Source organism: Staurois parvus, unplaced genomic scaffold, assembly GCF_062004578.1.
Source record: "Staurois parvus isolate SC_StPar_1 unplaced genomic scaffold, SC_StPar_1.0 ptg000581l, whole genome shotgun sequence".
NCBI classification, from domain to species: domain Eukaryota; kingdom Metazoa; phylum Chordata; class Amphibia; order Anura; family Ranidae; genus Staurois; species Staurois parvus.
The window spans coordinates 257,276-329,364 of record NW_028318377.1 but is presented as its reverse complement, the minus strand read 5'-3'; the positions used below and the strand labels follow the sequence as shown (position 1 = coordinate 329,364).

The 72,089-nt window shown below is 41.6% G+C and overlaps 2 protein-coding genes across 3 annotated transcripts in view; one reads left to right on the top strand and one right to left on the bottom strand.

Moving 5' to 3' along the window:
- NSD2 (nuclear receptor binding SET domain protein 2) overlaps positions 1-25,184 on the top strand; it is a 106,347-nt gene extending 81,163 nt beyond the window's left edge. The window contains exons 14-23 of the mRNA XM_089692263.1: positions 1,347-1,526; positions 5,866-6,022; positions 6,215-6,420; positions 6,630-6,733; positions 6,874-7,143; positions 9,748-9,864; positions 11,507-11,648; positions 11,787-11,893; positions 17,344-17,548; positions 20,405-25,184. Of these exons, the coding sequence (XP_089548389.1) occupies positions 1,347-1,526; positions 5,866-6,022; positions 6,215-6,420; positions 6,630-6,733; positions 6,874-7,143; positions 9,748-9,864; positions 11,507-11,648; positions 11,787-11,893; positions 17,344-17,548; positions 20,405-20,649 (1,733 nt within the window). The 3' untranslated portion in view covers positions 20,650-25,184. The remainder of the gene's footprint in view (positions 1-1,346; positions 1,527-5,865; positions 6,023-6,214; positions 6,421-6,629; positions 6,734-6,873; positions 7,144-9,747; positions 9,865-11,506; positions 11,649-11,786; positions 11,894-17,343; positions 17,549-20,404) is intronic.
- An 11,219-nt stretch (positions 25,185-36,403) lies between these two features.
- LOC149450133 (uncharacterized) lies at positions 36,404-71,724 on the bottom strand. 2 transcript variants are annotated; one of them, XM_089692262.1, is made up of 9 exons: positions 71,579-71,724; positions 62,972-63,133; positions 53,307-53,442; positions 49,710-49,798; positions 47,069-47,132; positions 45,417-45,505; positions 41,595-41,707; positions 41,020-41,176; positions 36,404-37,018 (listed from the first exon to the last, which is right to left on the bottom strand). In XM_089692262.1, exons 1-9 carry the CDS (start codon positions 71,658-71,660, stop codon positions 36,900-36,902), a joined length of 1,011 nt encoding a protein of 336 aa, XP_089548388.1. In that variant the 5' UTR covers positions 71,661-71,724; the 3' UTR covers positions 36,404-36,899. The 2 variants fall into 2 exon arrangements, with proteins under 2 accessions (XP_089548388.1, XP_089548387.1); XM_089692261.1 differs by lacking the exon at positions 36,404-37,018 and adding an exon at positions 37,063-37,608.
- Between the last annotated feature and the right edge of the window lie 365 nt (positions 71,725-72,089).

Sequence of the window (72,089 nt, the reverse complement as noted above, 5' to 3'; positions counted from 1 at the left end):
TCTAGACAATTTTTATTCCTTTATTCGCTTCCACTTCCCGTTCGACCTATGTACATAATCGTCCGGACAGGAGATGAGCAGGAGCAGGTTGCCGTTCATAAACGGCATACGCATTGACAGGCTGTGCGCGCTCCCTGGGAGCAGACGGCATCACGATCCTGTGTCCGGAGAAACACAGCGGAACACCGATCGCTGTATGGGACCTCTGTGTGAGGTCCCAATTCATGTGATCCCTGATTGGCCAATCAGTGATCACATGAATAGTAGTAAGCAATATGTCACTTCTGACATCATTGCTTACTACGTGTGAAATCTGTGAATGATCACAAAGGTCACATGGTACAAGGCTATTCACAACAGCCTTGTACCATGTGACAAACTGACCAATCACAGCTCTCACAGTATTTCTCAATGGCTGCAAGAATGCAGCCAGAGAGAAGGAGAAATTATTGCTTTTACAGCCCTTATGGGTGTAAAAGCAATCAGTGTGTAAAAACAAAAATCATCTTCACCCCCCCACAAGTAGTACAGTGTCATTATGGTGACACTGTACTGCTAGGGTGACAGTGTGTTAAAAAAAACCCCATAAATAATAATCTAAAAATGTAAAAAAATTTGAAAAATCATAGTTTTTAAACTAATTTTTTTTTTTTTTACTAAAAAGATAACTGAATACATTTTGGCCAAGAATTATGAAGAAAGATTATTTATTTGCAACATTTTATAAGAAAATCACTTTCTTTCAAAATGTTTGGACTTTTTCATTTATATAGCAAAAACATTAAAAATCCCAGTGGTGAATAAATACCACCAAATAAAGTTTTTTATCTGTCTCAAAAAATGCTAAAAAAAGTCATATGGGTACAGTGTTGCATGACCGCGCAATTGTCATTCAAAGTGTACTAGCACTGAAAGCTGAAAATTGGCCTGGACAGGAAGGGGGTAAAAGTGTCCGGACTTGAAGTGGTTAATAAATGAAATCATTTCAAAATAGCAGTTTGTATTTACTTGGGTAATCTTTGTGTAATATTAAAATGCAAAAAAAATCAGGAAAAAGACAAATACTTTTTCACAGCACTGTACAAAAATTTTTACACTAAAATTAAATCTGCAATAATGCAACTGATTAAAACTCTTAGCTTTCAAGAAACTTCCCCTGTGATATTTGCCAGCACTGACTGAATAGATGCAGCACTTTAGTAATAGCCTGTTCGAACGCATTTGTTAAATGGAGAACCAAGGCCAGAATTTTTAAAGGCTCGTGTCTGCCTGCATGGTGTCTGTGTTTTCAGTTTTGTGCTTTTGGCTTTGATGATTAATTCTAAGCAGTGGTTCATGTCTAACAGGTAAATTGATACGTTGTGTCCGCTGCCCAGTTGCTTACCATGGTGGGGAGTCCTGTATCGCAGCAGGATGCACAGTTCTGACACCTTCCAGCATCATCTGTACTGCGCACTTTTCTGCCAAGAAGGGCAACAGCCATCATGCTCATGTCAATGTGAGCTGGTGTTTTGTATGCTCCAAAGGTGAGTGTTCCTTTTTCTAGTCATACGTTTGATTTTATGTTGTGTTATAATTTTGTGCTGGAGAATTCTCCGTGGATGTTATAAGTTAACACATTAGGGCCAATTTAGACAGGATCCAATTAACCTACCAGCATGTCTTTGGAGTGAGGAAACCGGAGTACCCGGAGGAAACCTCCGCAGGCACATGGAGAACATGCAAACTCCAGCCAGGTGGTGCCGTGGTTGGGATTCGAACCGACGACCCTAGTACTAAAGGCGGAAGTGCTAACCATTTAGCCACTGTGCTGCCCACCAACTGATAACCCGAGTTCTTGATTTGTGCTAATTTGAAGATGAAATGAAAAGCAACAGTGTGCAAAATGTGTATATTCATAATAAAAATCAGTGAAAATGGTGATTAAAAATATAATTAGTAATGATCAAATTAAAATAGCAGTTCAATTATCTAATCAAAAATAATGGTTGCAAATTCAAGCCAGCAAATATTAATGAAATAGGACCAACTGTCTTTACAAATAAAAAAAAAATGCATTGCATGAAACTCAGTAACTCTGCAGAATAGAACAAAAGATATGTAAATTGACCACTTGATCTCTCCATGCAACCAGATATTCAGAGTTTCCACTGCACATGAACTAATATAGAATACCATACACAGGACTATCCAATAAGCTTAGAATCTGATGTCAAGAACAAATTTCCACAAAGTTGTCTATCACCAAACATTCCCACCACCCCCCCAGAATTGAAATGAAGATATTTTATACTGATGTTAAAATGATTTCATATCAACTCTGGTGCAAACCATAACACCCATCAGACTAAACGATTTAGCTGGAGATATAAGGCACATATTGCCTGCAGAACAATGGAAGTTATACTTTACCAACATAGGTTCTGTGGTATCAGTGATGTCCGCTTTAGGTCAGCTCACTTCTATGTGTATGTGTCTGTTGTCCCCCCTGATTTAAAAACCAAATTACTTAATTAGGCAGGTATATTCACTTCATATAATAATGCAATTAACATTTTTGATTATAATAATCCTGTCAACTAATAACACCATATACCAGGGAAATTTTAATACTCTTTTCCAGCTGTTTAAGTCCAAGACGTAGCCTCCTCAGTTAAAGGATAAGTTCACCTTTTTAGTAAAAAAATAATAAATGCACATTTTTTTGCAGGTAAAATTTATTTTTGTCTGCAAGAGGCTCTACAGTATTCCACCAGCGATCAGCAGATTGCTGATGCCTTGCAGGTCTCCTGCAGATGTGTCAGAATATCTGCTTGTTGTATGGGATGCACAAGCAAGCAGATATACTGACAGGAAGAATCAATGAATTGAGGACTACAGGTTGGCAGTCGATAAGTCTGCTGGGACTTGTAGTCTTATTCATAGATTGCTGTAAATGAGTGATGATTGTTCACCCTAGTGTCAGAATGCCCGCCGGAGTCCTGCTGTAAGTCGCTGATCACCGCCATTACTAGTATAAAAAAAAAATCCAGTATCTATACAGTCATTTGTAAATGCTATAAGTTTCACGTAAACCAATTAATTTACATGTATTGAGATATATATATATTTTTTAGCAGATGTAGCAGAATACATTTTGGCCTAAATTTATGATGAAATTTGATTTTTTTTTTTTTTTTTTCTTTTTTTTTTTACTGGGTAAATAGCAAAAAGTCAAATGGTACCAAAAGAAATTTGTGGGAAAAAAAGGATATAAATTTCATTTGAGTGCAGCCTTGCATGACTGTGCAATTGTCAGTTAAAGTAAAGCAGCGCCATAATGCAAAAAATGGCCTGGTCAGGAAGGGGGGTAAATCCTCAAGAGGGCAAGTGGTTAAAGTGGTCGTAAACCCAGATAATGAAAAGTAAACTGAATACTTTGGCTAACTCGGCAAAGGAGCACAACTGGCAGGAAAACGAGAAGCCTGTCATCTGTAGTCCTCCCCGCTTTGACAAAGGGAAAAAACCTGACACATGCAAAAAAAAAAAAAAAAAAAAAAAAAAAATTGTGGCCACGCCCCCTCCTTTGATTGATAGATATGCAAAGGACACTCAAGCAGGAGCATGAGTGAAGGGAGCGCGTCTCCTGCATAGTGTGCTGTTGATTTTCAACTGGTTATAAACCTCATATGCATAATTTTTCAAACACATGCACCATTTGATAGTTTAATAAAAATTCTAAAAGCTTTATTTTTACCTCTGTGTTGTCATCTCTAAGCCTGTCACGGGTAACTAAAAATCTGCAGTCTGTGGGCAGCAGTCGTGACCTCACCGGCCCCACCTCCCATCTGTACACACCACCTCCCAGTGGAGAGTGACATGTGCGCACACTTTTTCCCACCGTGTGTGCTGCTGAGCTGGCGCGCGTGTGTTCAGTGTGTACAGCGTGTGTACAGCTAGGAGGAGGGGCCAGTGATGTCACGACTCTGCCTTCCGAGCTCCACTAGCTTCAAGATTGCTTGCAATCCACTTTTCCCTGAAAAAGTAACAGTGCCTCTTAAATACAGGTGTACCTCGGTTTACGAATTTAATGCGTTCTGCGGGACTTTTTGTATTGCAAAAAATTCATAAACCAAAACTTGGTTTCCCATACGAATGCATTGAAAACAAATGAATCCATTTCGGAGGTCATAAAAAAGTAAATAAAAAAAAAAAAAAAGTCTTATCTGTTCAAAACACTTTATAAAGTGCAATTTAAAGGCATAAATACTGTACAGGGACATGATAAAAAAATTTGTAAATGCATTGAAAGCCAATTAATCAGTATGTATTGTAAAACAAATTCGTAAACAGAGACATTATTTTCAATGGTTTTTCATTTGTAAACCAAAAATTACGTTAACCTAGGCATTGGTAAACCGATGGAACGCCTGTACTTTAAATCACAGACCTAGAACAAGTATGCAGCAAGTGAGCCCAACATTTCTGATCTCCATGATGGAGTGTGAAGTCATTTAAATCTGCATGACTGGCAGTTTCAGAATTGTGGTTGGAGATATATACACATGCTTGGTATTGACATGTAATACAGGTTTTTGTTTTTATAGTCTTAAAATCAGACTAAAATATTTTAGAACAGGATTGTTTAATATTTTTATCTCAGGAAACATTGCATCTTTACACTCTAATTAGAAGGTAATTGTATATACTACTTAATAGAGTTAGGGACATTGTTTTCTAATACACCCATAATATTGCTTTAACTGCTTCCAGTCCGGACACTTTTACCCCCTTCCTGTCGAGGGCAATTTACAGCTTTCAGCGCTATCACACTTTGACAATTGCGCGGTCATGCAACACTGTACCCATATGAATTTTTTACCATTTTTTTGAGACAGATAAAGCTTTATTTTGGTGGTATTTATTCACCGCTGGGATTTTTATTTTTTTTTTTGCTATATAAATGAAAGTCCAAAAATTTTGAAGTGTTTTTCTTATACAATTTTGCAAATATTTCATCATAAATCTTGGCCAAAATTTATTCCGTTATCTTTTTAGTAAAAAAAAATAAATACGCCAAATTAGTTATAACCAAAAATTATAATTTTTAAACTTTTTTTTTACATTTTTATTTTATTTTTTTATATTTATTTTTTTTTTTTTTACATACAGTCACCCTAGCAGTACAGTGTCACCATGGTGACACTATTAGTTGTGGGGGGTGATGTTTTTTTTTTTTTTTTTTTTTTTTTTACAGTGATTGCTTTTACACCCATATAGGATGTAAAAGCAATCATTTCTTTCTCTCTGTCTGCATTCTTGCAGCCATTGAGAAATACTGTGTGAGCTGTGATTGGTCAGAGCTTGTCACATGGTACAAGGCTGTTGTGAATAGCATTGTACCATGTGCCCTCTGTGATCATTCACAGATTTCACACGTAGTAAGCAATGATGTCACAAGTGACATCTTGCTTACTACTTTGCATGTGATCATGGTTTGGCCAATCAGTGATCACATGATCGGGACCTCGTATAGAGGTCCCGTCCGACGATCGGTGTTTCACTGTGTCCGGAGGACACAGTGGGCACCGGACCGCTGTGCTGCGCGCTCCCAGGGAGCGCGCACAACTAGAAATAGCAGGTGCCATTTATGAACGGCAACCCGCCCCTGGAGTGCCACCGCCCTGCCGTTTAAAAACAGCAGGCAGATGGCAAGTGGTTAACATTGTCCAGTCCTGCATTAACACAGGTTAGTAGTTGTCCATTCAATATGCAGTTCCAATCAGTCATCCAGTGATTATAAGCACAATAATTCATGTTTTTGGCTTTTTGTTTCATCAAAGTGTGATTTGTGAGTCTTCCTTAATTATTTTGTTGCATGTGCAGGTGGAAGTCTCTTGTGCTGTGAGTCTTGTCCCTCTGCTTTCCACCCGGAATGCTTGAATATTGAGATGCCAGATGGAACCTGGTTTTGCAATGACTGCAGAACAGGGAAAAAACCACAATATCAGGACATCATTTGGGTGAAACTGGGCAACTACAGGTATGCTTACCATCACTATTCAACTAACTAATTATAGTACATGATCGCTCTCGCCTCCTTGATCCAAAAATCTTTCAGACCTGTCAATTTTGTGTTGGAGGTAGTGCTTATTTCATGAGGGCTTTTGATTGCTACTGCTAGTAAACCGTTGCCTTTCTTAAGTGCATTTAAATTGCTTTGTTTGTAAAACAGATGGTGGCCTGCAGAAGTGTGTCACCCCAAAAACATTCCTCCGAATATTCAGAACATGAAGCACGAGATTGGAGAGTTCCCAGTTTTCTTCTTTGGTTCCAAAGACTATTACTGGACCCACCACGCTCGAGTTTTCCCTTACATGGAGGGCGATCGTGGGAGTAAACATCACGGTGTAAAAAGCATTGGCAAGGTCTTTAAAAATGGTATGTTAATGTAACTATGTTAAGTATTGGGGTAGATTTACACAGTCTTTTATGGCGCTTGGTACTGTGTTTAGGACCCAAAATGTTTCTGAATAGGACAATGCGATGGTAATACCTTTTGACATCATTGAAAATGTTTTATAGAAACCAATTTTGGGTCCCAATCAGACTTATATTCCATCTTTTTATTGTTTCTTACTACTTAACAGCTTTGCAAGAAGCAGAAGATCGTTACTGTGAGATAGTGTCACAGCGGAAAGAAAAAGAAACTCAGGAAAATGAAAAAAAGCCACCACCGTATAAGCACATAAAGGTATAAGTGGACCGTTTTCTCTAGGGATTGTATATCTCTTGACGTTCTTTCTGCCTATAAACACTGAATAGATCATAGTGTGCCTAAACCTTAAAAGAAATTACATTGGCCCCTTTATTTGTATTCCATCTCTTTTTCAGGTGAATAAGCCGTATGGCAAAGTCCAAGTTTACACTGCTGATATCTCTGAAATTCCTAAGTGCAATTGTAAGCCGTCAAGTGATAAACCCTGTGGATTTGACTCTGAATGTCTAAACCGTATGCTGATGTATGAGTGCCACCCTCAAGTGTGTCCTGCTGGGGCACGGTGTCAGAATCAGTGCTTTACTAAGCGTCAGTATCCCGAGACCAAGATCATCAAGACTGAGGGCAAAGGATGGGGGCTGATAGCCACACGAAAAATAAAGAAGGTGAGCAGCAAATATAATATATAGTAATGCAAAGCTATTGAGGGATATTTTTTCTTATCAACTTTCTCTTTACGTAACCTTTATAACACAATGTCCGTATCCTTACCATGTAGTGAACAACTTTGCATTTGACCAGGGGTCTCCAAACTATGGCCCTCCAGGTGTTGAGAAACTGCAAGTCCCATGAGGCCTTGCAAGACAATTGATAGCCACAGGCAAGACTCGCAGAGGCATAATGTTACTTGTAGTACTTCCAACAGCTGGAGGGCCATAGTTTGGAGACCCCTGCATTAGACCTATCGTATTTAAAGAGGACCTAAACTGTGAAAACCGAGGACAAAGGACTAGTCAACAGTATTACCTATAAACTCCATGTGGGTAGTGTTCCCTATTACTGACCATGCCTTGGTCCACACTGGCTCTGCGTGTAGGCAGCCATCTTGGTAGAGAAGCAGTGCTTTGCTTTGTGTCAGAGTTGCTTTCTTGATGATGGGTGATCTGGTGACTGATGGAGGAATAATCAAGCAGTAGAGTTGCAAAAAACACAGATCCACAGGATGATTGAAGCAAAATCAGGGAGATCCATTCCCTGCAACTCCTCAGATACACCTTTCTCTCCAGCAAAGAGAGCAGTGAGCTCCCAATTCTTATTGCTATCTACATACCAGGAGTGGAAAATTTGCATGTGGACTTCTGGGTTGCCAACATCTGGTCTCAGGGGAGTGGTCCCTTCAACCTGTGATCTTTCTGATGCTTTGTCAGAAATGGGGAGCGCCAGATGTGGATATCATGGCCTCCAAAAGTTGTAAAGGTTTGTGGTCAGGTCCAGGGATCCACTGGCTCTTGCGATGGATGGCCCTGGTGATACCTTGGTCCCCATTCATCCTGGTATATGCATTCCCTCCAGTGAGAATTGTTCCTAGACTGCTCTGCAAGATAGAGGATGACTGGATTTCATTATCCTCATTGCTCCAATTTGGCCCAGGAGAACTTGGTACACAGATGTCTGGCGTACGAGACTTGGCCTCTTCGAAATAGAATAGACCTCCTGTCACAGAGCCCCTTGTTCTACTCTCCTCCGTCTTGGCATTAACTGCATGGCTGATGAAACCTTGGTCCTGAAGGATAGGGTCAATACTAACTCTCCTTCACACCTTTCTGAAGGCGAGAAAATGTACCTCCTAGTAAAATCTACCATTGTACCTGGAGCGACCTACTTTGGATGGTGCCACTGGCAATATTCTAGTTCCCACATCCTGGCCTTCCTCCAGTCTGCCCTGGACCAGCATCTCTCTTTTAGTGCTCTGAAAGGACAGGTTTCTGCATCATCTGTTCTATTCCAGAAACCACCTTGCCTATGCAAAGGATTGCTCATGTTAATACCTGACTCTGACCTCTGTCTCCATTGAATCTGAAATTGGTATATTCGGTTCTTCAAAATCCTCCCTTTTTTTACTGATTAGGGATATCGCATTGCTGGATTTTACGGCTAAGGTGGACTTTTTGGTGGGCCATTATTTCTATCTGGTGTGTCTGATTTGGCGGCTTTCTTGAAAGGAGCTTTTCTTATCTTACATAGGGACAAAGATGGTTCTGAGACCCAGACCCTCCTTCCTCCCTTAGGTAGTCTCTTCCTTCAGCTCAGTGAGGGTATTGTATTCCCTTTCCTATATCCTTCTCTGAAACATTCAAAAAAAATAGAGCGGGTGCCACTACCTAAAGTGTAGCTATTTATTAATAAAAAGATTACCATAAAATATATATGCACTCTTTGCAGTATACATCAGCTTCTATAATGTACACCCTCCATCCATTTAGCAGAGTCCAACAAGCAAGTGGCCAGTAACTGCAGAGGTCGCCAGGAAAGTGACTGGTGTATGCAGAGCTATGCCAGGAAGCTGCTGGATGCAGGGGTGGACTGACAACTCATGGGGCCCCCCGGGGAATAGGGGATCCTGGGGCCCCTGTGTCCTTGCCCACACTCAAACCACACCCAAAAATTCCTATGAAAGGTACCAGTGGCATCTCATGGAGCCCCCTTCTAACCCAGGGCCCTCGGGCAGTGCCCGCATTCCCAAATGGTCAGTCCGCCCCTGGCTGAATGACAGGCGGCAATGGAGTGAACTACGTTGGACCGCAAACAATGCAATAATGCAGTTGGAAGTTGTGGGCTCGGTGGGTGGCGTCACATACAGATGCTGTGTGGGTGTGGTTTGTATGCACACGCCCCTTTGTCAAGCTGGATACTGAGATGAAGGCAAAGGGCCATATATAAAGAGGTTGGGGTTAGGACAGCGGGTCTCATCAGGATGGGAACATAATTAAGCAATATAAATAAAAACGTGGTGAACCAGCCCATGGATCGGTGACAATATAAAATGATATATAAGATATAATGTACATGTAGTTAAACAACCACTGTGTATAGAAATACAGAGAGGATATGGCACTTAACCAGCCATAATCTGGCAGACCACAAAATAGTCCTTGTGTGCAAAGTTAGCTTGTGTGAGTAATTTTTCCTAGCTGTTCCCATTCTGAAATATTCAACCAGTTAATTTAATCTGTGGAAAGGATGTTTATTTGGAATATTTTTTCTTTCAGGGAGAGTTTGTGAATGAGTACGTTGGAGAGCTAATAGATGAAGAGGAATGTATGGCAAGGATTCGCCATGCACAGGAGAATGACATTATGCACTTTTATATGCTGACCATTGATAAGGTACCAGTAGGGTCATACGGTATTACTTCAGCTCTGCTCAGTTCACTCAGCCTGCCTTCCTTTTGTGCTGGCAGCTGCTAGAGAAATATGAGCTACATTACTTCTGTACCGTATTTGGGAGTGTCGTATGCAGTGCTGTATGACACTACAGTTAATGGTGCAACAAAATTCAAGTGTAATCCTATTAAAGAGAAATTGAACTCTGGAAGCTGAGCCCAGGAAAAGGCAGGCAGATGGCCAGACTGGTTATCAATAATGCCTTTGTTCTCCGTGAAACTCTCTTGATTGTAAACTCCCATGAGCAGAGACCACTAATACTCTTCTCTTGAATTTTATTAGAACTGAAATCTCTCCCTTTATTTTGTAAAGCGCTGCAGACAGTTGGCACCATACACATTCTGTATAATATTAACTGGCTTACCATGTCCTGATCTGCACTTTGCTTCTGTATGGAGGCAGCCATCTTAGTAGAGGAAGGACTTCTTCAGAAAGGAGATCACTGAGCTGCACAGCAGTGAAATCTCCAAATCTTCTGACACTACACAGGAGTGTGCAGGCACACTCACATAGCAGGAAGTGATTTTAGGAAAAATTCCAAATGAGTAGTAGATCATTATTTTTTCCCTCACGGAGTTCTCTATCAACAAATCCTTACCTTTTTTTAGTTCAGTCCTCTTTAACCACCTAAGTACCACTGTACGTATATAGAGGGTCTCATATTGAGGTGGTTATACCCAGATTATGGTTGAGGCTACAACCCTGATCCCGGTATTTATTTTTCAGCTTCCGATTCCCTATCTAGTAACCGTGATCCGAGTGGCTATATAGCCTCTTGGATCAGGCAGCGGAAGGAGTTCCCCTCCCACCACCGACCTGTACCGAGCACTCATGTCCCATCAGGAAACTGATAAGGATGTGACTGGCAGAAAGTCCCCCCCTCCCCCCCCCCCCCCCAAAAAAAAATTGCTCAAATACCATGTGACATAAATTGCGAAACCCATATATATATATATATATATATATATATATATATATATATATATATATATATATATATATATATATATATATATATATATATATATATATGTGTGTGTGTGTGTGTGTGTATATTTGGGTTCGAAGTACATTTCTAGCAAAAAATGAAGATTTTTACATGTATGAGAGTAGTTAATCTTTCTGGTATCCATGAACTCTTTCCATTTCACCTTCATCTCCTTTGTATACTGTATATTTGTGATTGGTGATTATGGGGGGGGGGAGAAGAGTACAGTTTAATCTGAATGTATTATTTTATTTTTATTATTATTATGGCATGAAAATACACAAACCTGAAACCAACACCTAGTAGAGTAGTTGTACAGACCCCTGGTTGGCCTTTCATTTGCCTGTGAGGGCCTAGGCACTTAGCTGTGTGAGCTCTGATCAAGAAAGAGATCAGCCAACCGTGTAACAGTTGTAAATGGCATTAAAAAAAATGTGGCATAGTAAGCGTTAATGGCTTTTTTTTTTTTTTTTTTTTTTTTTTTTTTTTAACCATTCCTGTCATTAACGAATGCCACATTTTCAGCATGCCTAGCAAACAGATATGTTTTTGTTTGTCTTGTGGGAAACGGAAATCATAGCCTATTTTTATTTACAGGATCGAATAATTGATGCAGGGCCTAAAGGGAACTATTCTCGATTTATGAATCACAGTTGTCAGCCAAACTGCGACACCCAGAAATGGACTGTAAATGGAGACACTCGTGTGGGCTTGTTTGCAGTGCGGGACATACCTGCAGGTAATAACAAAACCATGTCTACAAGAGCCATATTGCTGCTTTAACAGTACATTTTGTATCCCAGGAGAATTTATCTATTCATCTGTATGTTCATTTCTTTTTCATGGTGGTGTAAAAGTTTTTTTGTTATTTTTATAGGTGAAGAACTTACATTTAACTATAACTTGGATTGTCTTGGAAATGAAAAAACAGTGTGTAGATGTGGAGCTCCTAACTGTAGTGGATTCCTTGGGGACAGACCAAAGGTTTGTGTTACAGCTTTTGTTTTCTGTGAATGCAGAGGAACAAAGCAGCTACTTATTTCAGGTGGCTGATAACATTGTACTGCATTTCTGCTCTAACTGCTCAATGAGAATGATGAGTGACTGCACACAAATGTCCCTGCACGTGTACTAAGTAGGTCTGTATGGACAGTTTCTCCATTGTTCACTAAGGGACACAGGATCAGTAGTAATTGAAAGACCATAAAAGACTAGGGGCTTTATTGCCACCTATAGGAAGAATTGGGCCTGAACACTGGCAAACAAAAGCTGTTGGCTAGCTAGGTATAAATCCTCCCACTCATGTGTTTGTGTTTTTTTCTTTTCTTTAAATGTGCTAGAAGGATGGCCATTTTTTTAAACTATCTTTACTAGCAATTTTTATTCTATTCTATTCAATTTTTTTTTTTTAACGTTACTTTAGACCTTATTGATACATAGCTGGAGCTACTATTGCAGCAGTCCACATCAGCTAATCCTTGGTGATTCCTAGGTTTATGGAAGATGTTCCTTTAACCAAAGATTCTGCTGATAGAATGTTTGAGATGCTTAAAGACAGTCTTTAGTCTCACAAGCTCAGCACTGGAACCAGATATTGGTTGTTGCTTCAATTTCTGTCTGTCAAACCTCAACTAATTAGACTAGTGCAATGAACAATCAAGACGTTTATGTATTTCAGGACCCTACTTAACTGAGCAATTACCTTTTGCCTTGCTCTTTTGTGTGGATGCCCTAGAGCAAGTTATGACACAAATTGCTCTGCTTTCTATTCACATATGCAAAATCTAGTGGCTTAAAGCTTTGTCAGCTGAAGCTGCTGGTAAGATGCCTCACTTATATGCCATTTGAAGGAGAACGTCTGTTTGAGGTACTTGACAAATTGATCAAAGCTGTCACAAGAGGAAAGGTGGTTCTTTCTTAGCGAGAAAAGTTACAAAATCCCCTTGTTCAGGGGCTTCTGCCTTCTCAAAACACAGAGCACCTCAATGTTCTACTCAGGCTTCAACTCCTAAACCTGAACCCTCCCATCTCACCACTGAGCTCAGGTTATCCAAGTAACAGGTTTATCTAGACTACTTTCTTCCTTATAGCTATCCATAAATGTAAATTCAGATGTTACAAGCCTTCAGCCAGTTGATCTATCTACTCTGCAGCCCTCCTCTACCTGGAATGTTAGGGTCTGGTCCTGGACACATCCTAAGCAAAAGTCTTTCTACCAGAAAAAGAATTGAGATCCAAGAGACATCCCACATTAGGATTCTTCATGAGAGTTATAGGCCTAATGGTAGCCTCCTTTTAAGCATTACCATTCGCCCAATTCCAGTCAAGAACTTTCCATCAAAATATCTTGTCAACTTGGAAAAAGAAGGATCCTTCTTTTGTTCTGCCCATGCTCCAGTCCAACCAAGCAAGGAATTCCCCATCTTGGTGGATGACAACCCCAAGTCGTTCCTTCCCAAGCCTTTCAGGTAGGGGAGCAGTGTTACAATCTTGAACAATCCAAGGCACATGGTCATTGAGGGAAGCCAAGCTTCCCCATCATCACCTTGAAGCTCAGAACAGTCAATTCGGCCGTATAATACTGGAACCCTCTTCTGGGGGGGCACCCAATCGGGGTGCATTCAGACAATGCCTTAGCAATGGCCTACATCATCCATCAAGAGGGCCCCAGGAGTCTAGCTGCTTTGAAGGAGGCAAGCCAGATCATCTGCTAGACAGAAATTCACTGTCCATCAATCTATGCAGTCCACATCCCAGGAGTGGACGATTGGAAAGCAGATCTCAGCCACCATTACTTGGATCAAGGGAAATGGACTCTTCATTTAGATGTCTTTACAGTATTCTGATATGCCAAAAGTGGGGGATTCTGAATGTAGACATCCTAGCTTTCAGATTCAACAAACTAACTCTGTTGCCAGAACCAGGCATCCTCTAGCTCTAGCCTCCTATTCCATGATCATCCCTTTCTCTCAACTGAGGCTAATTTAATCTGATGAAGAAGGGATGCCCTTCGAAACGCGTCAGCTGTACTGAGTGTCTACCCCTATGATGGGACGTTTGGAGCTGCACAACCCTATATGCGCTGGTGGTCGAATCTTCCAATTCTGGTTCCATCTATTCTCCATCCACCTGGGTCTCAGAGCGCAGGAGAGTTCGTTTTTGTTTTTTTAATTGATGACTTTCTCCAGTGCGTCGTCCTCTTCTGCTCAAGAAAATAGAGAAAGACGAAAATGGTTATAATTGCACCAAACTGTCCTAGAAGAACCAGGTAGACACATACGCAGACTTACAGCAGTTGATCCCTGGTCTGGTCTGAAAGGCCACATCTGCTGTCTCAAGGTCCTTTGTTTCATCCTACCTCTGGCTTTTAAGGCAGGGCTGTTGAAACCCGGGTGTGAAAGGATAGGGGGGTTTTTAACCCCTCCATGCCTAAGGGTAAAACAAATCTAAATGCCTAAGCACAATTTTGCAACGTTGACATGTGTTAAAACCGAACACATCATCACAACTACTTTGTATATCCAGGTGAATTATACCTTGTTTTGTTCAGGACAAATTGGGGTTTCATTTGGTGGTAAATGGTAATGGATATCTCCTGATTTTTAAATTTTTATTTATTTCAGGTACTTATATAGCGTAGATATAACTTGCATTCCTATACTAGGGCCAATTTATACAGGATCCAATTAACCTACCAGCATGTCTTTGGAGTGTGGGAGGAAACGGGAGTACCCGGAGGAAACCCACGCAGGCACAGGGAGAACATGCAAACTCCAGGCAGGTGGTGTCGTGGCTGGGATTTGAACCAATGACCCTAGCACTGCCAGGTGGAAGTGCTAACCATTTAGCCACTGTGCTGCCCTAATTTATCAAAGGAAAACTGGCCCAAAATAGTATAAAAAAATTTTTTTTTTTTAAATTTAAATTCTTGTTACTACCATAACCTACCACCAAAGAACAACCCAAAATAAATTCTCCAGCTCTTGATGATCTCAGTGATACCATATATGTGTATGTCATTTGTTGTTTGTACCCGTAGTACAGCCCAGAAACAATAGTGCACATTTTGTTTTGTTTTTTTTTTAAAACACTCGACACCAATTTTTTTTTTTTTTTTTTTTTTAAATTCCTAACCTTTTGACTCTGACTTTGACCCAAACACTAACTCTGGCACCGAACTAAACCTTGATCAAACCTTGATCTGGGTATTTTTTCTTTATTTTTTTTCTTTTATTTTTTAATATATATATGTGTGTGTGTATGTATATGTGTATATGTGTGTGTATATGTGTGTGTGTATGTATATGTGTATATGTGTGTGTGTATGTATATGTGTGTGTATGTATATGTGTGTGTATGTATATGTGTGTGTATGTATATGTGTGTGTATGTATATGTGTGTGTATGTATATGTGTGTGTATGTATATGTGTGTGTATGTATGTATGTATATATGTATGTATATATGTATATATATATGTATATATATATGTATATATATATGTATATATATATATGTATATATATGTATATATATATGTATATATATGTATATATATATGTATGTATATATATATATATATATATTTATTTAATTTTTTTTTCCCCCTCTATGCCAGGAGTTAGAGATACAATGTATCTCTCTCCTCCATTCATAGAGAGAAAAAAAAAATTACTGATCACTGTGATAGCCGATGAGAGGCTATCACAGCAATCGTGTGACCCGGAATCGGGAGTCCTGGGTCCCGATAGTTAGAATGGGAAACTGGTGCTCTCAGTGACACAGCGGTCTTTGTGCTGGGAGAGCACCGTGCGGCGTGCTCCCAGCACAAAGACAGGTACGTAAATTTGCGGCCCCATGGAAAAAAAGCCCAGTTCTGTGAGGCCACATATTTGTATTACGTCAGCGTCAAGGGGTTAAGTCTGATTTCTGCATTGCTAAAATCAGTCCACTTCCAAAAAAATACATCATCATACCTGGAAATTCTTTTTTTACCTGCTGTAAAAACTTACTTCAATCCCAGAGATTACTCTGTACCTCACATTCTGGCCTCTATACAATCCGTTCTGGACCAGAAATTAGCCTTGCGTTCTGTTAAGGGTCAGACCTGTGCCAACTTCATTCTTTTCAAAGGGCTTTGGCTTCACTCACCTTATAGGAACCTTTTTCAAGGTGTATCTCATATTAAGCCTCCCTTGCAGCACTGTTTTTTTTTTTTTTTTGTTTTTTTTCCTCACACAGAGTGAGATAAAAAGGGACAGGTTAAAACCACACAGATGTTTCAGACTTTTCCCAATGCAGTAGTGAATAGTGGAGCAAGTAGCCTGGCTTAGCAATGTGGCAGGTGTGTCTGATCAGGCTGGCAGAACTGAATAAAAACATTCAGTCATGTAATTTAGTGTACTTTACCTTAACCACCTCCCGCCCGCCATATAGTAATGTGACGGACGCAAGGTGGTTCTCTCGTTCTCATGGGACGTCATATGACGTCCTCCCATTCTCACCGCGTGCCGCGCAGCAATTGGCGGTGCGCTGTGTCCCTCGGACACAGCAGATCACCGATCACGGAAAGAGCCGAAGATGTCGGCTCAGTCATGTGATCAGCTGTGTCCCATCACAGCTGATCACATGTAAACAGGGAAATGCCAGTTATCTGCATTTCTCTCCTTTCGAGCTGTCACGCTGACAGCTCGTGAGGAGAGACGGTCATCGGCTTTCTGCGGAGGGGACATGTACACTGACCATCAGGGCACTGATGATCAGTGTAGCCCCAGCAGTGCCACCTCTGTTCATCAGTGCCTTGTATCAGTGCCTCGTGCCAATGCCACATCAATGCCACATATCAGTGCCTACCAGTGCACATCAATGCCACATATCAGTGCCCATCTGAGCTGCCTTTCAGTGTCTCCCATCAGTGTTAGTGCCATCTATCAATGCCAAACAGTGCCAGTCAGTGCCGCCTATCAGTGCCATGTATCAGTGATGCCTGTCAGTGCCAATCACTGCAGCCGATCAGTGCACATCACTGCAGCCTCATTAGCGCATATCAGTGAAGGAGAAAAATCACTTATTTACAAAATTTTATGACAAAAACTAAGAACATTTTTTTTTTCAAAATTTTCAGTGGTTTTTGGTTTGTTTAAGAAAAAATAAAAAACCCAGAGGTGATTAAATACCACCAAAATAAAGCTGTTACAAAAAAAAATGATAAAAAATTCATATGGGTACAGTGTTGCATGACTGTGCAATTGTCACTCAAAGTATGACAGAGCTGAAAGCTGGAAATTGGCCTGGGCAAGAAGGGGGTATAAGTGCCCTGTAGGCAAGTGGTTAAAGGTAAGCTAGGCTACCTTTCTAGGTTCAGTTGCAGTGTGTAGATGGCATACACAGTTCATTTCTTACTTTTTCCTAATCATTGTATTGTTGTGTCACAGAATTCCTCTGCATCTGCTCATGAAGAAAAGTCAAAAAAACCTAAAAAGAAGGCAAAACGACGCCGAACAAAAGGTGATGGCAAAAAGGAGTCTGAGGATTACTGCTTTCGCTGCAATGATGGTGGAGAGCTCATTTTATGTGACAAAAAGCTGTGTACAAAAACCTACCACCTTGATTGTCTAGATCTTGACAAAAGACCTTTTGGTGAGTTCTTGTTTATAAATTGTCTTTTCCATTCACATAAACATATCCCTTGCTCTTGGATTATCCTATTCTATGTGATTTCAGATTTAAAGGCTAAAAAAAAAGTAGATAATTGCACATGATTTTGCAGATTAAAAAACAAAAGTGCATTTCTTCTTCTTCTTCTTCTTCTTCTTCTTCTTCTTCTTCTTCTTCTTCTTCTTCTTCTTCTTCTTCTTCTTCTTCTTCTTCTTCTTCTTCTTCTTCTTCTTCTTCTTCTTCTTCTTCTTCTTCTTCTTCTTCTTCTTTCTTCTTCTTCTTCTTCTTCTTCTTCTTCTTCTTCTTCTTCTTCTTCTTCTTCTTCTTCTTCTTCTTCTTCTTCTTCTTCTTCTTCTTCTTCTTCTTCTTCTTCTTCTTCTTCTTCTTCTTCTTCTTCTTCTTCTTCTTCTTCTTCTTCTTCTTCTTCTTCTTCTTCTTCTTCTTCTTCTTCTTCTTCTTCTTCTTCTTCTTCTTCTTCTTCTTCTTCTTCTTCTTCTTCTTCTTCTTCTTCTTCTTCTTCTTCTTCTTCTTCTTCTTCTTCTTCTTCTTCTTCTTCTTCTTCTTCTTCTTCTTCTTCTTCTTCTTCTTCTTCTTCTTCTTCTTCTTCTTCTTCTTCTTCTTCTTCTTCTTCTTCTTCTTCTTCTTCTTCTTCTTCTTCTTCTTCTTCTTCTTTTTTTTTTTTTTTTTTTCTTTTTTTTTTTTTTTCTTTTTTTTTTTAACACTACAGCCTCAGTGGATCGTAGGTGCAGTATTGGCCTCCTGCTGACATTCAGTACAGCTGTCTACCTGTATTTCATTAACTGTCTGCTCGTATGCAGGTATGGGCAAAGTCAGTGAACTATGAGGGTGCTCATCAGCACTCTCGTAATTCACTGAGAACTAAAAGCTGTCTGTCGCAGTGGCAGACAGCACAATGTAGTTCATTGACAGAACTCGGTGAGTGAATGACGCAACTGTGTAGGTGGAGCCCTGCACAGCTGTGTTGTTTTTAAATGTGACGTGCGGCGAGAGGATCTCCCGCCTACTGTCACAGGGGAGGATTAGGGGGAGCGTAGGGGACTGTTCCCAAGATACATGTTACATCCTAAATACAGGGTCATTCAAAGGAGCTGGGTACATTTTATACTAAAAACGTGTAAATAAGTGAGCGCCTTCTAGATAGCAGCAGCTGTACACCAAAGGCACCATATAAAACCTTCCAATACACAATAATATACAAAAAGGTGCAGCGCTAAAACACAAATAAATGAACGTGTATATACATGCACAAAATCATGCAAAGATATAAAGTGACACTGTGCATTCATATATATGCCACTATATTGTGGCTAATATAACGTGAGGAAAATTGCTATATCCAAGGATAAGTCCAACATGAAGATGTGGGCAAGATCTCAACAGATCTGTGGATTTCCAAACGACACAGACTGTGCACATGGTGAAACAATGAGGATACAGATTACGCACTCACCAGATGCGCAACCTTTGTGCGCTTTTATATAATATAGAGACTTCCAATATCTCATCAGAGGTCTGGTCAGATCTGGTCCGGTCCCCTTCGTTATCCCACGCTTTGCACTCAGCCTTCTCATTAGGTGATGACCACTCTGTAAATGTACCTGGCTCCCACTGGAGCTCAGAAGAAACAGAGGAGGCCAGTAGTGCAATATGTCTTAGGATATTTTATTCCCACTCACAAACAGATACTCATTAGGTACAATGCAAGGAATAAAATGAAGTACTGACCCAATATAAAGTTGCCGCCGGGACCCCTCGTGGTGCCGGAGGTATTAGCGTCAAACAGCTGCAGCCTGACGTGTTTCGAGCGAATGCTCTTAGTCATAGGGTTTTGGCTATACTTCATTTTATTCCTTGCATTGTGCAAGGTCCCATAGACTTTAATGGGATCATCCCCTATTCAGAACACTCCTCCCCAGCTATGCTTCCTTGCCATATTTGTCTGTATAAGCCAGCCTTTCTCAACTAGGGTGCCTTGAGGTTTCTTCAGGGGTGCCTTGGCAAAATGTCTAAATTGCCCAAAACTTGTATACAAGCCAGAGGGTGGAACAAGCCTGCCTTTTAGTTACACAGGTTTTCATTATGCACCATTACAACCTTCTAGCCACTGGCGGCCTGACAACCAATGACCTCAGCATCCTAGCTTGACCCTCCCCTTCTCTGTCAGTGCTGGGCTCACATTAGCTCAGTGATGGAGAAAAACTGAGGGAGAAGAGAAACATTGGAATACTAGTCAGTACCAGTGTGCAAAAATGTATTTTGCTTTGAAAGAATAAATCGCCTCTAATGTTGGGTGTCCTACCTGTGTGGATGTTGCTTTGTTATACAAAACCATTTGAATAGTTTTTCCCTTTTTAGAATGGGGTGCCTTTTTTAAAATTATGGACAGTCTTAAGGCACCCCATTTTAGAATGGGGTGCCTCGAGACTGTCCATAATATTAAGGGGTGCATTGACTGAAAAAGGTTGAGAAACGCTGGTCTAAGATATGTTGTCCAATGTTGTTAGAACTTAAAGGGTATGATGTCCTGGTACCATCCATGTGACTGGCTCTGCTTAGGCCTAAGCACTGTCTCATAGGGAGATCATGTGCTACTTAATACCAAGAGCTTCAGCAATCTGGAGCAGCAATGGGGTAGCAGAACTGGTGAAGCATACATACCTGGAAGGGAGGTGTTCTACAGGACAGTGACTGCCATAATGTAATTCTCACTAAAACCCTAGTGATCACCTTACTGCTCCATCATCCTTCCACTGTGCTTGGCTCTGTTTGGCAGTCTTTTATTACAGGTAATTGATATGTTGTACATTTCCCCCATAGGGAAGTGGGAGTGTCCGTGGCATCACTGCGACGTCTGCGGAAAGGCTTCTGTCACCTTCTGCTGCCTGTGCCCGAATTCCTTTTGCAAAAGTCACCACGATGACAAACAGTTTAGGCGGACAAAGGGCGGCAGGCTGTGCTGCCTGGAGCATGACCAACATGAGTTTAATGAAGTCAATGCTGCTGAAAGCAAACCTAAAGAGCACTCAAAAGCCACGCAGAAGAAAAGTCAAAAGAAGAGATAAAACACAAAGGACTGCAACACTATTGTAAATATACCTATTTGTGAATAAATTGTATGATGCCCTTTTTAATTCAATGCTGTACAGCCAGCTCACCTCCTTCTGATTCAGGACACAATGTACCCACTGAGCCAACCTCTGCAGCCTAGGCTGCGTCTGCACTGAATGCAAAGCTGTATTTACTGCAGCTCGATACCTGTCAGGACAACCACCTTTACACGGCATCACCGCTATTCCCTCATTAGTGGCTTCATTATGGAGAGGCTCTCGTATTGGTTTAGGACTGGAGCTGCTTGAAGTACACCTATAGAAGAGAACTTGTCACCATATACAGTGGAGGTGGTCAATTAGTGAGCAAAGCCTACATTCAGCCTCTTAATTATTTAGCATCTAAAGATGATGGGACATGGACTGAATTGCTTTTCTGTCCCAATAAATCCCAACAAATCTAAGGGATGCCTGTTGCAGCTTTTGTCGTCTTCCAAAGTAATTGGGGAAAAAAAAATATCACCCTTTGGCCTTGTGCCTGCTGCAACAAATTTCAGCAGGTTTTAGTGAAGGGCTTGCCTGACTGTAATGTGTGCTTGTTACGGAGTTATTCTATCAAGCATGTCCCAAATGGCTGCCCACCGTAACGTGTGTGTGTGCAGCGTAGTTACTACCAACCAGTGAAGTGACAGGCTCTGTATTTTAAAGTGTTGCCCTACCACACAAAATAGTTGTACATTTTTTAGTTTCTCATTCCAGATTTTCAGGTTTTGCTTGTTTACCAGTAAATAGAATATTTTAGTCAAAGCAGAATAGTTGCCACCACTGTTTGGATGACAGACGTTCCTGTTAACGTTTTTTTTGTTGTTTTTTTATTGCAAGACACTATTTAGCTCCATCTTGGCAATACCTATATATTTTAGTGTATTTTTATAGTCCAGACAAGAATTTGTTTAATCCTTTTAATGGAATATAGGTACATTTAACACAATATTTTCATAGTTTGTATTTTGGTGTTTTTTTTTTTTTTTTTTTATCTGAGGCGTTTGCTGCAAATGTCAGTAGTGCTGCAAGCACAGTGTTCACATGCCCCAGTGACCTGTCCTATAGACAGCGTTGAACATGTGGCTAAGTTTTTTTTCTCTTTTTTTTTTTTTTTTTCTTTAATATAAACACCATGAAAGATTTTATATATGACTGTTAACTGTGGGAACATTATTTTTTTGTTATTGTTTTTACAGATGTACAGTTGCTACCTCACCTGGGTAATATTGTGGTTCCCAACCTGAACATTTTATTACATTTTTTTTTTTTTTTGAGGGGGGGAACTTTGCTAAGTGGGGTGGGTGTGTAAATAATTTCCTGTGCCTGGGTTCCACTTTTCTATTTAAAACATTCAGTCAAATGCATCTTAATTTTTGTATCAATGTCCATAGGCTAGATGGCCTGTCACTTCTTTTATTTCTCAAATCAGTGCAGAATCTTCTGTGCCTGGGTAGCCAGCCTTACCCACCTGCCATGACTACTCCCAGCACTCGATTCTTCATTTATTTCATCATAGAGAAATGGGACATTTGGTTTCCCTGCTTGGTTGGGGGGGGGGGGGGCAGGAAAATGGAGGGTGCTGGAATATTAAGGATGTTGGTGAGTCAAGCCAAACATATGTCTGTGGGTGACTCAGCCCGCTAAATATCTGCCTTTACAAGGACACACAATGTGCAGAAAATAATTGAGGCGGTGATAACTCATTCATGCCTTCTTCAGTGCAGGCCATTTATAAGTACATGGCCATCTGCTTGCCTCAGTAGTCAGTGCAGCCCAGAGGTGGCAATTACTGGCTTATTAGAAGTAAAATTAGCTTGACAATAAACTAGCCTATTGTTTGGGCAACTGTAGTCTGGTCAGTCGGAACAGAAGAAAACTTGAATATTACAGATCCCAGTCTGTGCTCTGTTTCCTCTGAATCTTCTTACTTTTTATTATGTTTTATACTCTTAGATGTCTACAGGAAATCTCCAGCACTCAAACACATGAGCCAGCAGGTCCCCAGAATGCCCAGTGACAGGAGATTGTTTTTATTTATACACTTTACTCCACTGATCTCACTCAGAGGAGTTCTCATTTACAATACAGGTGGCATTTGTCTTAGCCAATGGCTTCATCATCTCAGAGTTCAGACGATGGTGTCATGGAAGTGTGGTTCTTGTAGAGGCCACCTCACTTTTTTTTTTCTGTCAACTTTTATTACATAAATATATATTTTTTACGTTTGTATGTTAAGGCCATGTTCAACCTGGGATTCTGCACAATGCGTTTAGCCCAGTCTTTGAATGAGGGCTTAGTAGAATCTATGTGGGAGAGCAGTGTCAGTGCAAATATAACGTGCCATGTTTTGTAACACTTTTCTTGAATTTTTACTTTTGTCAAATACAGCCATTTAAAATAATTTAGATTCTTCAAGGGTGACTCCAATCTTCTTCTACCCAAACTTTAATATTGTAACCCTGAGATGCTCAAAGTTGTCAGTCTTTTGTTTTTTGTTTTATTTACCTAGCTGCTGCTTATATCTGAGATTGAAGAGAATTGTTGACTCCCTAAAGCTGCCTCTACTAACTCCTTGCTTGTTTACGGTATTGAATACAGAAGAGTGTCAGACATCTATCAATTTGTGGAAGGTCAGCAGTGGGGGCCTCCATATTTCAGGTTCAGTTCAATGCGCAACATCAGAGTTTACTTTCCTTTCACTCCCCTGCTACTCTGTTCAGCAGCTTGGAGACAAAGGAAAGCCCTGTGTAGGCTACAAGTTACTGAAGATATAGTTTTAGGACTACTTTTGTGACAGTGATGTTAATCCAGGTCCTATTGTCTATTTTCCTTTGGCTCCTTTTGCTGAACTGAGTGGTAGGGGAATGAAAGAAAAGTATATGTTGTGGAGTGGTGGGTTTAAAGCAAGCCAGTTGCTTTTCCCCAAATGTCTTAATATTAGTAAATGACTTTAGAACATGCTTGAGTCAAGTGTTTTCCATTTAAACATTTAGTTGGCTGTTCTGAAGCTCAGTCCAGTAATTGCTCATAGTTTGCCAAATGACTGCTAAAGCCTGATAAATGCCTATAAAAGTCACATCAAGCATTCCTATGAAGGTCTCTCCCAGACTGGAGCTGAAGAGTGCTTAGACTTACAAGAAAACTGCTTGATGCTTTCCCCATCCCCCCCCAAAAAAAAAAGCTTTTTAAGTCCCTGCTGCATGTTCTTTAGACTAACACTGGTAAGCTAAAGTTAAAAATTATGTAGGATTCTTTTTAGTTTGTTATCCATGAGGAGACATTGAAAATATGTTAAAGCGGAGCTCTGGGTTCCCTGAAAAAAAAAGTACTGTAGCTGCTTACTTTTAATATAATGGCACTTGCCTGTCCCAGGGGTCCAATGATGTCCTCACCCGAGCTGATTTTTCATCAGCTCTGAGCGCTGGTGCCAGCATCTTCAGTAAGGGAATCCGGAAATGAAGCCTCACGTCTTCACAGCCGGTTTCATACTGCGCGCTGTGCTTTGTGAATAGGCCACAGTCTTCTGGGACCAGTAAAGTGTCCCAGAAGGCTGGGGGGGGGTTGTTAGGGGGTCCGAACGTCAGGCTCAGATCACAGTGGCAGTCTAACCCAGAAGCGGGTACATGTCAAAACCAGGTATCTGCTCCCCATCAACCCCCCCCCCCCCCCAAAAAAAAAAGCACCAGGTGTGGCGGTGAAGGGAGGAGGCAGGCAAGCAGAACTTCCTCCTTTTTGGTGGAGTTCTGCTTTAACCATGAGACTCGGGCTTGCAACATTCTGTTTTTGAAAAAGAAGCCAAGTGATGAGAATGCTTCTCTAAACCGTTAGAAATTACAAAGTATTTTATCTGTGAAGAATGCAGGCAATGTTTGTGTGAAATTTGTACTAGCCTCCACAGCACAGAATTGTGTTATACACCATTTTTCTAATGCGATTTCTTCACAGCGGAGAAAGCTGCTGTCTCAGGCTTTTGTATTGTGCCATGGACTTTACCAGGGAATCAATCACCTAGCAGTGTGTAAAACCAGAAGAAGGCAGCCAGAGCAACTTTGTGTCCCAGAAACAAGATTGGGCCTCCAGTGGCAGGGAATACCATACAAATGTTGCTTACATTGTCTTCTGCCAAGAACCGTTTTATGTGCTGTAATGTCTCAAAGTGACTGGACTAGAAGTTTACTTCATTGTAATGTCACCCATCATATTGTGGTTGGCTCTTTGTCCAGCATTCTGATTGTCATTGAATTTCAGATAATATTTTTAGTTTTTAAAGGTTTTGCAAAGAAAGTATAGTTTTGTACCATAGAAACTGATTGCTGAAAAATGATTCTTGCATTATGGTATACATCATATATTTCTGAAAAATGTTAATTTTATCATTGTTTTCCATACTGAAGCTTCTGGCCTGGGCTCTCAAGAGCCTTTCTTTTTTTTTAAGTTGTAAAATGTTCTCTGAAGATGTTCTACAATGAACAGTGATATTAAATACGCACTTTATTATTTTCTAATGCTATTTTAATTTTATCATTACTCCAACTTGAACATCATACAAAGTTTTGTTACCTTTTTTCACTCCGGAATAGAACTTTTTTTTTTTTATTACTTAACTGTTGTTTGTGTCTGTCTTTTTGTTTTTCCCCTCAATTCGGGAGCAAATGCAGTACAAAGGTGGTGCTGTTTATTGAAAAATGTATCTTTTATATATTATCTAACCTATTTTTCACAGTTTTAAACATCAACAATTGGTGTCTTTTCTAGTGGTTTAATGCAATTGGTACTCTTGTCAAATTACTATGCAAGGTGACAGCCCTGTCCATAGATTTGCTTCTGTGTACACACTTGCTATGGTTTCAGACATTTCTGCTTATTACATAAATACAGTTAGAAACTCCAAAGTGAAGGCATGGTCTTTCTAGATTGTATGAAAACCCAAACAAATGACTTTTATTTGTGCCGTTTTGGTCTGGTAAAAATGTACCCTTTGAAAACATTTTGTTGTATGTGCTAAGTGCAAAAAAAATTGTTTTTTCTAGGTGAGCCCTTCTAGTTCTTGCCTTGCACTAACAAATAATTATCCTTTATATTGTGGGGAGTGGTTGTTATTTCGCAAATGACACTGGACATGGCTGACACCACTCAGTCCACACAAATGCTTTACGTTATCAGTCTACAGCTGGACTTGGGAGCTAGGTGCATGTATGGTAGATCAACAAATATTCAGTACTTTCAGGCCCTTTTAAAAAGAAAATTTCAAGGGGGAAAAGATACCCAATAATAAAAAAAAAAAAATTACATCTTTGCAATATAGACATATTTACTTGTGTTTTATCCTTTTAAAACGATCATGCTGGTAAAAAATATACTAAGGAGACCTATCAAGAGAGGCCACAGTTACTGAGCTGTGCTGGGAGTAGATGAGGAGTTCTGACTTGGTTAAGTGGTGAGTCTGTATATAAAGAAAATTCACAGAAGGTCTAGACTGATAGCTCCTGTTTTAGTTTTCTAGTACAGGACACAGGCTCTTTAATCCTTGTGATGGTTATAATACAGCTTCAGGATAATGGACCCTAACAAAAAAGGCTTAAGTGACATCCTCTGTATAATCCCTTCATCTCCCAGTTAGCCCTAGTTCTTTGCAAGTATCCTTAACCGCCTCCCACCCGCCATATAGTATAATGTCGGACGCAAGGCGGTTCTCTCGTTCTGGGAGGACGTCATATGACGTCCTCCTATTCTAACCGCAAATGTGTGGCTCTGGGCGCGATCGGCGGTGCGCTGTGTCCCTTGAAGATTTCGGCTTTGTCATGTGATCAGCTGTGTCCAATCACAGCTGATCGCATGTAAATAGGGAAATGCCGGTTATCGGCATTTTTCTCCTCACGAGCTGTCACGCTGACAGCTCGAGAGGAGAGCTGGTAATCGGCATCCCTTGGAGGGGGTTATGTACACTGATCAGCAGTGCCCCGATGATCAATGTGCCCCGATGATTTGTGTAGCTCCAGTAGTGCCACCTGTCAGTGCTCATCCATGCCACCTGCCAGTGTCCATCAGTGCCACATTTCAGTGTCCATCTGAGCTGCCTTTCAGTGTCACCCATCAGTGCCAGTCAGTGTGGCCTATCAGTGTGCATTAGTACCATATATGAGTGCTGCCTTTCAGTGCCCATCAGTAATGCCCATCAGTGCCACCTACCAGTGCCTCCTCATCAGTTATCACCTATCAGTGCAACCTCATTAGCGCACATCAGTGAAGGAGGAAAAATCACTTATTTACAAAATTTTATAACAAAAACTAAGAAAAAACATTTGTGGTTTTTTTCAAAATTTTCAGTGGTATTTGGTTTAAGAAAAAATAAAAAACCCAGAGGTGATTAAATACCACCAAAATAAAGCTCTGTCTGTCACAAAAAAAGATAAAAATTTCATATGGGTACAGTGTTGCATGACTGCACAAATGTCATTCAAAGTGCAACAGTGCTGGAAAGTGGCCTGGGCAGGAAAGGGGTATAAGTGCCCTGTAGGCTAGTGGTTAAGTAATCCTCTTCTCTTTACTGAAAGTAGACCGTCTCTCCTTCTGCATCATAGCAACTGTGATTCCTAATGCAACTTCCGGTTTGCTTGATTCCTTAGCGCAGCCTTAGGGAACTATACCCAGACTCTGGGGGATGGAAGAAGCAGGACCAGCCTGTACTGTTGCTGCCTTGCACTGGATCCTGCTGTAGGTGTGTTTCCTTGGGTGAAGTGTGCTGAGTTGGCTTTACAGGTCCAGGGCTGAATTCTACCAGTGGCAGTGCTCTCTCTGAAGAGGATTTGTCCTTTTGTGGAGGGTGAAGCAAAGATGGGGTATATCCCTTGTTGCACTTTCGTACAAGATCTAAAATGGTGAGTATAAGGAGGAAACTACTTTTAACACCTTCCTGCCCAGCCTGTAGCAGAATGACGGCTGGGCGGCACATAGGACGCCCTGTCAAAAGGAGCCGCTTGCGGAGCGATCTGAAAACGGCTATGTCCATGGGACACAACCGATGATATCTCACTACACTGGCCCGTGTCATGTGACCAATTGCAGATCACATGTCAATTGTATACAATGGATGGCTTCCTGTCATGCCATCCGTTGCATAAAATTGTGTTAATAGCTGTAATTGGTCAAAGCAGTCACATGGTACAGACAGGGCCAGTCACAGCCCATCTGTATCATGTGATGAGCTTTGCCCAATCACAGCTAATCACAAAAGATTGAATTAATTGGGTTTCATTCAGTAACAATGATTACAAATAAATATCAATGAAATACATTGGTAGCAGCAATCACAATGTTTAAAAAAAAAAAAAAATCCTGATTACTTGCCCAGAGTAGTTCAATGTTACTATGGTAACATTGTATTGCTTTGGTCAGTGTATTGTAAATAAAATAAATTTAATAAAAAATAGAAATGGGGGGAGGGGGGGATTATTTTAATTTTCTTTACATACTGTCACCAGTCAGTGTCCCTGAACACCAACACATCAGTTATATAATAACGCTGTACTGGACTGTGCCAATATGTTCTTTAAAAAAAAAAAAATCCCACACAATTTTTTTTTTTCCTTCTACATTTTCAATGAATTGTAACAAACTATTACAACCTCCAAAAAACTCACCATGCCTCTTACTAAATACCTTGGACTGTCTATTTTCCAAAATTAATTAATTTGGGGGGTATTTGTACTATTCTGGCATTTTCAGGCCTCAGGAAATGAGTTGGGCTGTTAGTATATCAGGATTGATCGATTGTCAGATCTCTATACCATGGTTTGTGGACTCTCCAAATTAGTGAACATTATTTAGTCTGTAGGGAATTTAGAGTATTTTCACCAAAGAAATGTATCAGAATACATTTTGACCTACATTTATGAAGAAATTTTATAACAAAAAAAAATGCTTTTTTTTTTCAAAAGTTTGGTAAACTTTTTTTTTCTATTTAGCAAAAAATTAAATACTCAGTGATTTAATATAACCAAAAAGAAAGCTCTATTTGTGTGAAAAAAGATACAAATTTTTTTTATGGGTGCTGTGTTTCATGACTGCATAATTGTCATCCAAAGTGCAACAACACTGAAAGCTGAAAATTGGCCAGGCAGGAAGGGGGGTAAAAGTGCCTGGTATTGAAGTGGTTAAACACAGAAACCTTGTTCATTTGCTTGAATTCTCCTTGGGGAATGTGGAAGCTGCTTATCACATTTCTGTTGGTCATGTCTAGGAGCCACATGTGCTAGGGTTTCTTTAGGTTTAGTGACATTCTTGTCTTAGCAGTGCGCACGTGCCTGTCTGCATCTCCCACGTGACACCTTGTGTTTGCACAAACCAGGTAGTTACTGCTCCTACATTGCCTCACTTTCAATGGGGTTACTGCGCATCCTGCCCTTTACACTTTCCAGGCAAGAATTTGGAATGGCAACATCGTCTGGCTCTCTCCTGTAGGCACAATTACCACACTACCTGAGTTACTGCGACCTACAGCTTGGCCCAGAGTCATTTCTCCTCCTCCTGCCGCAGAGGTCATGAGTACTCCTCTGAGGATATTTTATCTCCCTTTCCTCCCTACACACCTGACTCCCTGCCTTCCTCTGGTCATTCCCCTGAACCATCTGGATAATTGAAAGGAAGCCGCTGAACCAGAGGAATTTTTTCAAAATGTCAGATTTCCTGGGCAGAACTTCTGGCCTTACTCCGGCAATTGATGACTTCAGTTCTCCAGCAGAGGTCATAGTACCTGTCTGGGCATGATTTTTTACACGTAGGGCCCTAATACCCCTTATTCTGACTGATAAGCCCTGTACACAGGAGCAGAATATGGCCAAAATCAGCCGGTATAATAGAGGCTGGCCAACATTCGGCCCATGTGTACAGGTCCTTGTTGGACAGAAGCTGATCTCACACCTGACCTTTTGATGAACGAGCTTGCTGGGAATAAAGCAGTAGCTCGGCCCTTGCAGGCAATGACTGCAAGCACTGACCGGTGTGTTTTACTGGGAAGGGTGGTCCCCCATCACAATACAATAGCACAACGGGGAGATTACTATACTAACATTGCATAGTTAGTACAGCAAGCACTTCAGTTTTTATTTGTTTAGCCTGCTGGGTTGAATGAAAAAATACTAACATGGGTACCTGGCTTAATGCTAACTCTTTAAAAGGTTTTTTTTTCCTGTGTCCCAGAATGCAACCTGCAGTTAATCCTTTTGGCAGTCTACTAGATGATTGTTGGACTAAGCTCATGGCGTGAAACCTGACTTCCATCCTAATGGAGCTTCTATAAACACTTTTTTTTTTTTACCTACTGCTGTATAGTATTGTGTGAATGAGTTGGTAGATGCATGTCTTCAAATCTCCAGGATCAGTCTTTTTTTTTTCCCCCATCCACATCTGAAGGATTCTATGTTAACCTAGCTCCCTGAACTTTTATCTTTGAAGGCAAAACCAGTTTGGATAAGTACATCAAAGAAATCATAGGGGGTAAAGCTGGCCATACATTATAGAATTATTCAATTTGTTAGATTTGTAGTGAAAGGGCCTGCCTGATTGCATACAAATTGAAGTATTTAGGTTTGAGCACATATTATATGGCTTTGGAAAATCTAAAGGAAATTGTATAATGTATGTACTCTTCCCCCAAAAAAGGCTTGTGCCAGTAGGATTTCTCTTGCAGTTAGGAAAGGTTCCTTTCATCCTTCTCCGTTTTCCAATTCAAAGTTTAAGACAAACACACTTTTGTAAAAAGGTAATGCTTTCCAAAGCAGCCATGAGTGGTTCTAAGGCCTTCTCTTTCTGATTGGGTACCCCACTTTTAAGAGTAGGCATATCTGTTGGCCTTTTTGTTCCAAAAACTCTGACAGCTAGGTCCTGAGTGTCATTTCCAGGGGTTACTAACTAGAGGGTTGTTTCACTGTCTCCTCCCTACATCCTTCCACATTTGCCTCCTTCCTCACCTGCAGGCAAATCTGCTTGCTGCTGCTTTTAGCTTAACTAATCTCAACAGTTTTATGGTTTCATAATGTATCCAGTTCCTACTGAATCTGAGGGCTCCTAACTTGTCCCTACAGTTTCAAAAGCTGGAAACAGCCTGGTTGGTCATTTTATCCCTCTTGCCTCATCGCTATCTCTGCATTTTGCAGTGGGAAGTCAGCATTACAGATTTGTTGTGCTACTTTTTTGGCCTGCCTATGCCCCCCCTGGATTTTTCACCAAGATGCTTATCCCAGGTTTAGTTGTGCTCTGTTCTCAGGGTTTTATGTTGTAAGGGTACCTGAACAATCTTCTGTTAAAGAACCAGTACACCCTCTCTGCTAACAAACAGCATAGACTCAGTGGCATGGCAATTGGATCCTCAATCTGAAGTTATTGCTGGACCAATCCACAGTTGGAGTAGCTGGGTGTGACATTAGTCATGGTCCTACTCAGAATTTTCTTGCCTCAGGACAAACTTCTGTCCCTGTGCTTCACGTGCAAAGGAAGCCCTCATTTCATGTCTGAATAGGAAGGGTTTTGAGTCTAATGGTTATCTCAAAGGCTGTGTTGTACACCCAGTTTTACTGCATCACAAATCAACATTCTAGCAGCGTGGAACACATATTCTGTCCTCATACCATACTTCTGACCCAAGACCAGATTCTCCATTGCGTGGTGGATTTCCAGTAAAGTGCTGAAGTAGCTCTTCATTCCAAAGACATGGAAGGTTCTCAAGACTAAGGTATGCCTGTCAGGCTGGGAAGTAGTCCTTGATTCCCTTTCAGGACAGGGGGCTTGGTCATCAAAGAAAGCTCACCTTCATCAACATTCTCCGTGCCAGAACAATTTGGTTGTCTCCAGAACTGAACTCCTATTGCGAGGGCACTGTACAAGAAGCCAGTCAAACTATGTCATGGCTGTCTATGCCAACCATCAAGGAGGCACCATAAGTTGTGCCACACAAAAGAAAGTGGACTTGAATCCACTCTTGGGCAGAACTGCACCTTCTGGCCCTGTGTGTCTTCAACATCTGTGGAAAATTGGCATCTGTGGAACTAGACTGGAGAGTGCAAACTCTGGTGCAACTCTTCATAGAAACCAATCGGCGTTCTGGTTTTATTGCCAAACCTTAATTGAACAAGCTGAAGTTGCAGTCTGACTAGCTACCATACACAGCTGCACCAGATTCTGAGTGCTCCAGTTTTAGTAAATCTACCTATCTCTACATCCTTATAGTTTACATTTATCACTGCTCAACCACTAACTGGACAGGTTTGGGTGCAGGTTCAGGTATCCTCAGTGACTAGGGCATCTACTCCTAATTCCTTTGTGGAATTGGTTCAGCCCTGCTTTATGCATTTCTCCCTCTGAAGCTTTTTGTCTCATTTGCTTTGGAGGATAAAGAGGAAAGGCATTCAGGTGACTCACAATGCACCCAATTGTCCTAGGAAGGTGTAGTTCTCCGATATAGTAAGATACCATCCTTTTTCAGAGTTACAAATTTTGGTGTCTTGGCTGTTGAAGCCCAGGTTCTGATGGACAGGAGGATTGAAAACTCTGAGATCCCCATTTATCGAAGGCCAGAAAGCTGCCTTCTCCTAGGGTTTACGATTTTGCTTGGTGTGAAAATGGAAAGCTTCAGCCTATACAATACTGTGTGGCCTCCCCCCGTGACAGCGAGCTGGGATGTACTCCCGGCCCCTGCTGTCAATATTTGAAAAAAAACCTTGGCTGGGCAGGGCTATGCCCAGATGACTGCAACTTTCATTTACAGTTTCCTGGGACTTACTTAACCACTTTAATACAGGGCACTTTTACCCCCTTCCTGCCCAGGCCAATTTTCAGCTTTCAGCGTTGTCGCACTTTGACAATTGCATGGCCATGCAACACTGTACGCATATAAAAATTTTCTTTTTCACAAATAGCTTTCTTTTGGTGATATTTAATCACCACTGAGGTGTTTTTGCTAAATAAACAAACCCTGAAAATTGGAAAAAAAAACCTGTTTGCTTCAGTTTTTGTTATAAAATTTTTCTTCGTAAATTTAGGTCAAAATGTATTTGCTACATTTCTTTGGTGAAAATACCCCAAATTAGTGTATATTATTTAGTCTGTAGGAAAGGTATAGAGTCCACAAACCATGGTGTGTGTATATATCTGACAATCGATCAATATACTGTTGGCCAATACCCCCTAAATTATCATTTTTTTTGAAAAATGCAGTCCAAGGTATTTAGTAAGAGGCATGGTGAGTGTTCTGGAGTTAAGTGTTTTTTTTTTTTAATTTCTACATACAAAAATGTAACAAATTACTTTTTTTTTTTTCTCCACATATTGTCACCAGTCCAGTACTATGTGATTATAGAACTGGTGTGGTGATAAGGGCCAGAGCCTGGTGACAGTGTTAAAAAAAAAAAAAATTATTACATTTTTTACTTTTTTTTTGTCAACACTGTGACCAAAGCAATACAATGTTACCATAGTAACATTGAACTACTCTGGGCAAGTGTTCAGGAATTTTTTCCACACATTGATTGCTAATACCAATGTATTTCATTGAGATTTGCAACTGATTGAAACATTGTTACTGAATGAAACTGATTCATTCAGACTTTTGTGATTAGCTGTGATTGGGCAAAGCTCATCACAGGATACAGATGGGGTGCGATTGTCCGTCTGTACCATGTGACTACTTTGATCAATCATAGCTAACACAATTGTATACAATGAATGGCATGACAGGAAGCCATCCATTGTATACAATATACATGTGATCTGCTGTGATTGGTCACATGACATTGGCAACAGGCTGCTGTAGTGATATGTCATTGTCTGTATCCTATGGACACAGCCTGTGACAGATCGCGTTGCTGAACCGGCTGCTTTTGACAGGACGTCATATGACACCCAGTCACAACGGTGAGTGTCCCACCCGGCCGTCAATCTGCTATAGGCCAGGCGGAAAGGTATTAAGCTACACGTACCATCAGCCTTTTGTGGCTGATGGCTTGTAGTTCTGAATGAACTGCAGGGTTGCTAACGAGAAGCCTCAGAGTTCATTCACAAGCCTTGCAGCTTGCAGCTTGCAAACAGGCTGTGTGTAGGTACAGGAGTCTAGCATTGCACCACTGATCATAGGGGCAATACTTTCCAGGCACTGGGGGACATAAACGCACCTTTTTTTTTTTCTTTATTGCAAAAATACGTGCATTTATTTTTTTCTCCAAAAGGTGAACTTAAAGGATAAGTTTCTTCTGTGGTGGTGCTCTTGCAGAGATCATTTATTTCCTGCTCCTTTCTCAGAACCTATGTGTAAGAGGTGGCTCACATTGTGGAACCTCATTCTGGTGTTAGTCGTTCAAGGGCCACTCTGAACCCATTAGGCATATTTTCTCTTCTCTGAAGATTGCTTTTCTTGTGCTTATTACCTAACTTTGGAGGGTTTTGGTTTGAGCTTGTGGTTTTGTTACATAGTCTGTCTGAAAAAAGACAAAAGTCCATCCAGTTCAACCATTAAAAAGAAAAGGTTATAATCCTATACCCACAGTTGATCCAGAGGAAGGCCAAAAAAAAAACCCCATCAAAGCATGATCCAATTTGCTCCTAGCAGCTATTTCCTAGGCAAGAACAGAGCCATCTACAACATAGACTTAACAGTCTAGCCTTCCATACTCTGTAAAAGTGGTTTTTTTTGGCTTTTTGTTTTGGTTTTCCATCCATGTTACTATTTGAGCATGCTCCTTATATCATCACAAGAAACCAGGATATTGCTGAGCTCTGGGTCGCAGTTGAAACACAACAGAGGTTCTAATGCTTGCTGGTTCCAACATCCTCACCCAGTAACCTGGGCCAAGTATCTTCATTGCTTTGGATGAAATAAACCCACTGATTTAACAATTTACCAAAAACAGTTACATGCAAGGCATGCTTTTAGTGGGAACAGTCAAGCTTGCACTCAAAAGGGCTGTTGCCATAGCTGGTCCCATGTGCATCACCACATTCACAGCAGATAAACAGTAGCCAAGATAGTGCTCTCTTCATCTGTAAAGGCCAAGAAGGGTTTAGTTTTGATTTAATGCATTCTGACCCCCAAGCAATGCTGAGAAGCTGTACACTAAGCTCAAGGATAGGGAGGTAGAAGCACCTCATCAGGCCAATCCCATGTGCTATATGTAAGCAGGGAGCCATGCTGTTAATAGAGAAGCAGCACAATACTAAGCTTAGCTCTGATCTCTCCTAACATGAGGTGGGCAGGGACCAGTGGGTGATGGAAGAAAAAAAAAATGCAGCAATGATCAGAGGCCCTGCTTTCCTCTACAAGGCTGTGATGTGGGGCAAAGATACAGATGGTTTATCTGCCAAAGGCTTTTTTGTATTGTAATGGTTTTAATTTTGTATTGAAAACCAAACTGCTAAATACACAAAGCCCAGGGTCAGAGGCAGAGTTGAAAGGATGGTTGAGCTATAAAGAGCTCAGCAGGAGCCAGCAATGGCAATGTTCCCCTTTGGGATTTCTTTTACAGAAATAAATAGTTTGGGTAGTTAGCTGTGTTGAAAAGTCCACTAGTGATGAGGTGCCATTCCTTTCCTCTTCTATGGAAAAAAAATTGAATGGTTAGGAGTACTGTATGATCCTAGGGGGTGAAATATTGCTTTTAAGTCCCTGTGTTCATCTATTTGTGTCAAGGCTAGCCTCAAAACTGTCCTAGTCATGCACCAGCCTTAGTCCATTTACTTCTGTTGCAATGCATTAGGGCAGCCCATTCATTTGATGGGCTTCCCCATACACCACAACACACCACAACTTCTGCAAGTAGCACAACACAGGTGCACTAGGAAGATGGGTACTATTCCAGGCCTGGAGTGGTTAAAAAAGTGTGGTAGTATTTATACCCATGGCATTGTCCATAATCTAATAGTGTGATTTTATATATATTTTGTTAAAAAAAAAAAAAAAGTGTTTTAAGAGTAATTTAGAGCAATTGAAGTATTTTGTTTTGGATAAAGTAAAAAAGGATTATAACACCTGTGTGTGTGCACCCCCCCTCCTATGCTTTTGAGAGAACATGCTGTGGCCAAGCAAAACAAAATTATAGCTTTTTGGTAAAGCCCATCATTCTACTGTTTTCGGGAAAAGCAATGAGACCTTTAAGGAAAAGAATACAGTCAAACATGGTGGCGGTTCACTGATGCTTTGCTGCTTTAGGCCCTGAATATCTTGACCATGGGCATGGCATTATGACATCTAAAGACTACCCAACAATTTTTAGGTGCAATATAGGGCCCAGTGTCAGAAAACTGGGTCTCTGTCAGAGGTGTAAGCAGTAAAAGCTTAAAGCAGTACGATGACCCAAAGCACCCAATAAATGGTTTCAGACAAACCACTGGGGAGTACTGAACTGGTCAGCAGTGAGTCCAGATCTCAGTCCAATACAGCACCTGTGGGGAGATCTCAAAATAGCAGTTGGGAAAATGAAACCTTCCAAGCTGAGAGAACTGGAGCAGTTGGCAAAAGAAGAGTGGTCCAAAATTCCAGTAGAGAGGTGTAAGAAACTCACTCATGCTTACAGGAAGCCATTGATTTCAGTTATTCTTTCCAAGGGGGTGTGCTTAAAAAAAAAAAAAAATGTAATTGAAGGTGCCAATCAGTTTGTCCCATCCATTTTTGGGGTTGTGTGGAATATGGCAGATTTTTGGCTTTTTTGTTTCTCACCAATACTAACAAAATAAATAAATATGAGAATGCCTAAACATTTGTAATTGCAACAATGTTCTGGGGGAAGTCGTGCATTATTTGACAGAAATGCAGGGGTGTCAAGCGTTTGGCCATGCCTGTAGCTTTTGACTTGCACTTGAAGCTCTGCACAGTTCAGTATGAAACCTCTTCAAGAACAAGTTTATAACTGGCTGGGGGCTACGCTATACATATAACTACACCAGTTTAAGTCTTTATGCAGAAGGGCATTTTGAAAAGAATCCAACATTTTACATAAAACATTCTAGCAGACATTATGCTCACTTTTACTACTTGGTGGCATGTGGCAAGCACCTCCTGACATAGTGCAATATGAATATAGCTTGGGACATTAAATAAAAATAAAAAAAAAAAAGTGCTTGAAGTAGGTTGTAGAGTAACAAATGGTCCACCGCATAATATTACCATTCAGGACTGGCAAGTAAAAGCAGAACTCCAGCCACACCATTTGTCCAGTTTTTGAGTGGGTAAGAGAATATCAGCTTTTTGCTTTCTGTATGCCAGCTGCCCTCATATACTGCCCCAAGAAAACAGGAGATGAGGGGGGGGGTAGTCCCACCTTTTGGGATTTTCCCCTTACTTGTCCTGACAAACGGCCTACAAGAGGACAAATAAAGCAAAGGTTATGATCCAGAAGGTTCACTGCAAACATGTTACAAAAAACACAAAACTGATCTTTTTTTTGCTCATTTTTCCTGTTACAAAGATAATCTGCACAGTTTTCACCAGATTGTAGTATGTTTTAAATATTTTACAAGGTATAACCACATCTGTTAATAAAAAAATCTTCAGTTCTGCAAGAAAAATATGCTATATTACAAAAAGGCATTAAACAATCAACGAACAAGCATCTGCCATGTACAAATCACCAATATTTACATTCTCTACTATACAGGGTCCCATCTGTACACTATACAGGTTCAGGAATCTAGTGGGTACATTAAATACAGATTATTCACAAACTGTACAGTTTTTGTTTTTCTTTTTCACCATTACTAGGTCTTGCAAAGTCTGAGCTAGTCACCATCCAGCATACACAGGTTCAGCATCGTATCTCATCCCATAGTTGGAGCTTGATGAAGGTTGTGGCTGTAGTAGTGGAGAATTCGGACTGCCAGTGGTCATAGGTCGTCTTTGCGCTGCCTGTCTATACTTCTTTGCCACACAAATCACAGCAACCAAAACCACTGTACAGGAGAGAATAGCAACAACTACTAAAACCATGGCAATAATGAGAATTTCATAACCCGTGGAAAAAATCTCACCTCCCATAAACTATAAAGGATATTAAGATTCACCAACTTGTTGCTGCATGACCAAATAAAGAGAGCAGGCCACAGGTAGGATATACTCACAAGGGTCAGGATCTGTGAAGAATTCCAATTTCTTCATTTTATAGCAGGACATAGAATTACTGTATTCTAAAGCTGTTTCACAGGAACACACTAGCAGTAATTCAAGCACATATAGTGGGGGGAAATAAGTATTTGTTCCCCTTTAGACTTTGTAAATTTGCCCACTTAAGAAATGAAGGGTCTATAATTAGCAAGCACAGAGGTAAGTCATTTCTTTTAATTGGTTACCAGTTTTGCACACATTTCAGGAGGGATTTTGGTCCACCCCTCTTTACAGATCTTTAAATCCTTAAGGTTTCTTGGTAACTCAAAGTTTCAGCTCCCTCAATCCTAAAAAAAAAAAATTAAATATGGAGGTCTGGAGACTGGCTTTATGACCTTAATGTGCTTCTTGAGGCACTCCTTTGTGAGTATGTTTTGGGTCATTTTCATGCTGGAAGACCCATCCATGACCCATCAGCACTGTTCTGGCTGAGGGAAGAAGATTCTACAATACTTGGTCCTCAAGGTGGCAAAGACAGCCTGTACCTTTAACAGAGAAACAGCCCAAAGCATAATGTTTTCATCTCCATGCTTGACTGTAGGGATGGTGTTCTTAGGATCAAAGTCAGCATTTTTCTTCCTCTAAACATGGCGAGTCGAGTTATTGCCAAAGAGCTCAATTTTCGGTCTCGTCTGACTACAGCACTTTCTCCCAATTCTTCTCTGAATCATTTAGATGTTCAGTGGCAAACTTCATACAGGCCTGTAAATGTGCCTTCTTGAGGAGGGGGACCTTGCAGGTGCTGCAGGATTTCAATCCATGGCATCATATTGTGTTACCAATGGTTTGGTTACTATGGGCCCAACTGCCTTGATATGATTCACAAGCTCCTCCCATGTAGTTCTGGGCTGATCCCTCACTTTTGTCATGATCATCCTTAACCCATGAGGCAAAATCTTTGCTAGAGCTCCACACCGAGGGTGATTGACAGTTATTGTATTTATTCCATTTGCAAATAATCGCTCCAACAGTTGTCTACTTCTCTCCAAGCTTCTTGCTGATGGTCTTCTAGCCCATTCCAGCCTTGTTCAGGTCTACAATGTTGTCCCAGACGTCCTTTGACAGCTCTTTGGTCTTGCCCATGGTGGTGAGGTTTGAATGGAAGAAAGATTCTGTGGACAGGTGTCTTTTATACACATAACAAGTTGTCATTAGGAGCACCTTCATAAATTGACAGGACTAATCTGTGTACCATATGTACACATAGCCAGTCTGTGGGAGCCAGAATTATTGTTGGTTGGTAGTGGATCAAATACTTATTTTACTCACTGAACTGTAACTCAATTTATATCATTTGTATAATTTTTTTTGGTTGATATTATGTCTCTCATTTAAAATACTCCTATGATAAAAATTATAGACCCTTCATTTCTTTGTAATTGAGCAAACTTTCAAAATCTGCTCAGGGTCAAATAATTATTTTCACAACTGTAAGTTTATGCTGCCGGCAGGAGACCAGACAAAGCTAGTATACTTTCCCCTGTGAGTCTGCAGATTGTGACCGGATTCTGTTGGCTGTACAGAAACCACCCTTTGACCTTGTCAGGGATATTACCCTATCTACCCCCACTCACAAGATTAGCTTCCTTGCTACCCTTACCTCTGCGAGGTAGCTAATGGATTTGCTGGCCCTAACCTGTAAAGATCCCTTTCTTATGTTAAAGAGATAAGGTCATCTTGAAGCCTTTCCTCTCAAGGTAGTTTCTTCCTCAGCTTAACCAGTTCTCCCATCTCTATCTCCTGTTCCATAACATCCCAAAAATATTCCTTTACTGTATGGATGTGATGGCACTGTTCAAGTTATCTTTCTGCTACTGCTTTTTTTTTTTAGATAGACTCTTCATCATTCTGGAGAGTCCTTGTAGAGGACAACAGGATTTGTTTTTCCACTATCTCCAAGTGGATTCAGAAGCTCATCATTCTATCCTACAGGCTCAACCTTCCCTGTCAGAGTGCATTCCACTAGGATCAGTTAATGCTTCATGGACTTTCAGCATCAGGTATCCATTTCTCAGATTTGCAAGGCTGCCACCTGGTCTTCATACATTCATCAAGTTTATTAGGTGGATGTTCAGCTTTGGCCATCTTCAGATGGCTATGTGAGCTTTGTTGGGCCTAGCTCTTAACATCTTGTTCACACGGGCAGTTCATGTTTGTTTGCCATGTTACCCACCCCTCACTTGGACTGCTTTTGAATATTGGATTTATTGACCTATCATAAAATCCATTTTTGGAGTACATTGGTCCACTCCTACCATTGCTTTCTACCAAACTGTAACGTGATGGGGGTGTTATGAATTATACTAGGCTGTCCTCACAGTTTTTGCCTGAAATACGTGCACCTTAACGTATTACAAGAAATGAATGTTGCAGTAATTAAAAATCCTATTATTCGTGGTTTTCGTTTTTGGGTAGAGTAGGGAAGGATTAGGACACCCCTCAGGCTTTTATTGATGTCTGTGTCCCCTCTGGGCAGTTTCACCTCCTCTAAAGATCCTGGCGACATTGTCACTGTTACAGAAAGTGGTGGAATATCCAATATTAACAGTTGCACACAGAACACGGAGGAGAGGGTACATTTTGGAATGATGGCACTTGTTTGGGTAACAACTGGGGAATATCCTCTCTTACTCTATAGTACAGAAATTAAGTAATATCTCCCCAATGCAGACACAAACAAATGGGTTTTAGTCTCTCTCAACTTCTTCCACTACCAATCTCAAGCTTGTGCTAGCTACAATACATGGCTTATGCAAGTTCAGTTCTCCCACCTTGACCTTCTTCCCTAACACAAGGTGGCAGGACACATTAGTGGGCTGAGCTTAGTATGTATTAACTTTTTTTTTTTTTTTTTTTTTGCCCATCACAAAAGGGAACTACTTAAACACTTCTAGGTTGCAAGCCAGAAGTGTGAATGAGGAAGGGAGGCTGCTGGGCTTTGAGAAAGTTACATGCATTAAAAAATCTGATGCTTTCTCTAGGCGAGAACTCAACTCTTGGCGTGACTACCTCAAAATAGCACCCAAGTTTAAATAAAACCTAGGAACTGAGTGGTTCCTACACTTTCATAAGCATTGTTGTATGGAATAACAGTTAGACAGAGGGTCTCATTTTTTATTTGATAAAATCAGGTTCATGGGTTTGAGGTAGGAAGATAAGCCACTTTTATGTAAGTAAGGCAGCACTGTGTTCTAACTTACCAGCTGCACAGACGCAAATAAGCAGGATCGTGAGAGGGGCCAGTGTACAGGAGTCCCCAGATTTCTGCAAGAACGTCTCCATACAGTAACTGGGCTCTGTGCTTCCTTCAGGGCAGAACGCATCCTCTGGACAGGTTATAGGACTGATGTCAGGGCTCTGCACAGAGAAAACATTGCACTTAGGTTAATTGACAGCTATTGTATCCTTGGAAAGACCAAAAACAGAGAAGGCAGGTGCTGTCCTTTTGGAGATTCTGTAGGTTCTAGAATATTATTTGACACCTATACTGTAAGACCTGCCCTTATTGTGTATGACCACAGTATGTATTTGCTTCCTTTTGTACTTTTGAATATACAATTGACAGCATTTTGTGGTATTTAAAAAAAATAATCCAGTTGATTCTGCTAGATATCAGTGTAATACAATTTATAGCACACATGTACATGGAAGTTGGGTGTACAAGTCCCTAAAAAGCACAATATAGAAAAATTATGTAATGTTGATTTGGAATCGCCAAGTACTGAACAGGAAAACATCAAAGCAATGTGGAATAATGCATCAGCAATCTACATACCGGACAATAGTGATTTATAGGACACAAGTTACAGTGATCTGCTCCTGAGTCCACCTGGTATTTACCGTCTTGGCAATACAGACATCTTGGGTCTCCAGGTCCTTTATACATTCCTAACAGAAGGGGGAGATATACAGGTTATTCATGCTACATTTACACAGGTCCCTACCACTGTGACATTTCCTCAAGCTAAGCTCACTGCACTCAATTTAAATTTAGGACCTTGCATGGGTCTGGTTCAAATACCTAAACTCAAAACCCTCAATAGGTACCTACACAGTTTTCAAAAAAGCCCCCTATTCTATTTGCAGTGGTGAGCTTCTACCTTATCTACAACAGAAAGCACCCTATCTTGTTTGCAGGGGCCTCCTCCCTTATCCACAGCGTGTAGGACTCTACTGTTTCTGCAGTGGGAGCTTCCTACCTCTCTGCAGAGGTGAGCCCTTCTTACCTGAAGAGGAAAGCCTCCTATCCCATTTCCAATGGTGAGCCTTTCCTATATGCTCAGCAGAGAACCCTCTACCTGTCTGCAATAGTGAGCCCCTCCATTATCCACAATGTAGAGCCCTCTACCCTGTCTGCAGTGGGGAGCCCTTTACCCTGTCCACAGCAGAGTGCACCCTACCCAGTCAACAGTGGCCAGCTCCTCCATAATCCACAGCGGTGAGTCCCTCTTTAAAATAACAGCAGACAGCCCCCTACCCACTGTGGGGAGCACCTTCCTTATCCTCAACAAATAGCCCTCCATCATGTCCACATGGCTTAGCCCCCACCTCATCCATTTCCTCTATAAATACAAAGTACTACTTAGTATTGCACCCAGCGGTGCCTAGAAACTGCCAGTCTCTGACATTTCCTTGCTACCTACAATAGCAGTGTAAATACTCATGGTCCATGTGGAGATTCATTCCTACCCAGCTCCTACTGTTACAGTTGGTAGTACAAGTTTCTGTATTCTCACACCAGCTATGCATTGTCCCTTTTTTTCATACAAGCTGGGTGATCGATAGTCCCGTAGACCATGGGTCTCAAATAGATCGCCTTACATGTGCGGTTCTTACTTTGTTAAAGGTTTTTATGCCTATTATAATTTTTTCCTTGTTCTTCAATTGCACCCTATTTGGTGGGCAACCAACAAAGTGTACATGTTATTATGTTTTTTACTTTTTCCATCTTAAATAAAATGTATTATGAAAAGAAAATGGAACCATTTGCCATTCCCAATAATGTCCTACATTTATTTTCATTACATACATTAATTTTCATTTTATATTAGATAAATTACATACCAGCTACATAAGTATTTGAATTACCTATGTGCTAAATCACACCACAAATCATTACCAGTGTCCAAATCACACCCATTTCATGCTACATAGACTGGGGTGACACCAGCTAATTCTTGTAGCTTTGCAACTTCCCAAGTAACCAGAGTGCTCTTTGGACCATAAAAGATCATCACCCTGCTGAGGTCCTCTCTTTGTCCCTTCACCAAGACCATGCTCAGGTCCTCTCTTCTCTCCTCCTACATCATCATCATTCCAGAGGTTCTCTTTGCATCATCACGCCGGCAAGGTCGTCTCTCTTTGCATCATCACGCCGGCAAGGTCGTCTCTCTTTGCATCATCACGCCGGCAAGGTCGTCTCTCTTCGCATCATCACGCCGGCAAGGTCGTCTCTCTTCGCATCATCACGCCGGCAAGGTCCTCTCTCTTCGCATCATCACGCCGGCAAGGTCCTCTCTCTTCGCATCATCACGCCGGCAAGGTCCTCTCTCTTCGCATCATCACGCCGGCAAGGTCCTCTCTCTTCGCATCATCACCCCGGCAAGGTCCTCTCTCTTCGCATCATCACCCCGGCAAGGTCCTCTCTCTTCGCATCATCACCCCGGCAAGGTCCTCTCTCTTCGCATCATCACCCCGGCAAGGTCCTCTCTCTTCGCATCATCACCCCGGCAAGGTCCTCTCTCTTCGCATCATCACCCCGGCAAGGTCCTCTCTCTTCGCATCATCACCCCGGCAAGGTCCTCTCTCTTCGCATCATCACCCCGGCAAGGTCCTCTCTCTTCGCATCATCACCCCGGCAAGGTCCTCTCTCTTCGCATCATCACCCCGGCAAGGTCCTCTCTCTTCGCATCATCACCCCGGCAAGGTCCTCTCTCTTCGCATCATCACCCCGGCAAGGTCCTCTCTCTTCGCATCATCACCCCGGCAAGGTCCTCTCTCTTCGCATCATCACCCCGGCAAGGTCCTCTCTCTTCGCATCATCACCCCGGCAAGGTCCTCTCACTTCGCATCATCACCCCGGCAAGGTCCTCTCACTTCGCATCATCACCCCGGCAAGGTCCTCTCACTTTACATCATCACCCCGGCAAGGTCCTCTCCTTTCATCATGACCCCTGCAAGGTCCTCTTTCCCTACTTCAAGCACTGCAACATAAAAAACACTAGTTACAGTGACAATTTGACAGCTCGGTTCTGCAGAGGGCAGACACAGCTGGGCAATGCAGAGGCAAGTGCCCACTCTGCCTCAGGCCAGCCCTGGCTGTAAGCATCTGTATTTACCTTAGTATGAGTAGTGGGTAAAATAGTGCTTTTATTTCACTGTCCAATTTCAGCCTGGGGTGGGGAGGAACAACCTTGTACTACAGTTGAGAAAACCCATGTCATGTTCGCTCTATTGTTCACACGGGCCAAGTAGGCCTCAAGACAGGATGGACAGAATTACAAGTCCTTTTGCAGGTTAAACATTTCCAACATATGCATTTAGTGACAGAGGTGTGGGTGGAATAGAACACACTCACAGATCAAGACGGATTTAAGGGCCCCTGACCAAGAGCTTTTTGATTTTGGGGCTGAAAAACCATGAAGTCAGATAAGGGGAAGACCACAGGGCAATAATTACAATACCGTGAGGGACATGCAGAAATATCCCTTGATGTGCCCTATTGCCACCCTGTTCAGAGGCACAGGGCAGCAATCTAGTACAGTAAGGGCTTTGTGCAGAATCACGGGTCACAATCCGGGTACTGTGAGTAGCAGGCCACAATCACAATCCCGGGTGACTGGGCAACAGTCCAAGCATGAGGGACAGGTGGCAATCTGGTATCGCAAAGACAGTCCAGAGTCAAAGGGTAACAATCCGGGTCCAGTGAGCAGCAGGTCACAAACTGTTACAGCAAAGTCCAATGGCACAGGGCAGCAATTCAGGGACTCACCAGCCAACAGTGGCCTCAGCAGAGGAAATGCAGGCAGAGTGGCAGGAAAAAGAAGGTCCAGAGGGCAGAAATCCTTCCCCAACTAATCACAGGTCCTCGGAGGGCTGTGTGTGCTGGCTGGAGCTTCAAGACCACAGAGGCAACAGTTGAAACTGAGTGTCCGGAAAGCCACACAGACAATGCAAAACTACAAGTCACAGCAGTGCAGAAAGCAAAGTGCAGCCATGAGCTCCTCTGTCCATTACAGAGGCAAGCTCTAAACATTATGCCACTCTTTGTTACCTAGTCTTTTGAATTCAGACAAAGACCTCAACTGAAACTCAACTGGTGAAGAGGTGTGTGCCTCTATCCTGAAGCAGGATGCAACATGTGCTTCTTGAGGGCAGCCTCATGTCCTACCCCTTGTGGGGACACAGGAACTCACGAACCAAATTACGCACATAGGTTGACTTCATTATACACTGCGTCTGGATTAGAGAATGGCAATTTCATAAAAGAAAAAAAATCTAATATTTCTGATCTCCATTACACATTTAATTTGTGTATTAAGCAGTTTTCCTGGAGATCAGCTTTCAATATCATAGGAAAATTAGATCTGTATTTTACCGGGGCTACATGGAGTGCAGTCTGCTGAACCGCCCTTTACAGCGTCCTCCCCAGCAGGACATGGAGCACAGCTGGTGCAGCTGGTAGTACTGGGGAAAAAAAAGGAACAGGATTAGCACATGAACCCATTGATGTGTGTATTACATCACAAAAAATCATCATACAACTCCATTTTGCCTGTTTTTTTTTTACATTTTCAAGTGTCCCCCCACCCCTATTGTTTTCCATTGAGAGATGGCATCTCCTTTATAAACAGAATTTAAAATGTCTGTATTGTGAGCTTGTCATACAGCTTCATTCATTTCCATGGCAGATGCATTTTTGTCAAAATGCAGCTAAAAATACTGCTTGCAGAAATTTGCTAAATTTACCAACAGCTAAGTAGTGCGAGGATCTATCTAAAGCACCCGTTCAATTTAAATCTAATCATTCAGGCCGATGCGCTACGTAGTTGTTAGTAAACCTACTGCAGATTGCACAGTCACACTGTAATATGTCTTTATAGAAGCCAGGAATTAAAGTTCGTTCCTCATCCCTGTGACATGTTTTCAGCTGACATTGGGTTCAAGTCCACTCAGCTGATTCAGGCTCTGGATCAATCCTGACTTTACAGCTGGGATCCACCCAGATACCTGGAGCGGTAGCTGGCACAATCTCTCAGCGAATTGCTGGAAGACTGGGTAAGCTGATCCCGTCCCCTCCACAACCCAGCTCTCCAGTGAGTGCTGGAGGGACAGAGCAGAGAGCTGGTGACTGACAGTCACCAGCTCTCTGCTCAGAGCGGAGGGGAGAACTGAGTAATCAGCAGTGTTTGATTGCTCAGTTCTCCATGCAGAGGTAATAATGGGGGAAGGGAATCGAAGCTGCATCCACCTAGGTAAAAATGCTTGTTTTTTTTTTAAACCTATACTACACTTTTAAATTCAAAGTGATATTGTGAAGTTGGCAGAGAGGGCAATTTACAAAGTCCAGGCTCCAGGAGGAAGATTCACCCATCCTATATGCAAGAAACTAACTGGATAATATGGAGTGGGTTACACAGAATTTAGATTAACCACTTGCCGAATGACTACTAAAGCGCGGTTGTTCAGTTCTGGGAGGGAATCTATTGACGTCTTCCCAGCACCACGCACCCGCTGGAGTGCACACCAGGTATGTTTAGTAATCGCGGTGTCCTCCAGACACAGCTGATCACAGAGAGAGGTAAATAGCCAATCATAGTGGCCCTTTACTACATGGACAGCCGAGTCCAATCACAGCTGATCACAATGTAAACCACACTTTCCAGTTATCCGCTTTTCCTTTCCTCATGCTGTCACAGCGTGAGGAGAGGAAAGCCGGTAACTGGCAAGTGTGAAAGGGGACATCTACACTGAATCAGGGCACTGACCATCAGTGGCCTGATGATCAGTGCCACCTATCAATGCCAATCAGTAAACAGCAGTGCTACCAGTTGGTGCTGCCTATCAGTGCTTCCCATTAGTGAAGCTTCATCAGTGCCCATCAGTGACAACATTTTATAGAAACTAAGAAAAACTTTTTTTTCCCCTTCAAAATTGTTGGTCTTTTTTTTTGTTTGTTTAGCACACATGGGATGGGAAAGAGCTCTGTTTAAAATATTGTAGTCTTATAGGAAAGAAAAATTAACTTGCTTGCAAAATGACCCCGGTGCACACGGCTGGCATTGTGTGGCATTCTGAACTGAAGAAAAGAAACCTTTAGGAAGAAACAAAACTCTGGTTAGATCATGGTTTAAATTGGCCCACCTCACCACAACCTGAAAGGATGAACATTTCTAACATTATAAGAACTAACAAGTCTTCGCTACCTGTTTATAGGTTTTGGATGTGTCTATTATTTATCTGGTTTGAGAGGGGGCGAGGCGCAGGAACCAGGCTAAATTTGACTGTGTGAAAGCAGAGACATCAGAAGAAGTTGCTGATCCTTCTGAGCAGAAGCAGCAGCAACATCTTGGCAATAAGACTACCCAGAGGCAGGGCTGGTTCTAAGAAAAAGGTTCATGCAGAAACAGGAGGATGTTCAACTGATCTGGCCATATGTGGTCAGATCAGGTAATATTTATATGTCTAAAGGTCCTCCCCCGAAGTCTACACCTCCTGCCTGAGAAGTCTTGGCCAGGGATTGGCAAGGATGTTTTTTTTCCCCCATCCAATCACTACTGGTTGATGCGGAAGGTGTCAGCAGAGGAACAAGTATCCATGACCATTCAAAGTAAAAATATGCATGCTCATCTAGCACCAATTGCTACAATAACCATCCAAACTCTGGATAATACAACACCCAACACCACAACACTGGACCATACAAACACCCAAACAACACTGGACCACACAACACAATACTGGACCACACAACACAATACTGGACCACACAACACAATACTGGACCATACAACACAACACTGGATCACACAACACCCAACCAACACTGGATCACACAACACCCAACCAACACTGGATCACACAACACTGGATCACACAACACTGGATCACACAACACTGGATCACACAACACTGGATCACACAACACTGGACCATACAACACAAAACTGGATCGCACAACACCCAAACAACACTGGACCATACAACACAACACTGGATCACACAACACCGGATCACACAACACTGGATCATACAACATTGGTAATGGGTAATGTCTGTAGGCCCCTTAAAGAGACCCTGTCACCAGCCAATTCATTTCAATAAATCTCTTCCCAAAAGATATGTGCATCTAATATTTTAGATGTATGTTATTTACCTGTAAAAGCCTCCCTTGTGTAAATATCTAAAAGCCCTGAGACTACTGCTAGGTGCTGCCATCTTGGATGTGATGTCAGCAACCCCAGAGCTGTCACTCTATAGTATTCCCCTTCACTGCTCCCCCGGAAGCTACATAAAAAAAAAAGGACATGTAGGGGTGTAAAGGGAAAAATCAGTAGCTAGACCAGCACAGAGAATAACTGGACACTCTCAGAAAAATAGAGGGCTTTGAAATGCAAAGAAGTAGGGGCTGTTTTAGGGAATTGACTGTCCCTAAAGTAGTCAAATATTTCAACACTGTATTGCAAATGAATAAGATAATATGAATAGAAAGGAAAATTGCTGTACATAAGCATTTAAAATACCTTTGCTGTGCTGTTACCTGCAATGTTTCAACTTGGCGACAATACTCGCTTTAACCCCTTTGCGCCGGTGCCTCCCGGCCCTTTAAGGGGTTTCTGACGCCGGGAGAGGTTTAGGGTGATGTGACCGACGTGATAGGCTGTCACATGATCGGAAAAGGTCCTGATCGCAAAAAGAGATTGAGACCTTTCCGTAGGACACCGACACATGTGCTGGGAGCGTGCAGAGTGAGCACTCTCAGCATGTTTGCTTACAAATGGTACGCAAATACGCGGCCGCTCGGCGTGAAGGGGTTAAAAATGGAGATCTCCCAAAAAATCTGATGTAAATGTAATAATGTAATATTGTAGCTTATCAATCCTGAATGTGGTGGCTGCATTAGTTTTGTTTTGCTTTTGTTTTTAAGGCTTTCCACTCGTCCTTACTTTAACCTGGTGATCCTGCTAATAACACACTTCCTGTATTAAAGTGTTTCCACTCATGGAGGAGCAACAGAGCTACCTAATGGAGCAGAATTATCAATCAGATTTGTGTTAGCTGCAGTAGCAAATTTAGATGGACTTGACTCCAGCTAACACTTTTTAATCAATTACAGCAAACCATTTTTTTTAACCCCTCCCCCCACATGATAGCATGGGCAGGCGATAGGTGCTCTTTATGGAGACATCAGGGGGTCTATTACACCTTCAATGTCTCCCCTGCCCTCCACAGCAGCTAATCAAGCAGATTGTGCTTGAATATCTATCGCTGAATTCATTCGTCTCCTCCGATTTCACCACAGTCCTGAGCTTCCCAAAGCAATGGGAGCCTGGGAAACCCCAAGAGCCAGTGGTGGACTGCACCTACAGAGACTCTTAACCCTGTCACGTCAGCGACTCCCGGCCCTTTAAAGGGTTTCTGACGCTGGGAGGCGGGGAAGGGTTTAGGGTCATGTGACTGCCATGATTGGCTGTCACGGCAGTCACATAATTGAGAGATCAGCATGAAGAGGTTAAAAGCGATCAGGGGCTCTAGAGCCACCTGATCACTTTTACCTGAAAGCGGATCACGGGCTAATAAAAAAAAAAAAAAAACTTAATTGTTTGCACTGTCAGGGCGGGGCTCTAACCTGTAGGTTATAGCGTACCATCATATAAATACATGACCATACCTTCTTCACACGATGTACACAACGTGGATGCACTTGCATTAGAATAAGATCCTGGCTGACATGATTGGCAAACTTCACTTTTTGAAGTGCTACAGGATAAATAGCAAAAAAATACTATTACAGTACTTCCATATTTAGTGTATTGCAGACATAATAAGCTTGTTAAAAGGCGAGCAGATATGTGGTGTTGATTAATCCGGCCTGTAGATGTCACCGTTTACAATCTAGAATACTTTCTATAAACTCTAAAAGTTAGTTGCAGTTCTTGTTCCTGTTAGGAGATGCTCAGAAGCCTGCATGAGAATTACCGACATCTGAACTTGTTACTAAAGCATTCTAAAAATCTTTAACAGGTTTTCTTGTTAATAAGATTTACATCAATATGAATGGAGGGATTTTGGTGAAACTGACTTGCTAACAAAAAGGTAGCAATTTCTCCATCTGCGAAATCTCAGGCTCCATGCACACTAGCATTTTTTTAAGCTCCTAGAAGCTTCAGCATTTAGGAGCATAAAAAAATAATAATAGTTTTTGTAGAGTTTTTGGGAGCGTTTTCCCGGCAAAAAAAAGAGCAAAAAACACTAAGAAAATTCCTGTCAGCTTTTTTCGAGTTTCTTTTTTCCTTCATGTACTGTAAAAACGCTAATGCTTCTAATGCACAAAAACACTATTGTCAGCTTTTTCATCCACATTTATCTAGTCTTTTCAAGCTTGTAAAAGACGAATATATTATACATATTTATATAAAACACACACACACGGAAACTCTGGCACTGCCCGAGGTCAGTAGTGGGCCCCATGAGATGCCCCTGGTACCTTTTTCATAGGCTTTTTTGAGTTTGGGCAAGGACACAGGGGCCCCATGATCCCCTATTGCCCGGGGGCCCCCATGAGTCGTCAGTCCACCCCTATATCTATCTATATATACACACACATTATATATATATATATATATATATATATATATATATATATATATATATATATATATATATATATATATATATATATATACATATATACACATACATACATACATACATATACACACACACACATATACATACACATACATATATACACACACACTTTTTACATATCCCTAAACAAGCAAGAGATTTAGCCATCAGTGACCACTCTAGCTGCATAAATTCTAAGAAAAAAAAAAAAGAAAACACAACAAGAACTGTCTGAGACACAATTGTAGAGCCTGACTGCTTACAACAATCTGCTCTGTATTTACATAGCGGGCTGCCAAGATTCTGAAAAAAGATGCGATTTATGTGTCTCTGTTGTGAACTTAGATGAATTTCTCCACAATGCCTATAGCTACAGAGATTTTTACTGCTTCTTTAGAATATGTAAACACTTTGGTGTACATAATCTGAGCCCAGAGTCACTTTAAAGTTAAAACTCAGTGTTGCTCAACAACTGCTTAGGCAAAAACAAACAAAACACTAAATTTTGTTCCTTACTATACACTTTCATATCCTATGGTAAATTACAAGTCGTTTTGCTTTAAAAGCAGTTCAGGGTTTAAAAAAAAAAAAAAAAACGCCAGTAGCACTAGCTGTAGCATGTCACATTAAAACTTTTTTTTTTTTTAATAGTATTTTCGCATTAGCATTTTCAACCCATTGGATAACATACTGGGGAGTTTACAGGCTATAGCCAAAAAAAAAAAAAAAACAATGCCCAAAACAGCAGTTTTAAAAACGGCCCAGTGTGCATGAGGCCTTAATAAAAGGACACTAACCTGTTCAGAGTTTCAGCTCCCTGTTAACCTGAACTGCTTCTCTGGTCTTCAGGTCCTGGCAAGTTTACGGTGGGCCCCTGGCTGTGATTCCATGTGGCTTCACCGGGCATGTGTGATCCGTGCTGCACTTTGTGAATGGTCCCGCAGCCTTCTGAGACCCGTGACGTGTCCCGAAAGGTTGCGGGGGGGCAAGAACTTCTGGTGGTTTTCCGAGGTGACAAGTGGGGGCGGGTACCTATCAAAACCAGGTATCTGCTCCCCCCTCCAGAAAGGGAAAACAAAAGAAGGGGGCGGGAATGTAGGGGGGGGGCGGTGAGTATAAATCAGAACTTCCACTTCAGAGTGCCATTGTAGCGCTTACCCTCAAAAGGGCGGCTGGATTTTTGAGTCCCCATTACTTGCACAGCCAGACAACAGGAATTTTCCATCATTCACTCAGTCAAAAGCCAGTCCAGGGTGCTTTGTTTGGTTCTTTGGATTATTAGGGGATAAACTTGGATAAGGAAGGGAAGGTATGGGATGCCCGGAACTGTAGTTGAAATCACTAGGCTGTTCTTCTGTAAGATAACCAGATCAGCTCAACCGATAATGAAGAATTGCAAACACAATGCAGGTGCTGCCTTTCTGTAGCAAAATGCCAAGGCACCTGGCTGCTCCTTAGATTCCTTAAGCAAGAGGTGTAGGGTAGCTGTAGTGGCTTTACGTGGCTCTAAGCTGTCCCTCGTCAGTAAGCAAGCTGGGTATTGCAGCCAGCAGCTTCTGCTCTAACAGGCTCTGGGGTGTGATGGTTGAAGCTACTCAATCCCTTTGGTGAATCCTGAAGTACATGTGACTTCAGAACAGGCCTGCTGCTGGACAGATCCCAGTGGCTCCCAGGATGGCTTCAGCTAAGCCTGACTGAGGCTGGAAGGGTGTGAGGCTTCCGCTGCTTCTCTATCTCCGGCTCTTTCCTTCTACCCAGGGACAGAGCTCCCCAGTATAGGTGTCCCCTCCAGGGAACTGGGCCATGGACTCTTGCTCCCACATGGCCAGGTTCCAGAATATTTATGGCCTGTCTCTCCACCTTCTGGGCTGCCCCTACCCAGGGATTGGAGGAGACTCCATAAATATCCAGGGCTTATATCTGTCCCTCCGCCCCCTGAGTTCTAAAACCCTCCAGCAGTTCCAGAAGCCAGGGGGGAGGCAACAGAGACTCAGTCCTTGGAGCTCTGCTAAACTAACCCTAAAAAAATTATCCCTGGCTTCACTGCCTACTGAGGAGCCCAAGTACATTTTCCTACACTGTACACATAGGGTGCTATACCATCATACAAGCAAGGTTTTTCCTTGTCACGTTCACTCCAGAACACAGTGGGGGAAATTTACTAAAACTGGAGCACTCATAATCTGGTGCAGATGTGCATGATAGCCAATCAGCTTCTAACTTCAGCTTGTTCAGTTAAGCTTTGCCAATAAAACCTGGAAGCTGATTGGTTTCTATGCAGAGCTGCACCAGATTTTGTACTCTCCAGTATTAGTAAATAATCCCAGAGTCTCACTGCGTTCCAGAGCTGTTTGGTAATATGCAACATGTTTATATAATATCCCACTGCATGTCGTCGCACTGCAAGAGTAGATCACCATGCTGTGCAGTGACATGAAGTGTCACCTTGTTCACTTCATAGAGGGAAAAAAACAAAACAAAAAAAAAACAAAAAAAAAAACCAAACAGTGTGATGCGATAAAACACATACCACACCGCCCTCATTTGCAGGCAGCAGTGTTTTGGACTGTGGGCTAGTGTGAATGGGACCTTGAAGTGCAGCAGTAAAAGTTAAATGTCAATTGTTTGTACTACTTACTTGGTATAAAAGCCCTGTGGGCATGGCAGGCAGTCATTTTGACCATTGTTTGGCTGGTAATATCCAGGCAGGCAAGGTAAGCAATATGAAGAGTTTACACAGGCACCAACAGGACAGCACAGACAAAATTCTGTACCTGTAGTTAAAAAAAAAAAAAAAAAAAAAAAAAAAGGAAAATAATAAGGATATAGACAAATGTATTTATTTAAAAAAAAAACAAAAAAAAAAATATTATATATATATATATATATATATATATATATATATATATATATATATATATATATATATATATATATATATATATAAAAATCACATATACATACACACACTACTTTAGATACAATACACAGTGTCTCCAAGAACACTAAAAGTAGACTGGGGCACTGGGTTGATGCCAACTGTGTGCAAAAAAAAAACAAAAAAAAAAACATCAAACATTTCCTCAAACTATTACACCAGCCTATACAAAAAAAAAATGTTCACTACCCCAGTCTATAACTTGCCTTCACAGCAAGGAGCACATGGAAGGGTGACGCATGTCAAACAACAAATAGGAAAAAATTCCCAGCTCTGCTTGCCAACCGGCCTGCAAACAAACCGAATTAACCTGTCTAACAGTATGCAATAAAAACAGGGGTTTGGTTAGCATACAATTGCAAATACATATGTAAGCCACAGAGCCACGTCATGGCACCCCAATATTCTGTAATAAACTAACGCTACAAATTTTGGCCCTAGTATGTGTATGTATGACTGTGAGTTAGGGACCTTAGATTGAGAGCCCCCATAGTAGAGGCACATGTATTTAAATGGATAGACCAAGGGCAGATGGACCTTACGCATGCATTTGCAAATGTGTGCCAACTAAACCCCTGTTTTTAACGCATACTGTTAGACAGGTTAATTCGGTTTGTTTCCAGGCTGGTTGGCTAGTTAGAGCTGGGAATTTTTCCTTTTTGTTGTATTACACCATCCTATACCTCTGACACAGGATAGTAATATGGGGAGCTGGACATGGGTTTTCCCAGGTTATCAAAATGTCATTACTTGAGCTCAATCGGCCTATATTCACCAGCTCACCACAGAGACGGGGATCCCCCAGGAGAGGACATTCACTCAAGGTGAGAAATCCAAGTTTAATAGGTCAAAGAATACCAAAATGAAAAATTCTTAGAAGTCCAAAGTCTTTATTGCTCAACTGGGTAAAACAAGCAGGGCAAAGAATGCATTTTGGGGGGCCACACAATCGCCCCCCTTCATCAGAGCTGAGTGAAATGGCAGAATGTTAAATGGACTCAAAAGCACACAGAGGATGTTCTAAACCAGGGGTGTCCAACCTGCGGCTCACGTCAGCTATGAATGCAGTCCAACACAAAATAGTCAACGAATACAAGATATAGGAGGGGTAAAACATGCAGAGGTTATAGGGCGGTAAAGAAACAACTTCAATATTCTTGGTGAGCCCAAGACTCATAAAGGAGTAGGTTCATAACTGCACATAAAAGAACTCCAAAGAAGTCTATGGTGGAATATCATGTAGGACATGGGTAGGCAAACTTCAAGAGAACATGGTTGAGAAGTCAAAGATCGCCGGGCACTGTGGTGCCACCTCGCACCGGATTTAAACCTCTAATTGCCCCAATCATGTGCATTGCACACCAATCTTGGCTTAAAAATCAGGTGGTAAGGTAGCAACATACTCAGATTGCTTTTCAGGGGAGCAGCAGTGTCTGCTGCACTTGTGAGTGAGCCCTTAGTTGCATTCAGCAGCGATACCCTTCGGGCTTGTTAACACGTTAAAAATGGGGGTGGTAAAACCCTGTAGTTAAGTTGCAGTTTTACCTGCCCCAATTCCTAATACCCCTTATCTGCTGAGGCATTAGTCAAAAAGGTATGCACCTGCTGCAGCAGGAATTAAACACCCTGTTGCTTTTAGTGGGTGCTACTGCCTGCCAATCGCGACCCTGTCAAATGGGGCCACTCTGCAGCTGCATGCTTGTGGGGTCCAAGGGGTTAAAGCAGGTGGAGAGAAAGCAACACAATGCTGCCTGCTTTACCCCTGTTTTGCTGTACTGCACTGCAGGGCACTTTTAGAGCGACCTCATTCACTTGAATGGGTCATGATGAAATGAATTACTAGATTATTCCAAAAATTAAGAACAGTCCTAGTTTATGAATTTAGATTTAAACATTTATAGCCCTTCTGAACTAGGGTTCCTTGAGCAATTTCTGCCTCTCAGATAAGTTACCATTGATCTTTTCCCACTGACGACCAATGTAAGGGGCATTCCAAACACAAGTGTAATGGGGCCCTTAGTCAATGATCATCAATGAAATGGGCCACTGGCTATTCTGGCCATTATTTGTTCAGTTCATTATTATTATTGAAAATAATTTTGTCATATTGCCCCGGGTTTCAAATACACCAAGTATATTTGTTTCATTCCTTATTCTGTTATTCATTCCTCTATCCACAACTTATTATTCATGTCCCATGAACAGTAGATAAATAATTTTAAGCAGAGGTTCCCTGAGATCTGAAAGTTTAAGGGTTCCTCTATGTTGAAAAAGGTTTAGGAAGGCTGGACCACAACTGGTACAAAGTTCTGATAACGATATACAATTAAAAGCACTCAGTCTCTTCCCTGTGAAATAAGAGGACTATGGACGTGGTGAAGCACTGGAGATAGATTGGACTTTTTCATCCTCACTAATAACATTGCTATTCTTTGAAACAATTATTGGTTTCCTGTAAATACTGCTCTTGCCACTTTATTAAATCTGCCATAAAGATTTTATTCCTCATGACTTACAGGGAACAAGCTAGACGGTAAATTGCCTCCCAGCTACTTACATCCGAGTAGAACGCTAGTTCTTAGATATTGGCTTCTATGTTCCCATCTCTTTCCACTCCTAATGAGGGGATCCCTCTCACTTTGATAGATTTTCTCAGGTTATTTACAAAGAACGGAGCAGTACTAATAAAGCTGCCCATACACATTACAGGCCTTGTACATTTTCAAATGTTTTAACTGGGTGTAGTTATATTCCCTCTGTTTGATTGCCTTACTTTATGTTGATGAGTTTCCATGTTGTGGCTGCAGTTTGTAGTGTCATGGCTGATCAATTTTTCTATGTCCATGTATTCATTCACCTAGCTTGTTTCTAATCACGAAAAGGGATAGGGAACTTTTTCCAGGTCACAGAGATCAATCCGTGAGTTGTGTGATGAAACAACTCTTCCCTTCATTCTCCTGCCAGCTTGCGTCTCTGTCAGATCTAATTACTAATTAGCTCTCACCTGTAGAGCACTAGCCTGAAACCTAGGGATTATGGAATATATTTATTTGAGGTACTTCTATAGCGCTGTCAATTTACGCAGCGCTTTACACAAATATATTGTACATTCACATCAGTCCCTAACCCTCAAGGGGTGTACAATCTAAGGTCCCTAACTCACAGTCATACATACACATACTAGGGACAATTTAGACAGGAGCCAATTAACCTACCAGCATGTCTTTGGAGTATGGAAGGAAACCGGAGTACCCAGAGGAAACCCACAGAGGCACAAGGAGAACATGCAAACTCCAGGCAGGTGGTGCTGTGGTTGGGATATATAGTTTTTTACAGAAAGTGTCAGTTCTCACACTACAGAGAGGTTTTACATTAACCAACAGTGTCATGCCAAATACCTAATACCTGAACACAAACAGAAACTACTGATACTGGAATGTGAAGATTTACTCTACTATAGGCTGTGCATACAGAACAAAAAAATTATGCAGGTACAGGTAGGTGGTTTATAAAACGCCCTTAAGATTTCTCTAGTTTAGCCCCACATGCTAAATGAGAGAAATCACTTGATTCTCCCATCCGTGCTAAACAGCTTGGATGAATGAATCTCCAGTGCCGGTTATTGTATTCAGACAGCTGGCACCTGCGGCTGTCAGAATAACCAATTGGTGTTTGCATCTGCTTATATACAGAGGCCATTTGGCTGCCAACTTTTTGTCTGGCTTCTTTGACAAAAATATGAAAAATTGACTTTTGTCGAGCTGGTGTGTACCAACAGGGTCACCAGTAGAACAAATTCTTGCTGAATCAGCTGACGTTAGATACACATATGGCCAGCTCGATAAGCAGAGGGACATAAGATCCCAGAGGGATTCTGCTGACCTATAACAAAAAAGGGATTAAGGGATTCACAAACAACACCCACACACAGGTTAACAAAGTTTGTGTATTTTTAATAGAAAGCATAACCATCAAATCTACGAGTAAATGGGACAATCTTCAACTCCTGTTTGCCTCTAAATGACTGTGCATGGATCCATTCTGTCATCTGAACAGAAATAGCTATGCAGCTGACTCACGCACCCAATTTAAACTCATATGACAGAAGAGGATTAAATAACTGAATTATGACAAGCTGCCTCTTCCACAATAACTCCTACTCGAGAAACTCCGCGGCCGCCCTCCGCTACACTCACTGCGCACTGATACTCACTGATTGCAATTCACTAGGAAGCTTCAGAGAGGCTTTCAATAATCTATGACACATTGTTTAAAGGGATTGTGTCCTAATCAAGTCAAAGTGATAATTTCTCAAACTAAAGCTCTATGATTTACACCATCAGGGCAATTCTACAACTCAGAGTTGACTTGTCAGAACCCCGGTTCAAATCTGTGTGTGCAAGTTTGGTGTCAGAACTTACTAAGGGTTAATGACCCCCAGCGACAATGTTGAGGCCTAGTTATTGGCCACTCAGGGTAGATCACGGTGGTGAAGATCACCGCTTTCTGGGAGATGGTGCTGAAGATCACCGCTTTCTGGGAGATGGTGCTGAAGATCACCGCTTTCTGGGAGATGGTGCTGAAGATCACCGCTTTCTGGGAGATGGTGCTGAAGATCACATGCTCCCTCATTCTCAGCTTTTTTGAGGGCTCCAACAGATTTAACAAAATTGGCGGGGGAGTTTGTCAAAGTTCGGTATCAGGGGAAGGTGGCCTACTAAGAGAACCGGTCACTTTGTTAGGAATAGGCAAAGTAATAGATTTTTGTTTAAAGTATAACTAAAAGGAAACACTTTTTCTTTTAACTGTGGATAGGGATTAGAACATCTATTAGGCTTTTATTGTGGTCTGTGCCCCTATGAGAGAGATTCACCCTCTCCATTTGTCCTCTTTACCATTATCAGTAAAAGTGAAGGTAAAGGGGAAGGGAAATCTTCCAAAGGGGACACTAGTTCTGGTGACCTGGGGGCCCTTAAGGGATTTACTTAATTTGCAGGGATTTCCCCTCACTTACTGTTGTGGCTAAGGGACAGGAAGTGAAGGTAAGTCTCCCCAATTGGGACATAGCTGGAAAAAATAAAACTGAAAGGGGTTATAACTCTCTCTCTTACTTTATCCAAAATGAAAAAAATAAAGTTTTGCCTATAGTTCTACTTAAAGTTATACTAAAGTCTTTTTTTCTATTTTTTTAAATAGCAAACATGTCATACTTACCTGCTGTGGGCAGTGGTTTTGCACAGAGCAGCTGGGAATCTCCTCTCCTTGGGTCCCCGGCCAGCACTCCTGGTGCGTCCCACCTGTCGGGTGCCCCCACAGCAAGCAGTTTGTTATGAGGTCACCCAAGCAGGCATGCTTCTGAGCCACAGCTCTGCGTAGCCATTCACAAACAGAACCGTGGCTTGACCCCACCCTCTCCATATTGGTTCATTGGCTGTGATTGACAGCAGCAGGAGCCAATGGCTCCTGCTGCCACTTCAGCCAATCAGAAGTGAGAGTCCCCAGAGATCTGAGGCTCTAGTGGACATCACTGGATCGGGATGAGGCTCAGGTAAGTGTTAGGGTGGGCTGGGGGAGCTGCTGCACACAAAAGGGGTTTTACCTTTATGCACAGAATGCATGAAGCTAAAAACAAAAACAAAAAAAAAACTGGAGCCTTTAACCCCTTGACGCCGACGTAACACAAATATGCGGCCTCACGGACCTGGGCTTTTTTCCGTGGGGCCGCATATTTGCGTACCTGTCTTTGTGTTGGGAGCGCGCCCCTCAGCGCGCTCCCAGCACCGAGACCGCGGTGTCACTGAGAGCACCAGGTCCCGTTCTAACGATCGGGACCCAGGACTCCCGGTCCCGGGTCACATGATCGCTGTGATAGCCTCTGATTGGCTATCACAGTGATCAGTCACTGTGCAGCCCGGCCCCCTTGTTTTTTTTCTCTCTCTCTCTATGAATGGAGAAGAGAGATACATTGTATCTCTCGAACTCCTGTCAGAGAGAAGAAAAAAAAAGTTTGTAAAAAAAAAAAAAAAAGATAAATAAATAAATATTAAAAAAATAAAAGAAAAAATTAAAAAAAATACCTAGATCAAGGTTTGATCTAGTTCAGTGCCAGGGTTAGTGTTTAGGTCAGGGTCAAGGTCAAAGGTCAGGGTCAAAGGTCAAGGTCTAAAAAAAATTTGGTGTCAGTTAGTGTTTATGTCAGTGTCAGTTAGTGTTAGTGTGTTTTAGGTAAAAAAAATTAAAAAAAAGACAAAAACAAAATGCGCACTATGGTTTCTGGGCTGTACTACGGGTACAAACAACAAATAACATACACATATATGGTATCGCTGCGATCGTCAAGAGCTGGAGAATTTATTTTGGGTTGCTCTTTGGTGGTAGGTTATGGTCATAACAAGAAACACATAGCTAAATAAAAAAAAAAGGATTTTTTTTACTATTTTTGGCCAGTTTTCCTTTGATAATAAAAAAAAAATCAGGAGATATCCATTACCATTTACCACCAAATGAAAGCCCAATTTGTCCTGAAAAAAATCAAGGTATAATCCACCTGGATGTGCAAAGTAGTTGTGATGATATGTACGGTTTTGCTATCACATGTCAACGGTGCAGAATTGTGCTTAGGCCTTTAGATTTGTTTTACCCTTAGGCGTGAAGGGGTTAAGGTCTTGTATATATTTCTATAAAAGTAAATTTGTACAGCAAGCTTTTTACAAAGTACTTGCTGTCTTCAGCAGCTTGTTGAAGCAGTTTGGCAGCATAGTACGAGAAATGGCTTGCAAACATTGGTCACAGTGGTCATGCGGCAGTGCTGACTAATGACAGTCTTCATTTGTCCGAGAAATATGAAAAGACTCCAGATGGTAAGTGTGGTCACATGGTTTACGCTAACCAATGGTCATGAGGCATTGCCCACATTATGAAAGGGGGGTGTACAGAAATGACAGGTGGGTGGATCAGTACACTGGCAGACATGGGCGATGGAGGATTCTCAGCATATGCAGATAAGTGCAGAGGGAACAGAAGTAGGAATTCTTTGTTACACCTTTTTTATGCTTCAAAAAAAAAAAAAAGGCAGAATTACCCTTTAATGGAGTGCTGACATTTTATGCAAGCATCAGGGTTTCAACAAGCTTTATCTCTGCCCACTTCACCCTCTGAAACAGACACTGTTGGTGCATCTCTTTCCGCTGCATCTCCGCCTTTGAACTAAACTGTTCCAAGCTATTTGCATATGGACTGTGTCTTTACTGTCATGACACCATGTTGCACCTCTTCTCATGCATCTATGGGGGTCCTAGATCCGTGCTGAGAGCAAGCACACTGACTGAACTGTCACAAACAACTCTTGGACTCTGACTGAAAGCCAGAAGGGACGGATCATGTGAACACTGTAAGGCAAATGCAGTGTTCAGGGAAACAGCCTTCACCTTCTAGCATTAATTACCTAAAGGGCCACAGCTGGAAGGAGTTGAGTAATGCTGAAGCTTACTGAGCCAGTTAGCTTGTTTGTAGTGACTGTCAACACTTTGTTATCTTCCCCAAACTGGAGCTGGAGAAGGATGCTTTAAAGGTTTCAATTAAAAAAATAAAAAAAGCTTTGAAAACACTTTTTAAAAAATACTTACAGTACACACTGCTCTTATACAACCTGGAGTTTGTATGTATAAAAGGTCTTAGACAAGACTTCCTAACCAGTCCAATAATGTGGAAATAAAAGCACTTTTTTTTGGCATTTTGGATAGAGTAAGGGAGGATTATAACCACGGTCTAATTTTTTGTATCCATCTGTGTCCCATTGGAGAGATTTTCCTCCACTTCCTGTCACATAACCAGGGATTCTCACTTTGGTTAACACCAGAACTAGTGTCCCCATTGCAAGATTTCCCCACTATTCCTGGCGACAACCCCAAAATGTGCTTCTTTGCCTTTCAGATAACAGTAGACAGAGAAGGTGAATCTCCCTCACAGATAGCAATAAAAACTTTACAGAGGAGAGAAAATAAATAAATAAAATAATAATAAATATATATATTTTTTTAATAATTATTTTTTTGTTATACTTTAAACTGAAGAATGTGAACAAACAAATGCAAATATTTCTGATTACATTTCTGTAGATCATATCTGAGGATAAAATACTATTCACATCAATTTCTGCTCCTGAAAGTGCCTCAGTCAGCCTTGTAGGGCTGCATACCTCCCAACTTTGTGAGATGGGAATGAGGGACACCTTTTAGGGAAACTATATAGGCATAGGACACACCTCTACCACACTCCATAAAGGAGATTTATATAAGAAAAAATGATTAGTTAAATCCACAAGTGTTTCTTTCCCCAATACTATTCCTTTATACTGGCTTTTGACATTTATGAATGTAGTCATTTAGAAATTGGACGAAAGGTTTAGCACTGGGAAACACTTTTTGAAAGATGAAAAGTGGATTTGATATACAACTATATGGATCAGACCAAAATGAGGGACAAATGAGGAAGAATGAGGCACAGAGGGACTTTGTTCCAAATCAAGAACAGTCCCTCGAAATCAGGATTGTGGGAGGAAACCAGTGCATACATCAACAACATACACACTCCATGTAGTGTACCTGATGGGAAATGAGCTCAGGACCGCAATTGTGCAGACCAACAGCAGGGGATTCATTGTACTGCAGACACCAGCATTTTCAGTTCATGCTTCTCCCATGCCCTACGTTGTTGGGGGGTCCCACTTCTTCCATTGGATTTTCACATTGATTTTCATTAGATGGTACCATCTGCACAGGTGTTTTGCCATGCTGCGAATCCCAGAGGCAGGAACCGGAGTGGGATTGTCAGCTATGTACATATAGCAGCGGCTGCCGAGCCTGTGCTCTGCAATGTTGGTGGCTGCAGTTATGTGTCCCTATTTGCATGATCACACACATGTAGAGTCCCACCACTGGAAATTGCAGTGTGGCAAAACGCCTGTGCGAATGGTGCCTAAAGGATGCAGCGGGGAGATATTGCTGCTGAAGTATCCAATATATACGAGAAGTCAGAGGTGACCCAGTCCGGCATGCTCCACTTGTAACTAAAATGTAGCTGGACTGATCCTTTTGCAAGTCAGAGACCCGCGAGTGGCTGAGGCCAGGTAACAAGGTGTTGTGTGTCTGCCAGACGTCTATGAACCTGATGTAGTACAGCGAGATCTCATGTACCCACCTGTGCCGTCCATTGTGTGTACTCCAAAAAAGTGGTTGCAGCGGTAAAAACATCTGCTGGTAACCCAGAATCAGTAGGTCAGTCTTTGCCAAACATAATTGACCAGATATTCCCCCACACTTAGACACAATGCAGTTAAAAACAACCCCAGTGATATGTGCACTTACCATTATCAGGGTAGGTACCAGCAGGGCACAGCGTGCATTCAGTGGTATTGATGGAGCTGCAGTTCAAATCAGCGGTGGTTGTGGTCACCATGCTGGTTGTGGTCACCATGCTGGTTGTGGTCACCATGCTGGTTGTCGTCAGCTGGCTACCAACCAAACATGCTGCATGGAAAAAAAGAAAAAAAAAAAAAAAAAAAAAAAAGCAACAAATCAATTCAAACCACCCAGCCAGCATTATTGTGAAAATAACACACGCGCCATGCCCCCACCCCCAGACGTAGACATTTCAAGCACAAGGCACCTCCAGGAAGAACTGACACTTCCTACATGTTAATCTGCATGTCAATATGCAATTGAACACAGCACCCTAATCATGGCTTCTTTGCTTTTCCACAGGTAAATTGCTGCTCTTATCTGCTCTCTTCACTCTAAACTGTAACTTCAACAAAAACTGCACTCCATCTGTGACTATGCAGGAGTCTATGCTTTGCTGGAGTGTGAAGATGCAGTTGAACACAGCAGTTTACCTAAAGCAGGGTAACTCAAGCATCAGGAAGGTACAAGACGAAACTCTACTGCGCACTGGATAGACTGCAAGCAAACACCCTGGGAAACATCACCTACAAGTCTAAGTCCCACTCAGTGTACCTTTGTAACATGTCCCCTCCACTCCTCCTTTTCAGATTACTATTCTGCATTCCCAAAATCTCACTTCTTTACCCCTCTGCTCCACCCCAAAACTTATACATCTCACCCTCACTGCTACCATCTCCCTACTACTGCACTCATCACCTCTGATACTTTACTCACCTGCTGTCCCAAACACCAGGACTGGAAGGCATGTGCACTCGTGTACATCCCACTCCCATGTTACTTTCCTCACCCTTCTTCTCCTAACCTCTGGGGATATCTCCCCAAACCCTGGTCCTCCAGTATCTCACCCCCACACCAGGCATCCTCTTTCTTCAAGGAATAGCCACAATCCCCTCAATTTAATATCGGTCCCCGTGCTCCCAAAAACCACCCTCCCTTTTTCATGTGCGCTCTGGAATGCCCGCTTTGTCTGTAATAAGCTCACCTCTGTCCATCACCTTTTTTTTTTGTCTCCCACTCCCTTAACCTACTAGCAATTACAGAAACCTGGCTTCAAGCAGCAGATTCTTCTTCTCCTGCAGCACTTTCCTATGGAGGCCTTCTCTGGACCCACTCACCCAGACCCAGTGGTAGGAAAGGTGGTGGAGTTGGTTTGCTTCTATCCCCACTGAGCATCTTTCAAGTCCTCCCTAACCCTCCCTCTCTATCCTTCTCTTCTTTCGAGACTCACTGCATCTGTCTGTTTTCTCCCATTTCTCTGAGTGATCTATCGGCCTCCTGGACCGGTGTCGCGCTTTCTTGATTATTTCTCCACCTGGCTACCCTACTTTCTCTGCTCTGAACTACCCACTATCATTCTCCGAGATTTTAACATCCCCATTAATGTCAACAATGTCAACAACCCGGCTACATCCCAACTCTTCAACCTAACCTCATCTTTTGCATTAGCGCAGTGTATACAGTCCTCCACTCACTCTGATGGGAATACATTAGACCTTTTTTTCTCCCATCTTTGCACTCCCTACAACCTCACAAACACCCCCTTTCTTCTTTCTGATCACAATCTCATCACCGTCACAGTGTCCTCATCTTCAGACACCTATCCCTCCAAGCAGCAAACAATTACCTTCACAACTTGAACCCTGCTTCTTTCCACTCTGCAACTGACCAACTCTATGACAGAATCTCTCCCCTGTCCTGCCCTGACCTGGCCACTGCTGTCTACAACAGTTCGCTTTCATCCGCATTAGACTCACTTGCTCCTCTAACAACACGAAGTATCAGGCCCCGACCGTTACAACCTTGGCAGACTGACGACACCAGAAATCTTAAACGACATAATCGTGTGCTGGAGCAATTGTGGCGTAAAACCAAATCTCACCAAGTATTCACCTTATATAAATCTGCTATTTTCACATACGCTTCCTCCTTCTATGCTGCCAAACAAGCCTACCTTTGTCACTCTCATCAATAGCTTGTCATCCAGTCCTAGTCATCTCTTCTCTACTTTCTCCACCTCCACCCAGTACCTCACTCACTGCTCACGAGATTGCAAATTATTTCAAAAACAAGATTGATGCAATTCGTAGGGGCATCGCCACTGCACAGACATCCATCCCACTTACCATACCTTATACTAAACCTCCCTCAACACTTTCCCCTTTTGACTTTGCTACTACCGAAGAGGTCACTAAGGTTTTCTCAGGAGCCTGCCTCACCACCTGCCCCCTGGATCCTGTCCCCTCACAACTACTACGGTCAACTTCTTCTTCCATCCTATGCTCCCTCACATCTTCAATCTCTCCCTCTCTAACGGTGCCTTCCCCTCTAAAGCATGCACACATCACTCCCATACTTAAAAGGCCCTCCCTGGACCCCACCAACCTGAACAACTTAAGACCCATCTCCCTGCTGCCATTTACCTCTAAACTCTTAGAACGCGTAGTCTACAATCGCCTGAGCTCCTACCTCACTGACAACAACCTTCCTGACCCTTTACAGTCTGGCTTTCGCTCACTACACTCCACTGAAACTGCTCTACTAAAACTCACTAATGATCTTCTAACTGCTAAAACCAATGGCCACTACTCCATACTCTTACTACTTGACCTCTCTGAGGCTTTTGATACAGTTGACCATCCCCTCCTCCTCATAAAACTCCACTCTCTTGGCCTCCAAGACTCTGCTGTCTCCTGGTTCTCCTCGTACCTTTCGCAGTGCTCCTTCAGCATTACCTATAACTCTGCCGCCTCCTCTTCACTCCCTCTTTCTGTAGGGGTCCCTCAAGGTTCCGTCCTTGGACCCCCTACTCTTCTCCATCTACACCTCCTCCCTTGGTCACTTGATAAACTCCCATCTCTATGCTGATGACACACAAATCTATCTTTCTACCCCTCACCTCACCCCTTCAGTCTCCAAATCGCATTACGAACCTACTAAGTGACATATCAGCATGGATGTCACTCCACTTCCTCAAACTCAAGCTTTCCAAAACTGAGCTCTTAGTATTCCCCCCAGTCCGTGCCCCCTCCCCCTGACTTCTCCATCAAGATCAATAACACAACCATCAGTCCCTCCCATCATGCTAGGGTACTAGGTGTAATCCTAGACTCCCATCTGTCCTTTCAGTCCCAAATCCAATCACTGTCCAAATCTTGTAAACTTCACCTCCACAACATCTCCAAGATACGCCCGTTCCTAACCTCGGAAACCACTAAGCAACTTATTCACTCCCTGGTTATCTCTCGCCTTGACTATTGTAACTCCCTCCTCATTGGCCGACCTCATCGCAGGCTATCCCCTCTTCAATCGATAACGAATGCTGCTGCCAGACTCATCCACCTTACTAACTGTTCCATATCTGCCACCCCTCTCTGCCAATCCCTTCCCATTGCCCAACGGATAAAATTGAAAACATTAATAACATATAAAGCCATTTATAACTCTGCCCCAAATTACATCACCAATCTTGTCTCCAAATATCACCCAAACCGTCCTCTCCACTCTTTCCACGACCTCCTGCTCTATAGTTCCCTTGTCTCCTCCTCCCATGCTCATCTCCAGAGCTTCCCCCATCCTCTGGAACTTTCTACCCAAATTTATCAGACTATCGCCTACTCTGCTCACTTTTAGACGATCTCTGAAAACCTCTCTCTTCAGCGGAGCCTATCCTGCTTTCAGCTAATAATGGAATCTTCTACTCCTCCTACCAGTCCATCCCCCACAATGACTACCTTTTATACCACTAGCCCCTCCCTCCTAGATTGTAAGCTGCGAGGAGCAGAGCCCTCCTATCCCTCTTGTATTGAACTGTATTGTTGCTGTATTGTCTCCCGTTATAGTGTAAAGCACTGAGCAAACATAAACTACATTTATGGAAAATAGTCTTAGCTTAAGAAAAAAAAAATATATATATATATAATGAAGCCACTACATCTAAGATCTGGTCAACTGCAGTACAGCACATTTTTATTCTTGAGATTGGATATCCTTGAGGTGTCTCATTCTACACATGTGCAGTCTGGGTATTCTGGACTTTCCCTCTGTAGGCACCTTGCTGTCTCCTACGTACATGGTTTGCTACAGCTAGCCTGTCCCTGTTCACCAAAGTGACAAGACAACCGCTTGCCCTGGGTCACACAATGTCCAATGCATGGGTTGACATCTGCTGCGTGTCACAGTTGTTGGAGTGTAAATGTAATAAACATCTTGCAGTTACATCCATGAATTCTGTGTGTGGCTGTGAATGTTCTGCCTGCTTGTGTCTATATCACATCTAATTACTGTGTAGCTCTCACCTGCAGGAGCACTGAGAGGCCCAGGGATTGTGGGATATGTAGTTTCTTCACAGGAAGTGTCAGTTCTCACACTACAGACAGAGAATGTATTAACCTGTGCAATGCCATATGTTTGTGTACAATCCAAACGCACACGTTCCTGCGTTAAAAATGGCTGTGTGTATAAGTTGGTGCTGCAGCGATCATCGGCTGGAACTGAATAGAATCAGCAAGGGAGAATGTCACCAGAACACCGAGGATCACCAATATGGGTCCAAAAGTTAATGAACGATTACATAGTTACAGCAAGGCAACATTTCGGAGTCTCGCAGGACCCTTTCATCAGGCATGAGCCTGATGAAGGGGTCCTGCGAGACTCTGAAACGTTAGCTTGCTGTAACTATTATTATTATTATACAGGATTTATATAGCGCCCACAGTTTGCACAGCGCTTTACAATACAAAGGAGACAGTACAATTACAATACATTTCAGTACAGAAGGAATAGGAGGGCCCTGCTCATGGAGCTTACAATCTATGTGATTGTTCATTAAAACTTTTGGACCCATATTGTTGATCCTCGGTGTGCTGGTGACATTCTCCCATGCCACATGTTTGAATACAAAACAGAAATGGTTGATGCCAGAATGTGAAGATTTACACTTCTATAGGCGGTGTACAGGGCAACAAATTACACCACGAAAAGTACATGATCAATCTTATGCAGGTGAAATACACAAGGTACTCCCTGGATAAACGTTACCTATAAAATATTAGAATCCAGTATCTTCTCCAATACAAGATTCTCATCTGTTTGCAATCTCCTTGATAATGTACACCTAGGTGTATATAAAAGGCTCTGCGCACAAATTCAGCATTTGCTGGGATGATTGACGCACCTGTCATCCTATCCCAGCCTGGCCAACCAATAGGGCAGAAGATCCCAAACCAGGGAAAATTCCAGGTAAAGCCTAGCAACTGCGACATGTAACAAAGCTGAATCACCTGATTCCATTGCCGGTTCTGGATGCAAATAAAGAAAATTGAGGTAATTCAAGTGAACCTCTCTGCTCTCCAGAAACCAGCAAAACATTTCAGCCAGAGTTGGACTTGTAAAAAAAAACAAAACAACAAACTAACCACAACAGCACTACACTTTGGATGCAACATTTCCAAACTAGGTTATCAAACCCTTTTTAACAACTCTCCCTTCCAGTGCGTTTACTTATTTCAAGTGCCACTAACGTGTCCTTTTATGAAAAAGATCAGCGGCGATCCTGAGGATTGTTGCTGATCTTAGATCATTACTGGTTTAGGAAACAGAGATGATCAGCAGAGAACATTCTCCACCTCTGGGCTGGATAATCTGGAGGGAGAACACAGATGGCCAGTGTATGAAGGAGCCATGTCAGCCCTTCACTAGCGATCTGTGTTCTCCCTCCAGATTATCCAGCCCAGAGGTGGAGAATCGGGGGAACCGCAAACAAAGCAACGGTAATTTACCGCTTCTTAGTAAACGGTGTTTGACTGATCTCTTACTGTAATCTCGCAAGATTGCAATAACAGCAGCTGTTTTCTAGCGTTCAGAGCGTTTGTAGATCACTTCTCTGCTCATTTGGATTAGTGATCTACACCGCTTCATAAAAAGGCATTCAGAGAAGAACTGTCTCCTCTGAGAATGCCAGAGAACTGAGCAGCGGTCATTTACCACTGCATGATAAAAGGACACCTAAATGCCTATTTATTACCAGTATTTTCCATGGCAGCTTTTTCATGACTTCCTGCAGACATTTTTCTTTTCACTTTGGACAAGTTGAGATAAACTCCGCCTCACCTACCTTTATGTCACTTATATTAGATGTGAGAAAGACTCAAGGGTTATGTATTACAATTAGGTATTTTATAGGTGATGGCAACTAAAAGAAATTATCTTTGATTTATTAAAGTCTGAAAGCCCAAACGTTAGCCAATGTAGAATTGAAGAAAGTGAAGAATAGTTAGAATTGGAGCATCTGTCTTTTTTTCTGCTGTCTGTGCTGGAAAAAAAAAAAAAAAAGAAAGGGGGGGGGGGGGGAAAGAATGAGGGGAGATTTCCCTCACCTCATCTATGCTAGTGAGACCCGGCACTTGAACTGGAATTCTCCACAACAGGGACAAGGATAGCAATAATTACCTGAGAAAGGATCTAATCTTTTTCCGCTATACATAAAACAAAGTTTTGCATGCTGTTAAGATTATATTATGCTGAAAAATTCTGTCACACAAAAAGTGTCTCAAAAAAAAAAAAAAAAAAAAAAAAAAAAAGAAAAACAAAAAAACTACACACCATAACCCCCCCCTCCCAAAAAAAACAAACAAAAAAAAAAAACAAAACACCTTTTATCTTGTATTTAAGTGGAATAAAGAAATGCAGTCATAGCTTAGCCCATCAGTTATAACAACAACATCCTAATAGGCTAAGTAATAACTGCAGTTTTTTCCTTGACCACAATTAAAAAAATTATAATTGTTATTAACTGTCTAGTGAAGAATGCAAACCCTGGTCTAATAATAGTAATAATCTTTTTTGTTTACCTTGTTGAGTGAAAGATGCAGTCAAAGCTTGTAATAATAATAAAATTATATTTTCTAACTGGGCTCAGTGAAAAAAAATGCAACCATAACATATTCCATAAATTCATAATCAGGGCCCATCAAATAATAATTTAGTTTTTTTAAACATGTGTTCAGTGAAAAAAAAACAAAAAAACCCATTGTGGTCATAGCTTAGCCCATCAGTTATCTATAACAGCAACGCCACCACCATTACTTGATGGGCTAAGTTATAAATGCACTCTTTTCAAACAAAAGTTTGTTTTTTTATTATTATTATAAATCAACAGCATTAATGTTTAACTTGTGTTCAGTTCAAAAATGCAGTCATCGCATGGCCCATCAATATAATATTTTGTGTTTAGTTATTTTTGTTTTTTTAAGCAATCACATTAGCTTAAGCAAAGCAATTGCAGTAAAAATGCTACTAAATATTCAACAGCCAAATTATGCATATGAGTTTTTTTAATGACAGCCATCAATTAATAGCTTTTAAGTGATTATAGAAAAGAGAATGTATAAAATACAGGTGCTGTGGCAAGGAGTGGTATTTTCAAGTGCACAATAAGGGGTCTAGTTATAAAAGTGTTCACTCAATTCAGACCAATTTTCCCCCAGGATTCACACACTTCCCTAATTAAATGCAAATTATATATATTTTTTTAAATATATATATATATATATTTTTTTTTTTTTATTACACACACACATACTGGGTGATTGAAAAGTAACGCCTTATTTTAAAAATCTTATAATTTAATCATTTTTACAAAAAATAAATATGAGAAGAATACACATAACATTTTACTTAAAATTCGATATGTGCACTGATCTTCGCAGAAACTCTTGTGGGATAGCAGAAATATCTTCTCATAGTCGCCCTTCAAGTTCTTCTAAAGTCTTTGGTTTCGTAGAGTAAACTTGTTCCTTCAACCAACCCCAAAGAAAAAAAAGTTGCAGGGTGTTAAATCAGGGCTCCTGCCCGGCCACTCATGCGAACCACGTCGACCCAACCATCTCCCAGGAAAATGTTCAGTCATTCACGAGCAATAATAGCAAAATGTGGAGGAGCACCAACTTGCATAAAAATCAAGTCTTCAATATTCTCCCAGGTATTGACAACTGGCCAGATTTCATCTTGCAGCATAGCGAGATACCTTTCGGCATTCATGGTATTGCATATTTAATTGTCATAGATTAAGGAACATACATTAAAGAATTGAGAAAAAAGTAAACTTCAAATAAAAAATGTATAAATAGTTTAAAATAGGGAGTTACATTTCAATCACCCTGTAATATATATATATATATATATATATATATATATATATATATATATACACACACACACACACAAATCTTGTGTAAAAACATTTCTAATTAGTGCCCTACATTTCAGACCAAGCAGTCCAAAGAAGAAAATTATCAACTGTCATTTTGATGTCTCTTTTTGCCTACCATGGCAGCAGACATAAATCTATGGCCACCAGTTTGTGAGGTTTCTGGCCTTTGACAGATAAAGCTCCTAATTATTTCAGTAATGTTTTCACATTATGTGACTTTTTAATCAGAGCTTCATTGAAATGAGGATAAAAGTGAATGAAAGAACCTCTGACTGTGGGTATGGTATCTGCTCATCACTCACCAATGCCGAAGAGCCCACCGATGACCCCCCAGAGTGTGTTCATGGTGGTAGTGGTATGTACCCGGACAGCAGACATCTTCATGGGACTTGGAATACAAAATAAAACTTTCAAACTTCCTCCTCCTGTGATTACAGCTTGGCTTGTCCTGAGACTGGTTCATCAGCTGACTGCGATCATGTGTCTGACTCAGCTCCAGGCAATCCAGGCAGATTGGGAACCTCAGACACAGGGCCCTCCCCAAATCTATTGTTCTTGTATATTTACCTTCTGCAAAAGGAGTCCAGGGTCCAGGATTTTGGTGAGTGCAGCTTGGATGGTAATAAGGGACTTTCAGGGTGCCAGATAAATTCCATCAGATCTCAAATTAGGAACCGCTTACAAATTCTGTAGAAATCGTCTTGAACATATGTATTTGTCAAAGATATTTCTGTGCTGATATTATGTATATATTTATGATAAAGTCCTTCAGTAGTCAATAAAAAGTCGATTAAAAAAAAGATACATTTCCAC

Coding starts and splice junctions, on each gene's coding strand:
- LOC149450133 (XM_089692261.1), bottom strand. CDS start 71,660: ATGAAGATGTCTGCTGTCCGGGTACATACCACTACCACCATGAACACA. Junction 53,443..62,971: donor TGGTACCTACCCTGATAATG/GTAAGTGCACAT, acceptor TTTTAACTACAG/GTACAGAATTTTGTCTGTGC. Junction 45,506..47,068: donor GCACCGGGGTCATTTTGCAA/GCAAGTTAATTT, acceptor TTTTTTCCCCAG/TACTACCAGCTGCACCAGCT.